The 64,655-nt window shown below is 45.1% G+C and overlaps 2 protein-coding genes across 2 annotated transcripts; both read left to right on the top strand.

The window, feature by feature from the left end:
• The first annotated feature begins 22,110 nt into the window (after positions 1-22,110).
• Positions 22,111-38,386, top strand: TMEM108 (transmembrane protein 108). Its single transcript, XM_062568478.1, has 5 exons — positions 22,111-22,243; positions 26,800-26,958; positions 27,850-28,965; positions 36,488-36,642; positions 38,178-38,386. Exons 1-5 carry the CDS (start codon positions 22,111-22,113, stop codon positions 38,298-38,300), a joined length of 1,686 nt encoding a protein of 561 aa, XP_062424462.1. The 3' UTR covers positions 38,301-38,386.
• A 3,530-nt stretch (positions 38,387-41,916) lies between these two features.
• BFSP2 (beaded filament structural protein 2) lies at positions 41,917-60,590 on the top strand. Its single transcript, XM_062567864.1, has 7 exons — positions 41,917-42,390; positions 51,768-51,850; positions 52,586-52,742; positions 54,098-54,259; positions 58,731-58,862; positions 59,351-59,571; positions 60,427-60,590. Exons 1-7 carry the CDS (start codon positions 41,932-41,934, stop codon positions 60,428-60,430), a joined length of 1,218 nt encoding a protein of 405 aa, XP_062423848.1. The 5' UTR covers positions 41,917-41,931; the 3' UTR covers positions 60,431-60,590.
• The last annotated feature ends 4,065 nt before the right edge of the window (positions 60,591-64,655 follow it).

Consider the following 64,655-nt stretch of genomic DNA (forward strand, 5'->3'; position numbering starts at 1 on the left):
TGGGACGGCGACGGAGAAAAACAGGTAATCACGGCGGGATGGACTGACTTACCGTCTGGCTTCAGAAGTTTCTCATCGCCTGGGTTTTTTCATTTTCTCCGCTTGACTTCAACTGGCTGGGATATTCCCCTGGAAATCAACTCACTAGAATACATATTAACGTGCTTAATTTTACATGTTCACATGTGAGGATTCCTGGTCAGGAGCTCACAGTTTGAGAGGGTTGGGGGGAAACTTATGGAAAAGGTCATTTTTGTTCCACATGAAATCTAATACATTTCTGTCTCTGTTTCACGGTAGACCTGTGCTCTCTGGATCTCTCTTTTTTTTTTTTTTTTTTTTCCATTATATGACAAAACATTAGTTCGTAGAAGCTGAATGGGTCCAGAAAGGGGGTGAAAAGGTGAATAAAATCAGTAAAGTTTTCCTGTAAGGCATTTCAGCTTGGGCATTGATAAATTTTTAACCTTTATACAGCCATTATTAGCAGTAAGTAGATCCCATTTACCTCCGTTTTACCCATAGTTGGTCCAGCATATTTTAATTAGCAAGGAGTCTTTCAAGTAATCGATTAAAAGTTTGGCCAGTTTCCTGAGCCTGCTGGGCCCACACAGTTGGTTCGGAAAGCCTCAAAATCCGCTCCTTAGATCTCCATAATCATAGAATCACAGAATCGGTAAGGTTGGAAGGGACCTCTGGAGATCATCTAGTCCAACCTCCTCTGCTCAAGCAGGGTCGCCTACAGCATGATGGTTCAGCTTCTCAGGAGCAAAAAATCCTTATAAAGAGCAGGGCTTATCTACTGATGGCTATGTCGTGCGCGTACCTCAGAAGAATATTTGAGGCAGTATCGTGGCAACTCCAGGTCTTCCTGGCTGCTGCTAGCTGCCGTGCCACGTACTGGGCAACCGAGGCACGATGGTGGCCCTGCACACAGCTGTGGGTTTTGCTGCGAAGCAGAAGAACGACTCACAGGGGCTCCTGACTGCCCAAATCTGCGTGTAGGATTCAACGCCAAAGCTGTTGAAGCGGGAGGGTTTCTCGGGTTTCATGCGTGTATGTGTTGCTCGCACCCACACCTCCCACAGCGTAACAGCAAGACCAAGACGCGGGCCGAGAAACTGACAAAAATGCAAACCCCAAAGCTGCCAAATTAACTAAATTTGTCAGGGAAGCAGTGAAAGCATCTGCAGGCTGAATCTCATGAATTTCATCAGGAGGAGAAATTCCACCAAATTGGGGCCAAGCGCGTTACAGATGGCACAGATGGTTTAGCAAGCGACAGATTGGAAACAGTACCCAAATTATGAGCAAGTACGTAAACACAAATCAAAATTTCTCCAATAGGTAGGAGTCAAAGTCTGAAGGGTCTTCAGAAACAACAATAACATGTTAATTTTAATCCTCGAAAGGTAGCCAAGTGCAATGCCTGAGTAAAGATGGAACATGACAAGTTGTGAGAGCAGCGCACAGTCCCAGAGTGGCTGCCAAGTTTGGAGCAGATTCGAAACAAAACAGAGCGGCAGAAAATGGCCCCCCATGCAACTCCAATCCAGCCTAGAAACTGCGGATAAACAAGTCACGATGTTGTTAGCTGGCTCATTGCAAAACCAATCTGAAAGCTGGATGGAAAAAATGACATTGTTATGTCTTTTTCTAATCAAAATGTAATTCTGACGGACTTGTATGAGAGCCAATTTATAGATGGATGAAAATGTGCAAATCAAAAAGCACCAAGTACCTATGACCATGTGAAGAAAATGTGCGAAGCCAATAGGAGCAGTGAAAGAAAAATCAGAAGTAAGAATATTTCAATATCAATAAGTTAGGCGGGGAAGGAAGTCACAGCAAAGCTAACTCTCAAAACAGCATATGGGAAAAAGTGAGAGGAATCTTAGCTCAGAGTTAAATGAAGACTGATTATTTTGTACTCCAGTAGTGCAAACTACCATATGTGCCATCTTTCAATTCAAGCTGGTTGAAAAATTGGCTTAATAGAGTAATAACACTAAATATCTCATAGGGGCAGCGTGAGAACCTGTAAGAGTGAAAATATTAATTAGAGGTTTGTATATGTATGTGTGTGTGTATGTATATGCACATACTGTATACACGTGTGTATATGTGTGTGTGTGTGTATATGTTATATATATATATACATATATAGATATATACACACACACACACACATATATAATATGCATGCCTAAAATTTGATAGCTGCAAGGGTCTCCTGCACCTTTCAGGCTATCAGCAATGGAGCTCCTAAACAGACATCCTCCTGGTCAGCGCTGTTACCCATTGCTGATCCTTGAATCCCTGGCTAGTAAACACAAGCTGTGGTCTTTATTCATGTATGTGAATTTGTTTTGTGGCCTAATGATGGATTTATATAGAGTCAGAGTGATGGGAAACATGCTATGGAGCTGACTCTTTCTTAATACCTGCTAGACTTCTCCTGGCATTAATGACAAGGAGTAGTTTACTGGGAAAAAGCGATAATCATAAAAGCAGTGGATGCCTGGTCTTCTGGGCTATGCTGCATGATTCCTTCCTTCCTTCTACAAAGGGGCTGTGGCTATACTTCTTTTTCCTGCTCTCTTTTACAGACCTGAAAAGGTTGCACCTCCTCAAACCACCAACAGCCACGTACACATAGATCACCCGGAGCGTGTCCATAGCTCTGCTGTGTCTCACTGCACACACGTTAACTCCTCTTCAGTCTTCAGAGTTACAGAATGGCATTTCATCTAAATAGGTTTTGTTTGTGCTTTTAGCCAAGTGCCCCAAATGTGCACCCATGGGAACCAAGTCCAGCCCCAGATTTGTTCTGGGGACACGTGGCCCAGAGGAACTGTCTTACCACTGGGATTACTCCCTTGTGTTTTAGTGCAAAGCTATATCATAGCTATTCTGTCACCCCATGTCAGGAAACTTTATTCAGAGAGAGCATGTGTAGCCTCTGATTAGACCATAGCATGTCTATTTGAGAAAATTAAGCAGGAAAAAATAAGCATATTTAAGTTGATTAGTTTTGCCTGCTGGTCAGACAGACGTAATAAGAGATATTCACGTCACCACTTTTTTTCTTCTTTTAACCTGGACTAGCTGCAGTACCATCTCTATACCACTCCCTTGCTATTTTTTTTCCCTGTAAGTCTCTGTCCTACTCCTTGTCCCACTGCCTTTCTGAGTTTCTTTGATATTCAGATCCACTCAAATACACTCTCAGATCAAGCAGCAGAAAAAAAGCAATAATCTGAGTCACAAAAGCCCATGCACATTATAAATCCTAGAAATGCGCTTGCAGTTTCTCTTCCTATCTGCGTACATCACCCCAATACCTAACCAGAAGTTTTTCAGGGTCCGAGACCACCAGCCTCATTTATTTTACTGAATAGGGAGGGAAAATCCCCAGAAAGGAGCGTGTGGACCCCAAAGGCACCCTGATCTGCAGCACGCGCTGATCGTACAGGAAGGATGGGATGGAGGGAGCATTTCCAGGGAGCAAACGGGCACTTGGTGCCCTCAGTGGCAGCAGCAGCCCTGGAGCTTCGTGAACGGGCAGCTTGTATCTGGAAAGGGGCTCGTGCGACCTGTTTAGTCAGACTTCTCCAAAGAACTGTAGGTGCTCGATCATCTCAGGCTTCACCTGGGCACGGCATCCCACGGCGAGCCGTATTGCCGGCTGGCTCCCCGGGCTCTCGCACCTTCTCTCGCTTGCGACGTCCGGATTTCCACCATGGGGTGCCCGGAGCGGCCCCCTCTCCCTGCTGCCGCACCGTCCGGCTCCAGAGGAGCCCACTTCAATGCTGCTTGAGGGAGCGGACAGTTACTTGCCAAATATATGTGGCTTTAGGCTGTGGTCACCAGTTCTCTGAGGAGGTGATTAAAGGGAAAACGTGTCAGCGCGGTCTCTGTCAGGGGAAAAACTTAAACAACCTCCGTCCTCCGCCATCTGGGGAGGCGGCGGTGGTCTCCCACTGGCGGCTTGCTGCCAACTGTGGTGGGCTCTTGCTAAGCAAAAAGATGCAATTCCTGGGAAATTTTCCTGAGCCCTGGGAGCTCCCCTGGAGTTCCTGGGATGACAGCATTTCGCATTTCCTGGGATGCAGCATTCCCACTGAAGTGGCTGTTGATTTAACAGCTGCAAGGGCAGAGCCCCCTTCTGCTTGCTTTCCTCATCGGAGGGTGTTTTCACCGGAGCCAACTTTCTCAGACAAGGAGAGAGGCCTTCACACCAGGAGCAGACTGTCTGACCGGGCTTGCATTTTCATGATTCCCTTTGCTATTACCATTAATTTTTAAAAGTAATTGTATTCCTTCCCTTTTGCAATTCCTCGTCAGATGCTTGATCCTGCGTAATACTTTCCCTATGACCTCCCAGTCTGTTGCCATGGAAATTCAGCTGTGTAACTTCACTGATGGATTAGAGGGAAGACAAAAGAGAGCCTGTGCAGGGAAGGAACCTGCATTTACTGGAAGGGCAAGGTGCTGGGCCAGGCTGGCCTGCTACAAAGCCCCAACAAGCCACAGTAAGCAAGAGCCTGACTTTGGATTTGCTGCGGCTGAGGTCGCGGTCTGGCCCAAGTCATCTATGGCAGCATGAAAAAAGGATATAACTTGCAGGCAGGTGTCAAAAGAGGAGTTGCAAGGGGTTGTGCTTCTACACAGATCTGGGCCAGACCTCACGCACTAACATGTGGGTACCTGAACTTTATCAGCGTTTACATCCTTGTTAGGAAATTGGGCTGCTCTGGCTCTAATGGGCTTTACGGCTGCAAACGCAATTCTTCAGTTACCTAAGCCAGTTCCCACAAGAAAAGGCTTTCTCTTGGCAAGGCAAGCCAAGCCCAGGTGCCCGTCTAGTGTTTTGGCTTATTGCACCTAATCTTTACTGTAGAAAACTGTTAATGATGTCCTTGGCTTGTTTGTCGGCAGAGATGACATGATGCTTTTGGTGGCTCCTCAAGGGGTGGAGGAGCAGCGCTGGTCCCCATGAAGTGCTTTCTGGGGGGAGCATGGCTATAGGCCAGCCCGGCGCTCTCCCAGACAGCTCTTGGTGCTCTCAGCTCGCCTTATTTTCTGTAGCAGCAGAGTGACATGGCTGGTCAGCCCCAGAGATCCCCCAGGACTCTGTCTGATATGCCCAGAGCACCGCATTGCTGTCACTCTGCTGGACATGGGCCAGGCCTCCAAGAGGAGGGAGCTGGTTCATATGATAATCCCGTTGCATCCCAGTCTCTCCGTATGACACAGCTTTCCAGCCCTGGTCATAATGCTGCCACATTTTCCTCTCAGGGCAAATGTGACTTAGGCAAAGTGGCAGAGGGAGAAGAGACTAGTCTGCATTCATGATGATTAGGGAGTTTCCCTGGAGATTCCAGGGAAAAAAAGCTGTGGAGAAAAACAGTGCTAGCAACGATAAACGTCAGGAGCAATTGCCTCCACTGCAGGGTCCAGTCTACTGGGCTTGATAAAACCTTGAGGGTGGAGAACCCCAATGAGCAGTGGGAGGGCTGGAATATGAATAACCAAGTCAGGAGCACGATGCTGTGGAGTGGCAGGGGCTACCATGTCCACGCTGGTAAAAAGAAAGGAGACTAACTGCCTTATCCCCAGGAAGGGGTACCTCTTCTACAAGGGAAGATGAGAGCAACAGCAGCTGGAGAAAGGCTGGTGGCTGCAGGCAGCATTTACCGGTGGGTTTAGGACTGTGTCCCAGCGAACCAGCAGAGCAGGCCCTGGACCACAGGAGTTACTTGAATGCTCCGTGTGATTTTGTCCTTTTGCCCAAGACCACAGTGGTCTGGGGCCTCTTGTTCTGTGGTGACAGTGGAGGGCCAGCACACTCATGGCAAATGAGTACCAAACTAAGGGTTTTATCTAAAGCCTGTTTAATTTGGTGGAAATCCTTCCAACGCTGTCAGTAGCCTTGGTCTCAGACTCTGAATCTCCACAACTTTCCTTGAAAAAATCTGAACCTTTTTGACCATAGGGTCATTTGTATCATCCTAAGAATTTACCCATATTTCCAGCCTTGAAAGTATCTCCTTCCTCCTGCTTGGGCATTCCTCCTGCCTTTCCTTCCCCAAGCTAACCTTATTCTGGAGGTGAAACCGAAGTCCATGCCCTCTGCATTTCCCACCCACACCATGAAACTGCTCTGGGAGCATCTCCAGTCACCCCTCCTCCCTGATTTGTGCAGGCTGAATTCGCTGTTGCTGGTCTGAGCCCCTGGGACGAGGGCTCTCGGTTCCTGCACATCGGTATTGTCCCTACACTAGCGGACACATCTTCCTGCCTGCTCATCCCAATTTATTTGGCACAGCTTAGCCTCAGACCTGAGAGAGGGAAAGGGGCCTTGATCAAAGGAAGGACATTAACCGGCAATTCTTTGCCAGTGAATCAGGTGGTGTATTTTAATGGAGAAGGTAGTAGCATTGCCCATGCAATCCATTTCCTGTCAGCAATTTGAAATAGAAAACTGATTGATATGATCAGTATCTGACTGGCAAAGCTGTAATGTCACCAGCTGGACTCGAAGCACTTTCAGCTCAGTGGCAGACTCCTTTCTTAATGTAGCTATACAATACTTAAAAAATATTTGCAACGGATTTATTTCCAGTTGGATTTAAATCCACCAGGAAACTCTGGATTTATTACCTCTATCATGTGTAAAATACCTTCTTTTTACCTCACATCAGCTTCCTTTCAAACCAGATGGTACTTACAGTTTATGGCATACTACATTATAGTCATTCGCCATCATACATACTATGTTCTCATATGGCTTTAAATGTTAAAGAAATCTTTCTGCCCTATTTGGAAGGAGGAGGAGAGCAGAAAACCAATGTATTAGCAAAATTGCTATCATTTATTTCATCATATCAAAGGCAAGTATGGTTGAAATACCCAATCCATTACGAGAGCGGTAATATATCAGTCATTATTTGCTGCTTGCTATATCAAGCCACTGACTCAGCACATATAGACTTATGGATTTGATATGTGGAAAAGTATAACAGATGTGCAGTTGTGATGAGCAAAAGTAGTGTTAATGTTTACTGCTCTACAGTGAGTGCTATGTATCAACTGTGTTTCCCCCTCCCTTCCTATTTGCCCCCTCTGTACATGCAGGCAAATATTCCATCTATTTAATTTCTATCATCTCAGCTATCATTGAGTAGCAAGCTAGTCAGCTGGGGCTCCTACCTTTTAGCAGAACAGAAATGGGAGAAAAATCTGAGGGAGTTTGGTTTGCCATGCTGTCGTCATGTCTTCAGCTGTTGTTGTGAAAGTTGTTGTTGTGTAGTTTTCTCTCTATCATATATTCTTGTATAAATATGTTGAAACAACTGGAAGATGTCTGGCTGTATGAAGCAAGGGTGAAATTTGGCACCAAATCTTTTGAATATTATACTGTATATATACATACCTGCTCTTAATGTATATGAATATATATACAAATATAAAACAGTACATGTAGTATGCAGATAGCTGGATATGTTATCATATCCATTAAATGTTGTCTGGTAGCAGCATCCTGCAATATGTCCAATTATTTAAGCCACTGCCCTGCTCATTGCAGGCACAGAGAGGGGCATAGGCTGCGTGACCTATGTCCTGCCCCACTTTGAAGGCAGCGGGCCAGGACACCATGGGGACACGACAGGGTTGTCCTGGGCTCCCTAAAGCTGCTGGCAGCCTTTCTGCAGCTTCACAAGATGGTTCCTTTGGCTCCTTTGGGAAGGCAGAGGCCGGCAGGACAGCACTTCTCATGTCAGGGCTTGAGGGTCTTTCATTTTAAGGCTTTTGTGACCTGATGTTGAATCCTGCATGAGAAAAGCAGAAACATCCTAGCTAGCATGATCTCCTAGCTTAGTTGTTCATAGTAACTCATCTTCTGAGGCAACAGGGCCTGCTTGAGGCTTGTTTTTCCAGTTTCTGGACTCATTAGCTACATACTGGGAAGTGGATCCGTAAAACAAGTCAACACTGAATGTTGATCTCCATGCTCCCTGCACTGTGGACATCATTTCAGTGCTTTTATTTTTGCATTACAGAAAGCAGGAGCTCTCTCCAGGACTGCTCAGTCCAGGCCAGGACCTAGAGCTACTCCATGTGCAAATCCCATGAGACTGAGTCTCTATTAAATCACATGCTCGTTGGAAAGTCAAGGAGAAATATAGGGCCACCTGCCTGCTAAATATAACCCATCTCATGTGGAGTACAACAAAATGCTGTGTAAATCTCTACTGGAGTGTAACCCACAGCCTTGTTGACTTTACCTGTCTCTTCCACTCTTCCCTAATGTCTATCTGATCTCCTTTCCCCTCTTTATAACACTCTTTTTTTGTAGTTTTTGAAATGATAACCTTCCCTTTTCCCTTAAGTTCCTGGGCAAGGTTGTATCTGCTTTTTTTCTATTGCTGCTGCTGTTGTATTACATCATTATTTTCTGCATTTGTAATGTTTTTCTGATCATTTTGTCCTGTTCCTCTGAATGCTATTTTGTGGATGCTTTATAAATACCATTACTCTACTATTTTCAAATGAGCATTGCTGTATGTTCCCCGAAGGTCTGAGCAGTAAACCTCCTACTAATTTGTCTCTCCACCTCTCAGCAATCCCATGGTAGCCACACTAGCTGAACGGGCATTGCACGCATGCAACAGAGCCCCATAAGTGCACATACTCCGTAAGCCATTTCCAAATGGAGCCGCCTCACTATTGCAGTTATTTTTCAAAATAGCCAAAAGATACTGGGGCAGGATCCACTCTGAGCTCTGCTTCTGCAGCCCCCCGGCCTCAGCGCACTGCAGGTGCCCGGTGCAGAGGCAGATCCTCCAGCGCCCTATGTCTCACAGTGCCCTCATCTCTGCCACGGCATCGATGCAAGAGCAAACCCGCGAATCCTGCTAGCACAGGCCTGCGCAAGCTTGTTGTGTGAGGAGCGTGAAACGAAAATGGCAGAGCAGATTACCATCTTCAGCCAGCAGTGCTTGTCCTCGGTCACCAAAAAAAACACATTTCAGCACGTTGACGTCCCCTCTTTCTGGCAATCTAGGTATGGGCACTTCTGTCTCAGTATTTCTATATTTGCCAGAAGAGCTCGATCAAGAGTGAAACAAGTCATTCTTGGCTGACTAGCTGCAACTAAGTGGTTGCAGCTTTTGATGGCAGGACAACAGAGTAATAGTGTGCTTTCGCCAGGTGGTCCCCCGTGAAGTCTTCTGCAGGCCGCACGAGAGGGTCCCTACCCTGGAGTGTGACACTATGGCACACATGCCTTTGGCTAGGGACGTGCATGCACTGAGGCTGGTCAGAAGGGTTTTAAGTGAAAACATTTTTCAGTGAAAAGGGGGCAATTAGAACAAGAAAATACCTTTTCTGATCAGTCTGCATATCAGCTATGCACCAAAGAGAATTACTTTTTAAGCAACTGATTTAAATTCCCACCTAACCCAGCAGCCTCCATTATGAGCATTTGGAATTGAGGCTTTTGCTTCTAGTGGTTCAAATTTTAAAATGTGTGCTTTGCTCTTACCATAGCTGCAGGAGACACGCAGGTGCTTGTGACCAGCACGCTCTGCTGGGACCGGAGGGAGGTACTGAGTCACCGTGTCCCCACAGTGCCTAACGCAGCGAGGGTCCCAGCTCTGATCGAGGTCTCTTGATGCCATAAATACAGGATAATATAATATAAAAATATATAATATATAATTATACTATATATTATTATATATAATATTATGTGATAGAGTACAAATATGTCATAGAATCAGTAAGGTTGGAAGGGACCTCTGGAGATCATCTAGTCCAACCCCCCCTGCTCAAGCAGGGTCACCTAGAGCATGTTAGACAGGGTTGCATCCAGGCGGGCTTTGAATACCTCCGGAGAAGGAGACTCCGCAACCTGTTATATATTATTATATTATATAGCATAATTCATATATAATATATAAATATAGTTCCCAGGCATGGGAACTGCTCATTAATCCCATGAAAACAAAGCCCAACATTTCAGCCTCAGCCCAGGCTTGCTCTCATTTTCCAATTGCTCCTAATTTTCTCAAGTAAGTTCCTCTGGAGGGGTCAGTGTACTTCTCAGGCTCAGCCTCAGCCTAAAGGTGAATATTTTGAGAACTCTCAGCAAAATCAGCATGGCTGTTTTTATGATATGTGGGCATGAAAAGAAACCAGCTACTCCTATTTGTTCCGGTTGCAGCTTCTCTGTCCTCATAACTCACAAACAGCTGACGCTAGGAAATTTGAACTCAGCTTGTTTTATAGACCTCAGTGATGAAGGAGAAAACAGCTCATGTCTGAAGAAAATCAATTCAATATTTCTACAGCTGGGAGCAACTAGAGTCGGAGGCCAAATTTTGCTTTGGAATACAGCAGGGCAGCACCACTGAAATGCCAGTCCGAGGGCAGAATTCATCTTGGCACATTTTGTACTTATTCATGAAGAAATATGCTTTTTCCTAGATTGTTAAGCAGAGGTCGAACGGAGGAATGTCAGATTTATTCTGCATGAAAGGCCCAGCTCCAGCTCCAGTGCCAATCCATGGGTTGAAGTATAAATAATGTGCATTCAGCACAGAGTAGGTATCTCGGCTATGTCAATGGGAGGTATCTGCAATGATCAAAAATAGCATCTGGCTATTATATACAGGAACTAAGTTTTGCATATGACATTATTTATTTTGGACACGTTTCTTCTATCTAGTATCATCAATGAGAAAATATGCATACTCTTCCATTTTACCCTTTTGTTTTATTTCATTCCTCTTCTTCCTTTCTCTGTCTTTCTCTCTCTTTCCTGTCTTAGGGTATCTCCTCTGTCCTTCCTGCTTCCTTTCTGTCCTTACAGCAATAGTCCAAGTCTGCTGTCTACAGGAGTCTCCTGAATGGACTTCCCCATTCCAACAAGCTATGGTTAAATACCGCGCTGTGGAATAGGCCACATAAAGCCACTGAATGTGTTTGGGCTTTTGGGTTGGGTCTTTGGTTACATGAATATTGTTGCTTCTGTCAAGCCGAGGCTTTGTGTAAAACTCCACATACCCTTTAGTAGTGTGACCTTTCATCTAAAAATCAGCTACTTGACTCCAGAAAAATCGCTGTGCACTGTAAATGATTAAACAAAACAGACAGGTTAAGACAGCTCAAATCTGTAGTGTATTTACTGAATGTAAATACACTATTTTTTCAAAGCTCTGCCCAGTATCAAATTGTTATATGCCATATCAGAGGAATTGTAGATGAATAGCAGTTAAGAAGTCGAGTCCTCCAACTCCTAAATCATTTCAAGAAGCCTCTCCAAATGGTCCAGCCATTCCCTGATGTGCCTTGAAGCAATTCTGTGCTTGGCCCAACAGCTAAATGCTTTTGTCAGGCCCTCCAGATTTAGCTAAGGTCACAGTAGCAACGAGGATTTTCATCCATTTAGTTCAGAATTATTTTACCTCTTGTGATTTTAAGTCAGAGCACTCAATCCTTGTGACTGAGCAGAGCTTCAGTCAGAGTGGCATACATTTAGTGTTAAGCATATATGATTCTGGCTTCACTTTGCTTGAGCAGGCCTCCTTTTAAGTGTATTTTTTCCTCCTAAGTTGTCTGCTGTGCATACATGGTATGAGGTTTTGTCATATGTAAACGTGATGCATCCATATGAGACAATTTTGCATAGGATCTGTAACAGAGACTACAAGGAGTCTTGCAAGTCTGCAGCTGCTCTCGGAATTAATAAATCCATGAGGCTGAAGCAGGGTTTGTGTCTTCTGTCCCAACACGGAGTATGCTGGGTGGCCATTTCAGACCACCTCAACATGCTCCATCTCCTCCATGGAAATGCCTTTCCCAGGCAGCCTGTGTCCATAGTGTTGCTATCGCTGGACAAACAAAAGATCTTGATGCATTTACTGGAAGAAGGGCTTACACCTAAATCATAAAACATTGCATTTTCCCCTAATCTGTTTACAGATAAGTAGATGAAGCAAAATTAAACATTAAATATATGTATGCTAATTAAAGATAACCTGGATATGCCCAACCCTTTCCCCTCACAACTGCTTGTGTAACATTGCTGTGCCGATGGGTGCATAGAGGGGATGGACTATCAATCCAGAGCTTTCTTCTTTGGACAAGAATACTCCTCAGCATAATCAGATACACATCGCTGACAGAAATGTAAATGTACACCATCAGGCATTTGTTAAGACTGGATTTGCATAACTGCCATCAGCAACTCTTATTTTGTGGAAGTTGAGTCTTGATCATATTCATTCCTGTGAATGAAAGGGTGATGCATTTTTTTTAAATGCAGATTACAATCGTTTAATTCGTCCCAGCATCTAAAAATATTATTCAGTTTCTCCCTTCCCCTTCTATCCTCCCTTCTCCACTTCTCCTCGTAATCAATGTGTTTGTTTAAGGTGACTAACTCCACAACTCTGTCTCGGGAGGGAAGCATGGGGAGAAGCACGCTTTGGCCTGATCCTGCTATTGAGCTGTGCCTCCGTTATTATGCTGGTGCTCTGTAAGGGCTGCTCTGCAGTCCTGGCTTTCCGTGCACTGTAAAAATGCTGCGCAGCAGCAAAGTGCACTTGTCCCAGCGGCTTCCCAGGTGCAGAACCAGCCCCAACACCGTTCTGAACTGGCAGCACTTTGGGGATTTCAGTAGGGCCAACCACCATACATCAGCTGAGGATCTGGTCTGCTGCTTTAAAGGGCCTCTAAGATAGTCGAGTGCATCTGTTACCTGGGTCAGGAATTGAAAGCAATTGGCCAGATGGGGTCTACTCCCCCCACAAATCCTGCTGCAGGAGAAGCCAAGTGAACCTCCTCTGCCCACCTATCCAAACAGCTGGAAAGCCATGGTCTGCTGGCTCTTTATGGCCTCTGTGGAATCACACAGGACAAGCTTTAGCAAGCTATAGAAAAAGAAGTTTGAATCTTTATTAAAATTTAAAAGATCTTAAATGTAATGATTTCTGCAGAAACTGGCTGGCTTCTCCCCTGCTGAGACTTCCACAGGACTCTTCTCACGGCACCCCAGCATGCGGCAAACGCCAGTGCCACCAGCCGTGCTGGTGAGCCCTCAGCCTTGGGCACTTCTGCGCTCCAGCACCCAAGGGACACAGCTCTCCGGCTCTGCCCTTTTCCTTGCTGCCCATCTCTGGCCCATGCTCAAGGCCTGTCATAGATCATGAGACGGAGCTGTTGGTACAACTTGGTGCTGCCTGGATAATCCTCTTCTGCCAGGGGGATGCTGAAGACTGAGGGTTGCTCTTCTGGGGGCTCTCAAAGCCTCTCTATATGTGACTGGGCAGTGAGGTGGTGAAGGAGCCACAAAAATCTGCGCAGGCTTTAGCTTAATGCCACGGTATTTTGGCTTCCAAACATTTCCTCACCAGCTTTAATTTAGAAAACACGTATTTCTGTTGTTTTCAGGGATCACTTTTAGAATAACTCATAAAAACTGTTGTCATCATATCTGCTTTTTAATCACGCTCTGCAAGGTGAGGCTGTTCTAGTACTGAGAGGGTGTTTCTGCTGAGCTGTTTCTGCAATCCTAGTGAGCAAGCAGGCAGTAAGGACTTCGGCGTTGGACTGAACCTGACGTTGCTCCTTCTCCTCCAGCCCTCTGAAGATGTCTCATCTGGACTCAGTCCAAACGTGCAAAGTTTAAGCCCAATTAAGTAATTACTGTGGCAGTTATGTGTCTCTCAAAAACACTGCCTTATTATGGAACCATGGTTTGGGTCAGTGCAGTACGTACATGCAAGCCTTTTACCATCTTTTCCGTACTTTCTAAGCTTTTCCACATTCATTTTTAACACACGCCCAAAATTTTTATATATGAAAAGAGAGAACATTTGGAAACATCACTGGATAAGTTTAGCTATTATGATCTAAATTCAAGGAATAAGTCTGGATTCTTTTTTCCCCTTCATGACGTGTGCCACGTAGCTTGGAAAATCAGTTCTGCCTTTGAAATAGGCTTGTTAGCTAAATGATTTTTCAAGAGATACGGCATAAAACTAAGAGACTTAGCTGAGCGTCATGCAAGCAGTTATACAGCCTTTGGCTTCAGCTAATTACTAAAACTAAAGAAGAACCTGGCTGTAGAAATTAAAAATATATACAGAAAGAGATATGTAAAGAGCCCAAGGTACTGCGAATAGCTATGAAACATTTGTATCTTGCTAAATACATTTTTTCACAATTACTAGTTCATGGATTTGTATTGTTCAGAACCCTAACAGTGCATCTCTTGTGATGGATGCACAATAAAACAAGGACTAACTGGAAACATTAATTTAGACAGACGCGTAACTTGAAATAGAGTTCCTAGCAAGAGATGCTTTATCTTGCCATAGCAAGTAGTTAGTGTTTCCCAGTAATCTACAAGCTCAGATCACACCACCTTCACAAACAAAGCGTTACAAACTGTTGCTGTGCCAGTTTTTTCCCCCCTTTTTTTTTTTTTTTTGTTTTATTTCCCTGCTGAAATAGCTCATCCCGACATCATGACCCAACGTCATCTTCAGGAAATAGTTATAATGCAATAGAAATGTTGCTGTAGGTGCTGCTGCTTTTCTGTTAATGTAATTGGCAGTGAATAAGCATGCAGGAACAACTCCCAGCTGGGAAGCTTTCAAATAAATATACAATAAATAAGCACAGCCGAATAGGAAAGTAATGTATCTGCATAAAGAGCAGTATGCTGTATGTTCCATCAAAAATCTTCACTGGGTTATGTCTGCAACAGCATAGGTACATGTTTATTTTGCTGCTCCCTCTGCCTGCTCCTACCCCGGTCCCAGTTCAGTAAAGTAGTAATTGTGTGTGACACATCTAGCAAGTGGGTAATTCCACTGAAGCTGGAAGGAAGTGCCTCCTGCTTGACTACCTTGCCGAAGCAGGATCCAAAGCAAGAAGTCAGAATCCAATTGCATCAAAATCTGACCTTAGTTTTAGATACACAGATTTCTTACCATCTCATGCATATCAGTCATTGACTTTCTTTCACACCAGATAACTTGTTTTCAGCTATTGTATGTGAATTATATGTGATTATCTGTGAATAATCTTGAGCCAAACAACCGTTTTCCAGATTTTCAGTATAAGAAATACTTTGGTTTTATGTAGATCCTCTGTTTGACTGACACACTGATTTCCAACAAACCAGGTAAAGGTCAATGAAACACCCAAATAATGGGCTGGACTGAGCTGCTGTGATGGCTTCACACAGCCCATCTAGGCTGCTCAGCTTTGAGGTAAACATAAGATGAGCCTCCCAGTTCCCTTGATTACTCACTCCATTTGTGAGTAATCCATTTGACACTCTAATTGCCATTATTCTTCATATTGTTTCTTATTTCTTGTTTGGCCTCATTGATCTTCAATTCCCAACCTAGTACCTTTAGTACCTGCTGGTACCTTTAGTAATTGCTATGTTCTCTTCTCAGAGGTATTCATATGCTGAATAATTTTACTAATTGTAGTGGAGTTGTCCTGGATTTACACCAGTGTAGCAGAAGGCACCATTTGTCCCAATGGACTTTTCCTGACACTGCCATCGATGGGACTGTAATTGGTCCCTCAAGCTAGCCTCCCTCTATTTATTTCCATCCAGTCCTTTCAAGTCATATTGAATAGGGCTGAAACTCAGCACTTTATCTTAAAATTACGTCCTCTGTATAATGCTTCTTGATTTTCCTTCCTCGCTATGTCCTGACCTTTACTAAGGCTGTTGCTAATATATTCTCTTAGCCACAGCAGTTAATGTTAATGCAAAGACTAATTTTCTCCTGCAGCTTTAATGCTGATGTGCCACACTTAGCGCTCTGTCTCCAAACAGAATTGCCTTCCTATATTGCACTTTACTGTGGGAATAATTTTACTGCTATGGTACAATGACAGCTGAGAATGCTTAAAAAGAGAGAGAAAAAAAGAGAAAATGTAATAGGTGAATAGCGTGACAACAAGACACTTATGTCAGTATTATCATTCCATTTCATGGGAATGTAACATTTGACTGCCGTACAGCTCTTACAGCATATGTCTGTTGAGAACCCAGACTGATGTTTAATTGTATTTCATTCAAAGTGCTTGAACAGAAAGTTCATAATTTGTCATTAGCTCTGCTGTGCCCTAGTTTCAAGGTCATGTTTTGTATATGAATAAATTAAGCCCAAACCAAGGAAAGCCTGGATCAGAGCAGCGTAAGCAGTAAAAACATGTTGTTAGCTATCTCAGGGATGAATTTGTCTTTCCAAATGCACCACTTGGTACATTTGCACTTGCATCGTTTTTGAGAAAGTAACCCACAGCAGTTTATGAAATTTGTTGCTGATGCATCAGGAAATCTCAAGTCCTCCCTGAGAGCCAGGCAGTCATACTTACTAAGGGCACTACAGCAAAGCCAGGTGCTGCTGAGGAAGGCATGAAAACTCCCTGAAGCCCAATGTTCCCCCTGTATGGCTGGGATTTCCACATTTTTAATGGAAAAATTCAATGGCGTTTAATCTACAGGAAGTGCACGTAGTGGTTGCAGAAGCTGCTGCTGGTCTCATACAGGGCTGCTAGGCAGTATTACCCTGTTGCTGTGCACCTGGTGAGTGGATGGTGCTGGGGAGAAGCAGGAGAAGAGCCCTGATTCAGCCCAGGTCAGCAGCACTGCTCCTTGGTAGCTACTTAATAATGTTACGGAAATAAAGCAAGGCTCCCTGTGTCGTTGCTGGAGGAGGGAGGAGGGAGATAAGATATCCACGTCAGATCACCACCACCCCAGCTGGTGTGAAGGCAACAGAAGTCAGGGATGAATGAACACGGAGCTTGAGCTACCTTGCTGAGCAAGAGAAGATCCCCAAAGGGCCGCATGCTGACAGGGAAACATGTAAAAGCTGGTACCTTTAATCTCTTCACAAGGCCTGCTCTGTGAATAATCAGGAGTTGTTAGGGTTGTCAGTCCAATTTCCTTCCAAAATAAAATCTAGTGTAGAGGTAATGACATTTCAGGGATGGGTGATGCGGGTTCTGTCTTGTATATAAATAGGGGCAAGTTTAGCAGGAGAGAAAGCAAGCCAAACAAAATATCTTACTTGTGAAATACTGTAGGAATAAGGCTGCTATAGAGGTATTGCCTATTATTATCGCTATTATTATAAACGGTGGTTCAGTGTTTATGGTGCAGAGACGCTCGTATGGCAGTAGCAAATTGTCATGTTTAAGGCAGGATGAAACTTCAGTGACCACTATGAACAGTCAAACAAGAAGTCAAGGGATTTTTTTGCATGATTGAAGTTTTGTCCGTATTTGTCATCTCTAAGTACACTCTTCATGTGAGTGCCATCATAAGCACAGAAAGTAACATCAAAGCTTGTGTTTTCACTTGGCCGTGCTTTGTAAAATCTTTGTCTGTATCCATCATTGAACGTGAATGGCATTTTGGAAATGCAGTGTGTTCCTATGAAAAGACAAGACCAATACGTGTTCAAAATAACATCATAAACAGCACAGATAGTGGCAGTGGAATTTAAAAAATGCAAATGTGCATGTAAAAAGACACCATCCACACTGAAAAGTAAAATATTGTACTTTGCTGCGTAATACCATCCATGCTGAATAGGAGGTATGAATTGCAGAAATGAATTAATAGATTTAAAAGGGTTGAGAGAGTTTACTTCTAAGAAGTCAGATCTTCCTACTAGCTTTATATGTATTCCATTGGAATTACTGATTCCCTGATTAATCAGGTACGCTCTATCACCATGTCATTGAGCCCTTATGCTCTTCATATATGGTATTCCATATCCCCATCTATTGAAGCTAATTCATGAGCAGTAATACTGAGTGAAATATAAGCAGCAAGGTTCTGCTCTTATTAGCAAAAATTATACCCAGCTACTACTGTGACCTTACTTATAAGAACATACGATTTACTACCCCAAGCTGGACCATCATTCCTTCCAGTCCAATTCACAGCTTCAAAGGATGACAAAAAATCTATATCTCAATACCTGCACAATCTTGCAATTCACCTAATGGAGTAAAAAAAACCTTTCTCGATCCCTGCAGTGAGCAGCTGATACTCTCAGGAATGAAATTTGCTCTTTTTGGTTTAATATTCTATGTCCTAGTGCCACAGGCTCCCTCGGCAGTGCTGAGGTTCGGGCGCGCAGCTCCACACGTGGCCGGCCGTGCCGGGGCTTTGCTGGCTGCCTCCGGCCACCAGATTTCCTCGCAGAGCCGTTCGCAGGGCACCTGCGCAGCTCCCTGCAAGAGAGCCACGATGAACAGCCAGGTTTTTGGACTAGCCAGCTACTCTGAAATCAGTCTCAGCTAAAGCCAGGTTCAACAGCTAAAAGGAAAGACAAACTTTATTTCCGTGAGCCAAAAGAAAGCTATCAGAAGTCTGTAAGGAGGATGAACAGAAACTGAAAGTAACAGCTTCACTTGTTTCCCTAGCTACGTTAGAGTCACTCCAGAAGCTTTGCTACCGTGTACGATCCAGCAGATAGGAAGAGAGGCATGTTAAAGCCTTTCTGGCTAGTTTATGGGGAGCTTCACATCCTCAGGCTGCGCTCACAGGAGAAAATCTGGGCTGGGAACCTGCACTACGTTTCACAGCCCAAGTCCACCCTGGCAATGGTTCATGTTCAAATCCAACCCTTTGTCCCACCAGACTGGCAGCCAGGTTCCCAAACCAGAAAATCTCTGGATCCCAACCTGACCACATGATAAACAGAGACAGTTAATAGCTTAGCAAACTGCTAACTCACGGTGAGGCGCAATGTCCCTTTTCTTTACACTGGGCAGTGGTCAAAAATCAGAGTAAAGCTTTCCCGAATGGAACAGCTCATATGCAGGTAACTCTCTCCCTGGGTATTACATGCTCCCGTAACTAGAATCAGGCCATGGATCAAAAGTTATCGGGAAAGACAAACAGAAAGAGGAATAGACAAGCTGTTCATATAAACCTCACTTCCCAGGGTGGGGGGAAGAAAAGCTAAAAATGACTGTTGTAAAGACAGACTGCCTTGAGTCCAGAATAGGAGTCCTTGACCGATAGGTTTGTCAGTGTAAATGAACTGAGAGCTGCAGGCTTAATCCTGGAGAAATTAGGTTTGGAAAAGATGCATCACCTAGCACTGGAATCAAAAGCCTGTGGCGTGGCTACCTGAAGCTGCAAAGTGGGAAGACTGGAGAGGAACGTAGCAGCTCTAGGAGCTGCAATTTTTTGAGAAAGGCGTAGGTGTGAAGAAGAGGCTCCCGTTCCTCACTTGGGCTCGGCAGGTGCTGGATGTCTCGCCTGGCAGAGGTCGGGCGCCGCTGATGGGCCGCGTGCCACTTCGTAGAGAGGCAGCAGCCCCTCGCTCCGGCTGAATTAGTGCTTGCCCGCTTACCCCCTAACATGGGAAGGGAAAATGCTTCCTAGCTTTACCATGGAAGGGCTGCCAGGCCCTACTCTGGTCCACTCCATGTTGCTCTCGAGGGCTTGTGTTCTGGTGTTCAGAAGAAACTAGTTGTGAGTGTCCCAAGCGGGGGATCTCCTCTCCTGGAAAGCACCACGGTTCCTGCTGCGCAGGCTGCTCTTTACCTTTCCAGCCATCACTTTTGTTTATCCCCTTGCTGCACTAAACAAATCCTCTTCTCGCTAGATAGTGACGTCCTCTGAGTACACGGAGAGACAGGGATGCACTTCACCGTATTTTCGTCATCCTAACGCTGGACATCTAGTAAAGCTCGTCGTCTGTGGTGAGAGCCAGCGGGCGCTAGCTCCCTTCGGCCGGGGTGAATTGCCTCGGCTACCTGAGAATAGACATGTAACTTCAACACTTCTTATGCTAGGCAAGAGGGATCCTACTCACAGTTTAGGGGGTTGTTGGAAAGCTCTTTAAGATGGCTTTGAACCCTCTTTTTCCCTGTTTTCCTGCTGTTAGTGAAAGGCATACCCTGGCCTGAGTCAGCATCTGTAACATCAACTACCTCCTCTCTCGGCAAGATCCCGTTTTAAACTTTTCATGGGCGGCCACAGCTACTCGTTTCGCTGTCAAAACTCTTCGAAAGGTCCGGGGACATCGATGGTCGGTCTCCCAGAAGCCAGGGGCTCTGCGGTAACATCAGCGGGCTCAGCGGCGCGACGCGCAGGTGAAAGAAGAGCCAGCTGCAGAGCCTTTCTGTCTCCCTTGGCAACAGCCTCCTGCCAACAAAAACCGCTGCCAAGCCGGGGCCGGAGAGGAAGGGATATGCGCGTGTGCGCAGCCGGGGCTGGGCGAGCTTTGTGGCAAGGGGGGGCGGTCAGACCGAGGAGCGCTGGCGTGCGGTGAGAAGCGTTTTTGGCTGCTTCCGCCCGGCGCTGGAGCGGGGGATGCGGAGGACCCCTGTCCTTACGGAGAGGTTTCGTCTGCGATTCCAAGCAGCAATCCCTGCGGTTTCGAACCGTATGTTCCCATCCGTGACAGCACGCGGGGAAGAAATCTGTTGTGAGTTACTGCTTACAGATGTGGCGAATCCTCCAGCAAAGGTTAAAATCTGTGGCACGGTTCTCTTGTTACACCAGCTGCAGCGCGATGCTAAATCACTGCCTCAGCAGCCAGCTCTTAATAAGCCCCGAGTTCCACAAACTGCTAAACAGGCTGGTGTTTGTGAGGATCAATTTTTTGTGATGCACTGAGTTAGAAAATCTCGATTTATCTTGATCTATCTTGATTTAGAAAAATCTTCAGGTTGGAAAAAGTAAGGATGAAAAGTGAAGTGTGAATGACAGGGAGAGAAGGCACATCAGCACAAGAGCACAAAAACCCAGAGAAAATAAGATTATTGCATGCATTCGGGCCTTCCACATCCTCCATGATTTGATCACGGCTATGGAAACATAGTGTAAATATGGACAGGACACATTTGCGATATTGTATATGCACCTGCTGAGCCTTCTTGCTAGGGAGCAAACATCCTGTCACAGCTTCACACCTTTCTGGTTTGGCCACAGGGTTAAAAAAGAACTCTGGCAGCATCGCGGTTGCATCCGAGGCCTGAAAGAGGAGGGTCCCAGGTAAAACGGAGGAGAAGAGACTGGCTTTTCTCTGCAGCAGAACATTAGGAATTCATTTCCTGATAACAGACTGCTCGGGCCGTTGCAGCACCCATGGGTACGGCAGCAACCATGGGTCCAGACTGAGGAGCCAGGACTGTCCCGTGGCACGGGGGGGGCACTGTGCTGCTCTCGGGGACCCCCCATATGCACACTTGCTGCACACTCGTAATTTCCCCAGACCTTATTTTGTGCATATTTTTGTGCTCTTCGGGCAGTGTGCTCTTCTAGACACCCGTCTGCACTAGAGAGAAAGAAAGAAGCAGGCAAAAAAAAAAAAAAAAGGAAGGGAGGGAGGATTATGGCTTTAAGAATCACAAGATCCATGGACTTTTTTTTTTTTTTTTTAACACTGACAAAATAGAAATCATCCATTCACCAGGGAGGAGCGAGGGCATGAAATACAGGAGAGGCGTTTTGATGCCCAGCAAAGAGAGGGGGAGAAGAGGAGCAGCGCTCCCGCCTGCGTGTTTCTCTGCCGGGAATGTTAATGCCGTCAGAGGTAACCGAATGAAGCGGGAAGTCTGGCGGAGGTAGGGAAGCGGGAGGCAGATCCGCAGAGGCCAGCCGCCCCCGGAGAGCTAAGCGCCGCGCTGGCGGGAGGGACGCGCTCTGCCCGGAAGCAGGCAGCGAGCCTCCTCCGGCGGGCGCGCACCTGGGGTGCTCCTCGCCCTGCTGTTCCCGGAGCGGGAAGACCACGCGGCCCCGGGGAGGGCACCGGGCTGTGCCTTCTGCTCCTGAGGGATGAGGCGCCCGAGCCTGCGGGAGGCGAGCAGATGAGGATGTCTGCTGACAAGTCCAAATGATATTCTCAGGTGAGTGCTTTCCTTGAACAAGCTGCTGGAGCCGGAGTCTTTCTCCCCCCCCACCCGGTGACTGCTCCCATCCTGGCTTGTCCCTGAGCCTTTGCAGAAGGCTCAGGTGTCCGTAGGTATTCGGGGATCTGCAGCATTTCCGTAGTACCTGTGAGTCCCTAGTGCCGTGGGAAACTAGATCGGGAGATGCCTGCTCTGTACCTGCGTGCCGCTGTCCTGCTTGTACCCCCGTTGCTGAAAGCACCGGAGCATCAGGAATTAGTTCTGGCTTATGGGCTCTCTGTCTTAAAGTCTTCAGTGGAAGCACGTTGTAGCAACGGTAATGGTCGTGCTGTGATGTTTTGCATTAAGGACTGGGACATACTTGCCACATCAGAACGGCAGTGGCCATTAGGCTTGTTTCTCGGGGAGCGTCAGTGCGTGCTGCTTGTGTTTGTGCATGTGATTTCCAAAGCTTCTGCTGATGTGACTTCATGTTCCTGCAAATAGAGCTGTTACTCCATGTGTCTCATTTCCTACATTTTATCAAATAGCTTGTACGCTGAAGTTGGGCATGAGCTCCCTCTCTAACATATAAAAGGGAAAACAGACAATAACTTGTAAGTTAATAGCTGGGAGCTCTGGCATGACAGTCACTGACACACGAGAAGAGAAATACTCTATGCAGAGTAACCTACTTTTTCTTCCCTCGATTCTGCCACTGCTCATAGAGGTGGAGTTTGCTTAACTCTTTGTACAAAGGCTGCTTTGTTGTGTGTGAAAATCACGTTGTTTCGACAGCCTGCAAAGAAAATGACCGTAACAAAAATAACAGTATTTCCTTTCTACCCAGTTGTCCATCTATTAAAGATTCATTGTGCTCCCTGTAATGTTTTTGGTTTGCTGAGAGACGCAGAGTAAGTCAATAGTGTTACGCAGAAGGCTTCGCTTTGAAACTGTCTTGCAAGACCTGCTCTCACTATTGCTTAATAAGCCAAGAGTGTTTGGGTCCAGGGAGGCATCAGCATCCTGTAGGCTGCCCACGTGCACCCAAGCCCGGGCTCTGTTGGTACCGGGCCCTTTGCAGGCAGCGCCTTTGCTTCCCTTGCCCACGGCAGTCTGCAGTAATGAGTCCAGCAGTGGGTCTCTGCACAGAAAGCATCATCCTGACTTCCTAGAGCAAAAGCGTTTGCCGAGGGCTGCTCAGGCTGGCTCGGGTTGTTTTGCTGCGAGCTCCAAGGTAGCAGAGGCAAGAAGGGGTCAAACACCGGACTGAGCTCTTTGTGCTTGTTCACATACTGCAGAGAATGTGAACGTGGAGCTCCAGAGCCCCCACCACATCTTTGCCAATGAGGACTTGGTCCACAGCCCACTTAAGTCAGCGGGAGCCTTTCCATGAGCTTTAGATCAGACATTAACTAAGACTGTGTTGTTTGAAGATTGTGCCCCCAGAGAGCCTGACAGCGTGAACCGACTGCGCGGCGGCATGCCTGCTCTGCCAGGCCGTGCAGAAAGGCTGTTCCCAAATGGCCCGTGAGGTGCCCAGCGCGGCACCAGGCTGTATCAGCTGCTAAGTGAAGCCTTCTAAATGGGGCGCTACGCTGGTGTGGCAGCCTTTGGCAGGGGCTCCTCAGGTCCTGAGATGAAATACTCCAGGAAGACTGCTGGGGACCATATCTTTTCACATTTCTGTTTAGGAGGGAGCAAAGTATTCCTGACTCCAACTTTTTTGAGACTTGCTAGGGACTGTGGCTCCAGTCTTTAAAAACATCGCTCATTCATTTTCTTTACTGTACACACCACATCTGGACCCCTCCTGTGAGCGTACCATGGGAAAGAGCACTGCGTTGAGATCCTGTTGAGATTTGAACCCTTGCACCATGTCATCAGCAAGAGTTCTTATGGCTAAATGCACATCAGCTCCCTCTGTGTACACTCTGCTTGTCAGTCGTCTGCTGTGTTTCATCCTTGAGTTAATTCATTTTGTACTTAACATTCAAGTCTTGGTGTGGTATGCAAGAACCTGGAATGACACAGGTCGCACCACTGAGACATCAGGTCAATCAGCATTTTCATTAGGGTTGAATGGTTTTAATGTAGTCATAAAATCAGGCTCCAAAAGCAGGGATTTGACATACAGCATTTAAAAGTCAGACCAATCTGACCCTTTCTGAGCGTGAACTCCTATAACTTAAAAATGGTGCCTTATGAAAAGGCTTAATGGTGTTAATGTTAACTGACCCTCAAAAAATATAATTAATTATTATTAATTGCTATAACATACTTACATCAGTCTGTATTGCCATTATGGCACCATACAGCACCAGACAGTCCTTACCCCAAAAGGCTCCTGCTCTAAATAAGGTCGCTTCTTGGAGTCTCGTGCAGCCCAAACAGAAAGATTTTAGCAAAGAGATGCAGGACTGGGCTTTGAACTTACCAAGAGCATCTGCTGTGTCCCATACATCTGGGCTATTGTCACTTCGCCTATGACAATTCTAGGCCCGAAAGATTTCTTTCCAGTGGCCATGCGATTCTAAGCAAGCTGGGGTCCTGGGGGCCGTCAGCGTCGTACCCTTTGCACAGCGCAGGTGCATTCGGGAAGCAGAGAGAGGTGGAGAAGGGAAGACTTTTGCAGGAGTTGGTTAAATCCATTTCTGTAATGAGTGCTTCCTCCATCTTAGTAGAGGAATTCAGAAAATCACTTTCCCAGGTTTGGGCCAAAATTCCCCCACAGAGGAGTCTGATATCAGGTGCCTTAGTAAAAGCCCCTCTTAGCATGACACTGCATACCCTCACGTGACCCAGCAGTCAGTGGGAGCTCTGGGCAATCAGGCCGCTGCAGCTCCAGCCAGAACATGCTCAGATGTCCCTGGATAGATGATGCAGAGCATCTGCAAATACTGATTCCAACTTTTGCTTTCCAGTTGGCTGTTGATCAGTTATAAAGCCAATTAATTCTACTTAAAAAGTCCAGCACAGCCCACTGTGAAGTCTGTATTACCAGCTGGTTTTCCCAAAATATACAGCACAGGCTGTTTTGACAACAGTCTACTAAGCTGAATATTTCATAAGTATTTAGGGACATGGATTAGCTCTGGTTGTCTCTGAAAGAGTTATTGTGGTCAGTTAAACCAGTTTATAAAAAAATGTCCTGAGAAGCTGTGTCTCTGGGGCCACAGTAGCTTTGCAGAGGCTGTTAAAGGGGGAGCGAGCAGATGAGCAAGATCTGACTAGCACACCCTGAGAGAGCGAAGGGTTGTGGGGGTTATTGTTTATTGTCAAAGAAATGACTTATGACATTGGATTTCCTTAGAATAGTTATTAATACTTTACAACCCATCTAAAGGTACTAGCTAAATCTATATGGCTTCTAGTGTCTGATGTGTGGTGACCTGCTACCACAACAGGCTGCCCCGGAGAGATTGTAAATCTTTATAGTTGCTAGCTTCTGATTTATTAGTATTTCAAGCAGTAAAGCTACATATTTTGGAGGTTTTTAGCCAAAGATCATGGTTTCTAAGCCCAGGGCATAATTTGCAGAAGAGCTGGCAACTTCTGTATTCCTTAAGGAATATCCTGGAAAAAAATGTTAATCCAACAGAGATGTTTTTCTGTGCATGAGGTATGAGAAAAAAGTAGTTACACAAAGAACATCCAAAAATTTGAACAGGCTTTGCAAGCGTTGTAATCTGGTATCTCATAAGATCTGCCAGTGCACTTTATCTTGTGTGCTCACAACAGCAAGCCTAAAGTTTCCTGAAACATCTCCACATACCAAATCCAAAATAAATCTTCATCTTTTCCTCTTTGAATTTGTTCTCTAGCAGCAACTTGTCTTGGCATGGAATATTAGCCATATGGACACTAGAATATCTGCTTTGACCTTGACCTCAGAATAAGTGCTGCCAAAATGTGAAGATAACTCTGGCATTTCATTTCCAAGAGTGATGCTCCAAGAATATAGCATGATATGGAGGATGCATTTTTCTCTTTGACTAGGTGTTCTGCTAAGAGCATATTGTCTGCAGCTGGCTAGGTCCCAGACAATGGTTTATTTGGAAGACATATTTACTTTATTTCAGAAATAAAAAATAGCTAATTTTAACATTAGTCACTGGCAAGTACATTACTTATAACTGGCTCTCATTACATTATCAAGTCAGTGTTTTGATCTGGATACTCTGCAGAGGAGCAGGAGGCTGCTGGGGGCAAGACGAGATGAATTTTGCTGGTGGCAGACTTCTGCGCTGTTCTGGTTCAGCAGTAATGGTTAGTGGTCAAAGTGTAGCACTTAGCTGCATAAAAGGAATAAGGACTACTCCTTTGCTCAGTTTGTGCTTTATATAGTATATCGCTTGCAAATGGATGTGGACGATGCGCAGGACTCTGAATAAACACATTTCATGGCGTTTGCGTCAGACCAACATGCAGCAGAGCCTTAGGACACCTAATCAGAGATGGATGTTGATTTTCACAAGTCCCTTTCTTCCATTTTCTGCTGGTGCCCATACCAAATATTTCCAAGTAAGTTAGAGCTAAACGGCCTAACAGCATTTGCAGAGAAAGCTGGCAAGGCTGGGAGGGGGAGGAGGGTGGAGAAGGGGGCAGGAAGGTGCCCACAATCTCGACCGGCAGGCCACCATTACACAACTGGGGGTACTGCCATTCTGATGAGCTTGGCTCCCAAATTTGTTTGGGCTGCAGCATCTTTCACCTTGAGATTGCTGGTTACAATTCGCACCAGCACAGCGCTGATGGTGCCAGCTGATGCTGTTCGATGAACTGTGCAGAATGCACTCAGTCCATGTGCTTCCTAGTGGGCAGAGGGCCACATTGCAGCTGACAGCTTCAACATATGGAAATGGTGACGTGTGATTGATGTGGTCCCTGCAGGTCGCAGTAACTCAGGGCATATTAGCCCTGCATCCTGGGGAGGCTTACGCTATTGCAGCTGCCCAGGTCCATTATCTGCACTACGAATAAATGGAAGAATTGATGTCCCCAGTAGTGTGAATCTGGCACATCATGAAATGATGTGTACTGCAGTTGGAGGTGAGAGGCAAACTTCACAGAATCAAATCCCACAGCACATGTAAGCGCAGCACAGGATACAGACAAACATTTGTACGTGTGTGTGAAAGGGCGGTTGTGTTAAACTGGGTTGTAATCCTAATAATAACATGATTTTTTTTAATGGCTGTGATAGCTACATTTTCTTATTCATTTTTAACATTCACAGATTTTCTACCTCTCATACTGTAAATAAGAGACAAAATTTCCCAAAGTTGCTAAATAGCATTGGAACCTAGGCAGCCACCTCATCAAACATCCCTCACTGGCCCCATTTCTTGATCAATGACAAATTCGGACCTAATTTTCAGCAAGGACTAAACAACTGCTCTCTCGAAAAACAGATTGCTTAATGGCATCCAGAACTAGAGGCAGCCAAAAGTCAGATTTTGCAGCCAAAAGAGTGAGCAGGCTAAGGTTCCCCACAACGATATGGCTACTTATCTGGAGGCCTGCTGGCCAAAACCGAAATGAAAACGTATTTTTTGCATCTACCACTGCAGAATAGGATGCTTTGTAGCTTCTATGGGGAAATCACCTGCAGCTGTGTATGGTACTTTAAAGCACTCTCCTGAATCCGTTTTGCAAGGTCCCATCTCCTTTCACTGTGGTGACTCCCTGCAGCGTTTCCCTTCCCACCTCGCAGCTCCTGCGGCCCTGACAGCTTCTCTTTCCTCGTGCTGCTCTCCTGGAGAAGCCGACAAGCCGAGGCGCGAGCTCTTCCTCCACGAAAGGTATTCCCCGCTGCCGGCTGTGCCGCCTCGGCTCGAGGAAGTCGAGCACCAACAGGGAGCGGAGTGCTGCGATTCCCAGCCCGCCCGTGCCCACCTCGACCTCGCATCTCACTCTCGCTCTCTGTTTTTTTCCATCCAGGTGTTCTGCTGATCTTGGCGCTCACAGAAGAGCTGGTGTTTTCTGTTCAGGTACTGTCTCCCGCTGCGTCCTCCTCTCAGGGCTTCCTGATGGACACTACCACTATCACAGCCATGGGGACAACACCTCGTCACAAAGACCGTCGCACCACGCAGCCTGCTCCCACGTCTGCTCGCACGGTTCCCCCTCCGCCTAGCCCGACGGAGAAAACGGCCCTGTCCGCCGGCCGAAAGCAAGCAAGCGGCCATCGCGCTGGCGAAAAGGAAAGGTATCATTTGTACAACCAGAGTGCTTTGTACTCAGGACAGACTCGCCCCAAGGGGAAAATATTCCGGGATTTCAAAGGGAACTTCACAGAGCCTTCAGAGCCTTACCTAAAGACAGCCCTGCACTCCCCCTTCCCCACCTTGAGCAGCCCTTTCACAGACCACCCGTTTCCCTCTCCGACTGCAGCTTCCAGAGATCCCACCGGCACGGGGCTGGCAAGAACTACGCACCCGGCCCCTTCTCCCCCCAGCAGCACCTCGGGAGGCCTTAGGAAAGCAGAGCACGGGGATGGGACGGAGCCAGCTCTGCAGAAAGCGGATTTTGCCACCACAACTGCTGGACCATCGACTGATCCTGAAGCAGTGTCGATGCCTTTTAACCGCCCCCACTATGATATATGGGATATGCTGAGCAAAAACAGCTCTTGGGTAACCTTGAACCTCAGTACAAATGTCCCGTTGTTTGGTGGTCCTGGAACTGCAACAGCAGCAGCGGGTCACTCGGTTCAGACCAGTTTCGAAGTCAATGTCTCCTCTCCAGCAGCAGGCAATCCCAGGGGAGCTGCCCCAACGCAGCACGGCGTGGTGACTAACGCCACCGTGTTCAGCAGCGTGCTCTCCACAGCGCCTGCCACGAGGTTATCCAGCTCCATGTCCACAGCTGGCTCCACTGCAACCGGCAACTTCCTAAACAGACTGGTTCCTGCCGGGACCTGGAAACCTGGCGTGCTGGGAAACATCTCCCACGTCACTGAGGGGGACAAGCCTCAGCACAGGGCAACCATCTGTCTCAGCAAGATGGACATTGCCTGGATTATCCTGGCTATCAGCGTACCTATATCCTCATGTTGTAAGTTAATTGCCACTTTCTTTTCTTTTCCTTTCTTTCTTTCTTTCTCTCCTTAAAATACAGAGTTTGGCCCTATGATTCAAGGACTAGATGGAGGGCTAACAGTGGCAGGGCAGCTTGAGATAGATGAGAAACAGTCACTAGACAGATTACACATTCACTGACCAAAATACTTAAGATTAACAATCTCCAGGACTATAACATTTTCATACAAAGCACACTTGCTCTGTTGCTATTAGAAATCCCTTCGCCATTCTGGGCTATCCATTTGATGATATAAGACAAAGGCTGAACAACTCCAGAAAGCAAAGCAGCTTTACTTCAAATTTTTTAGGCAAGTAACCAAAAATTACACAGCTCTGCAATCTAGGAACTGCTGTATTCTACCCTGGAACTGGATTTAAAAAAAAATACACTGCTAACCCCAAAAGAGTAATGATAATTTTAATAGCTAATGCCTTAGAGAACACCAGTTTTCATGTACTATAAAATATTTCATTGCAGGCAGTTTGTGAACTATCTGATTTTGAAATCTCATCATTCTGATAACCAGATTGCTATTTTCCTTTATTTTAATTCTGAGTCTGACTTTGTAGCTACCTAGAGAACGAGAAGAATTTGAATTTTTTTTGATTTTTAGACAACAGAAACCAGCCAACTGCAGGACCAGTACAACTTAGGTTTACAGACCTGGCTTAGGATCTCGTCATTTGACTACATTGCAAAAAAAAAAAAAAAAAAAAAAAAACGTGATTGAATTATGAGAAAGCTTGTGAGTAGACACTGGCGTATCCCCTGCCCAACTGGGTAATATCAGCAACGTGAGACAGTATATTATTCTCTGACGTTTCACTCTGCGGAACCAAGAAGAAGCTACTAAATAGGTTATGGGGTGTGATTATACTGATCTGTCTGAAGTGCAAATAGCGATGGAGAGAAACAGGAACATAAACATTTGCCAGCCGTTGCTAAAGGGTAAAAGGGTAGCGGCCAACACTATTGAGTATTAATCCTGTTATGTACAGCCATGAGCTATACTGAGGACAAAGTTAGTGAGTTGACTGAGACAGTCTAACAGCTTACTCACACCAAAGGGAGCTGCTCTGTTCTTCTGCCCTCTCCAAGGCTCGGCTTTGCAGCCCTGCCCCTTCCCTTCTGCCTGGTCCTAAACTGACACCTCTGCAAGTCAGTTCAGGCCGATAAACTGGTCAAAAAATATTCACTTTGTTCATTTTTATTTTTCTGTCCACACAGTGAGCTGAATCAGCTCCGCACAGGGTCAGATAGACACGAGATCCGGAGCGGGTGAAGGTGCAGGAATACACACCTGGGAGGGGAGCAGGACTAACCCTTTTGTCGGCTGCAGACCGTTAGACTGGCTCAGCAGCTCTGTTAGACCTGCGCTATCTAGGACCACTACTACCAACTTGGGTAAAACCACTAGTGAAATCAAAACTTAAATATTTATGATTGACAACCAAAATAAAGTGAAAGCAAAGCACAAGTGTATGCATATACAATTTCACATACTTCTGTGAAAGATGGAGAGGAGAAACTGGGATATACGAAGCACAACATGATGATAAGCAATATTTGAGGATACAATGAACAAAAATCTTGCTGGTAGAAATACAAGATCAAGCAAATTCTTTCAAGCATTTTGTTTAGGATTAGTGTTCAGAGAGAAAACTGATCTGGATAATATGGGCCCAAATAAAACGCAAACATAGGAAGCATACCCAATGTATAAATTTGTGTATGTCTCTTCCCACAATGTCCCATATATGACCAATAGCTACCAATAATAATAATAATAATATAAAGAGTTTTGACAGGACTTCTAGCCCATTATAGATTAGGATTTAAACTTACCTTCTTATCATATGTCCCATAACAGAATGGGTTCGTAAGACTGTGTCCATTTTGTTTCTTGATGTTTGTAAGCTACATTTTTGAAAAGGCAAGTGTTATTTTAAAAATCACCTATACCAGCTCTGATACAACTTAATGTTTTTATGATTCAGATATCTAGGTCCTGTTTTCAGGACCAGATTTCAGAGGATGGTCTTCAGTGGGACTCTCCTTTTAAAATCTGGGGATCCTCAAGTGTATTTCAGAGTTGCAGTGAATGGCAGATAGACATTTAAATGTTCCGTGGTCTGGCTGAAGTTGTATTGGCATAGTTTATCCCTATAAAAAGGGAACAATCAGTTTTACAAACCTAAAGCATTTTTATGCCTGTGTCAACATAAGAGGGTAAAAGCAGAGAAACTCTACAGTTAGTTAGCTGACAAAATTAAATGAGTGGAAAAGAGAGTCCAGACCAAAACAGATTTACTGTTGAAAACCATGCACAATCTCCTAAGGCGCTTCTGCAAATTTTACCCTGCGAGCGTCTCCAAACTATGAAACAGCTGTGTGAAACAGCTTGTCCCGGCTGCACCAGCTGCAGGGGTGCTCTGAGGCCGTCGGTGTCCAGGGTTTGCCCGTCCAGCGGCAGATCCCCCCTTTTCCCCCCGAAAAGCCAGGTTTCAGGCGCGTGCGAGGGCTGCGGCGCTGGGCCCGGGCGCGAAGGGGATTGCCGCCACCTTCCGGACGCGGGCGGAGGAGGACACGGGGCCCTGCGCCCGCCGGCACCTTCCCTTCTGGTTTTGATGGAAGGGGGGCTGCAGAGGCTGCTGGTAAGAGACAGCTGAGGAATACAGCCACTGGGGTTTTCTAAAGGCATCTTCAAGGGATGAACGTGTGTTTCGTTGGGAGCTTTGGGCACAAGCTGATGGAGACGCTGTCCTGCTCCTGCCTTGGGACAGGCAGGACAGTATCTGGAAAAGTATCTTGTTAAATACTTCCAGTGCCTTTGGAGGGAGCAAGCCATGGAGAAAGTCTCTGAGGACTTCCATATTGAGAGGTGACTGCTACCCCGAGGGGCAGGACCCTCTGGTATGCTGCCCCAAGCTGCGGGCTAGTGCATTGAGGGAAGCTGGCCAGACCCACAGAGATGTCTGCTGAGACATCATCCTGTGAGAAGGGCCAAGCCAACCGCACCAGGGGGAGAGAGATGGCTGGGCAGCCCTGAGGCAGGGAGGTTACAAATGAGAGACAGGGAAAGTTGGCACAGAGAGGAAACTGAAGCCTTTCCATGGTAGGGGAGCATCATCCCCACAGCCCTTGGCGTGGTATCCCCACTGGAAGAGCTGCCCAGGATGCAGAGCTCCTCCTTGCAGAGGAGAGTCCCTGCAGGGGCTCCTCAGCAGCCTGGCTGCAGCCCAGAGTTTGCTCCCCGCTACAAGTAGGAAACCGAAGAGAGTTTGTTCAGCTTTGCTTTACCCTGGCATTTGAGCCGCCCTGCGCCTGCGCTCAGACTCTCACCAATAGGTAGTCCCAATCCACATCCAGATTAGTGTGGTGCCTGCCAGCTGGGCTGGTGGCACAGCTCCACACCTATGGCACTGGCCTGAAGAGCCAGGCCTTAGGAGATCACCTCCTTAAATAAGAGATGGGATTTGTCTTCCCAGTCCCTACATCTTTCTGAGGATACATAGGTTTCTGAGTCCCACTGACATCCCTTAAAGTTCTAGCCAGAACAGTAGTTCTTTAATGTTTGAGTAGGAATGCACCTGCCACACCTGCTACATGCATTTGGGGAAATCAGTTCACCTTTTGGTGAAATTCCATTTTGTGATATAAATACGGCAGGTAAAGCTGCTTGCTCCATATGAGAGCTACAAAAATGAAGGATTCTCTATCATTATGTTCCCAGAAAAGCAAAGTAGTATATAACACTGATATCAGTATTTTCTGCATGTCATGGTTCCAGTTATTTTTATCATGTCCTTCAGGCAGCCTTGAACATTTTGTGTGCGTGTGTATGTGTGCGCGCCAGTCTCATGCACCCTGCTGCAAGGCAGAACAAGACAAGCTATGAACTCATTTTAAAACTCACAAGCCCAGTCTTTGGGTTCCCGGTACATACAGTTCTGTAATTATAGAATTATATGATAAAATGGTGAAGAATAGAACGTTGCAAATCAGATGCCCAGAAGTCAATTCATTTAGTCAGTTCTGCTGACATTAGACGATGTGAGAGGGACACCAAGTCTCCAAATGGAAACATCAGCAGAACTCAAAGAGTAAATGAAGAATTGCCTTGGACCTAACCCCACCTAGCTTGTATTTCACGGGCTGGGACACTTTCCAGAATTATCTCACTCACTTCCCCAATTGAAAAACCTGGGTATGTTTGTTTCCTGGTCTGAGAGCAATCCCAAGCCCTGAGCCCAGTCTCCAAGTGGGAGCTCAGACCAAGCATGAGAGGAAGCTGCTATCTCCAGAATGTAAGCAGCTATGGTCACTAGCAAAATGCGCTGTGGTACCATTAAAAGAGCAAAGGTTGAACAAATACAGATAGCCCAGGTAACAGACACAGTGAGGCTTGTTTGCCACTGCCTAGTCCATAATTCGTTTCAGGGCCAGAAAGAAGCCAGTGCCCGAAGTGGAGTTCATCGGCAATTCTTAGCCCCTGAATTTGCACATTGAAATTTCTTCCTCCAGAGTAGTAGCAGGTCAATGAATAAGTATTAGAAAAGCTTCTGAACTCTGTGAACCTCAAATGTCTGCAAAATTTCCAAGATTCATGCTATTTCCTAATATGTATGGTAATCTTTGTGTGGGGAGCTTCCAGCTGACCCAGGGACATCACTGAAATGTCCTTCTCCTGGTGCTCAGTATTAGCTTTAAAATGGAATAGTAGAAGGGAAAAGTCAGTTTAGCTTTCCCAACTCCTACGAAGGATTCAGGTGAACGTTTGAAGGACAGGAGTTAGTCCTTCCCCTGCCCAGGGGCTCCCATCGCTGAAACAGATGCGATCCTGCAGCATTAACAGCGGCACTTTCTGTGCCCTACGAGGCCATTGCAAAACACAGTGGGAACGAGGAGAGGGGAATCGCAGGCAGCGTTCGGCTCTGCTGTAGTTACTGCTGTTTCAAAACTCTTCCAAACCGTCTCTGCCACGTGGGTATTTCATCCACCGACTGTGCCCCAGGCGACCAGTGCGACGGCCTGTAGTTCTAGTGATGGGAGCGAATGGTCGTCGAAGGGTAGACGCAGACCTGTACCGTGCTCTGCGAGTGCGCGGGCCTGTGCTTAGCTACATTGATTTCGCTAAGATGTGCCGATAAAGTCTTCTCGGCCATCTAATATGAGGAAGAGAGGGAATGCCCTCATTGCAGCCCTGCCGTCTCCCCTCTCCCTCTTAAATGAGGTCTCCTCTGCTCTGAATCGAGGCATCTTCAGCCTCCTGCTGGAACGTGCCGTACTGGATTTCTGAGGGTGCTCGGGAATTCGTCCGCCACGCTCTTCCGTCCCTTTGCTCATCTGGGCTCTGAGGCCGCAGGCCAAGAGCGGAGTCAGCGGGGAAGAGCGGCGGTGCTGCTGCGCAGCGAAGAGCCTGTCCCTGGGGCACCAAGCAGCGACCGCTGACAGGGTACGAGCCCCCCACCCCTCCCCCGGGCCGGGGCGAAGGAGGGGGCACCCTGGGGAGGATCGGCGCTTCGCCGCGCTGGGCGGCTCTGCCGGCGTCGGTGGGGCTGCCTGCGCCGGCGCTCGCCGGCACCGCCAGCCCCTCAGGACGTCAGTGCTGACGGAGCGGCTGAAGCAAGATGAGTCCGAGACCGGGTGGCAGTAAGTTTGTTAACTTGTTAGCCGGCTTTTTTTGCAAGGTGCAGGAATGGTGCAGGAGGGTTTTTTTTTCCCATTAGTTTCATAAGAAGACCTCTTCCTTTGAATGAGACATAAAATCCCTGAACTCAAAGCCATTAACAATTTTTCTTAGTAGCTTTTTATTTTTTTTTTTAATTTTAAACAGACCTTTAGCCTGCACTTTTGTATTGCCATCTTATGTGAAGAGATGGGATGTGAAATTAGATCTGCGGCATATGGGTAGTTGCAGTGTTTGTCAAAACATACAAAGCAGCTTTGACCTCTCTGCTATCTTTTCTTCCCTCTAGGCTATAACTCTAATAAATTAATTTTGGCTGTAGCTGAGAAAATAATTTATTTTTCTGCTTCTTGAATATTTCCTCTCTTCTTTCCTATCATGAGGGATTTAGAAATTACGTAGTGAATTTATAGCTGGGCACTCCCTATTTCATGCATGCAAATCAAAGTAAGTACATATCCAGCTACCTGTCTGCCAGTATAAATTGAGTAGATTATGAGCACAAATACTCAGTTAATTCCACAGGTATAAAATAAGCGCAAGAAGCTTAAGCCTTACTCCACAGACTAAACCCTTGTACGTGCCTCAAATTCTGCTGGAGCAAGGACCAGTGGGAGCAGTATGTTCGTTCCAGCGGGTTTGGCTAGCTTTCCTAAAATTGCCAAGATTTCAAATCCGAACTGAAACAGAGATGACTAAACTGAAAGCGATTCCAGAAAATACGTTCACCCATCTCTGTGTCCAGCCAGCCTGCTGTGGAAGCATTATTCTAGCATCACTGCGAGCAGCGGGTATCTGTGGCCTTAAGACCAACCAGTCAGTTAAATCAACACTTTTCACTTTCTGCTCACCTAGTTTTGCCTAACTGCTCTGCTACAAGCTCAAGTGTTTCAGCCCTCAGAAGCTAAAATGTGTTCAACAGCTATGAGAAAAAGGCAACGCAGACACCACAAGGCAAACACAGGAACAGGTGATGCTCTAGCCGTCTTATCAGTAGACCTCGTATCCTGATACAGGTGATGCTGGCAGACAAAAGAAATCCCAGTTCTGGGCTGACCTGAGGGAGGATTTTTTTCTGAAGGCCAGTAACGCTACCCTGGAAAATGTGAGCTATGCAAGCGAGACGTTGGAGAGGCTCCTTGGTGCCACCTCAGGTCCCCCTCGCTGAGGAGCCCGTCTGTCCCTATGTGCAGGCTCTGATGTTTCAGAGCACGACCACAAAATACCTAAAAGCCAAGCTACGTATGACAGGGACAAGAATCAGCAGCAATTTAAAGCAGAAAGTTTTGGTATTGAAGGTATACAAATCAGATTTGGTATTTGAGACTTCATGAATTATGATTGTGAATTTGATATTTGAGACTAGGACAGGTATCTCTCACTGCCCATTTGCTAACGTGCTCATCACTGCAGTGTCTGAACACACCAGAAGAAGATCTGTGTAGTGGCCTTCTTCGCATCTTTGTGAAGTGTCCCCCGTCCTAGAGGGCCTGTGAATCCCTGCTTAGAGATTAAAATACCATCCAGCTATGACACCAGAGTCTTTTCATGAGCCAGGCAGCTGCATCTTGAAGATTAAACTTACATCAAATGCATATCCTGCCAAGCCCAAAGCTTTATCTGCTTGGCCTGGATTCTGATTTAACTGTGGTTTTGTTGATTGAAAGTTAACTGCTAACTCAAAGTTAATTGTATGAATGAAGGTCGCCAGCACTCTCCTTAGGTAACTTTAAAAACAAATCCATGTTATGGATGAGTCGTTATTGAACGGGAATAACCAATTTCTTGATGTGTTTCTATTGACAGCAGTTCTGCTGACAGTCTGCTGCATGAGGAGGAAGAAGAAGACATCTAACCCAGAAAACAATTTGAGCTATTGGAATAATGCTATTACCATGGACTACTTCAACAGGCATGCTGTAGAGTTACCGAGAGAGATCCAGTCCCTGGAGACTTCAGAGGTACCTCACTTGCATAAGAAGTGTCTACAAAATTTAACTGAAGTCAGGTTGGAAGAAAGGGAGAGGAAAAAATGTTAGTAAAGCCTTGAAATCCCTATGCATATTCAGGGAAACAACTTTTCAAGAAGGACCCACTCACACAAGTGTACTAGGAGATGCAATAAATATGTCACCAAAAACCAGCTGTCATTCTATTCCCAGGCTTTGCAGTTAAGCTCTATGTCACTGTGTGCTCCTGGGCTGAGGCTTTAACAGTAACTACCATTAGGTGCTTTTTTTTTTCCCCAGTTCATTTGAGTCTGTAGCCAATGTCTAGCACTACTACGAACAAGTAGCAGCACACTTTGGGCCAACCCATTACAGTCCTTCTAGCCTCTCCAGTGTGCATGTCCCACATTGCATTGTATATTGAGGGTAGTGGCAGTTAATGATATAAAGAAAACTTGTCACTGACATCTCAGGAACTGCCTGGAGCTTCTCAAAGAATAGTTTAGAGAATAAGTGTTCCTAGTACATCAAAAAATCAAAACTTGAGCCTCTGTGTAGTGCTGGTGTACACTGGTCACCCTTTACTCAAAGATTCTGACTGGTTCGGTAGGATAATTCATATTTGAGCAGGTGATCCTACTGATAGAAATGTTGTATTGTCTGGCCTCAAAGACAGACAAGAGTAATTTGGCTTAGTTCAAAGGTTTTTAGAAACTAGAAACAGTGGACAGGTTGGACTTAAACGAAAGAAATTTTCAAGAGATTAGCTAGCTGACAAACTCATCTCTGGTTAAATTACAAAAATTTGGGTTCAGAAAGGAGCCTTTGAGAAGGGACTAGACCACTCACAGTCACCTCATTAATTCCACTTTCCTGGCAACCATTTTGCTCAGGCTAAAGTAAGATTCTGGTTTATACTTACCAAGAAATAGCTTTCAAAGTATTGCACTATTCATGTATGGGATAGCCTCCAAAAGCTGTTGCTTGAGTCATTTAAAACTGATCAGCACATTACTGAATTAAGACGTTTCTCAGTTAGGTTGGAACCATATATTTGGCTCTGCCCTTAAAAAGAAGCTGGAAATGCACCTTGGAGGAATCAAACCTGGCTGACAGACAGCAAATTGTTGCAATGTATCATAAAAGTGAAAAAGAAAAAAAAAAAAAAAAAAAGGAAATGTGGAGGCTCAAATTCTGCTAAGATATCTAAAGCTTGGTACAATGGACTTTGGAATTCCTAGTTTGAGAAAAAGATCAGCCTGATTATCAGAGGAACTGTTCACTCGCAGCTCCAACTGCTATTGCCTAACTTACTGCAGTTCCTGAAAAGATCCTGAACTGGAGCACCCAAAAAATCAGGCAGTTTCTGAGGGCTGGGACCATGTCCAAGCAGTAAAAGTAATAGCCCATTTTTCACAAGCATTTGCACAGCAGTGGACTGCCCTGTGTACTCACAGAAGGGGGTGGGATGGGCTGGGCTGGGATGGGATGGGGTAGGGTGGGATGGGATGGGTAGCACTCATGCTGGTTTCCTGTCTTTCTCCTAGGACCACCTCTCTGAGCCACGCTCCCCAGCCAACGGTGATTACCGAGACAGTGGTATGGTCCTCGTAAACCCCTTCTGTCAAGAAACTCTATTTGTAGGACACGAGCAAGTGTCGGAAATATGACCCCATAGCTGCCCTTGTATTGCAGTTTCCTCTCGACTGTCTCCAAATTATAAATAAATATATATATTATAAATATAAGCTTTGTGTAACCCTGAACTACAAGAAATGTTTTCAGCTTTTTTCCCCTCTAAGAATTGTCACCTCTTTTTTATAAGTGTGGTAAAACTTTACAGAACAAACTGTGGCTTTATAAAATAAAGGTATTTCTAAGCAAAATGCCTGTCAGATAGGTTATTTTCTTCACTGTCATTTACAATCTACTGCTAAATATACTTGATAGTAAACATACTCACTGAGGCAGGTTTCGATGCAGGCAGTGTGTGTTTGGTACAGCATCCTGCAGTGGCTTAGGAACAATCTGGAGTTACATGACCTCTCTCCGCCTGGCTGAGAGTGTTCCTACTCAGTGACCATCCTTTACCCGCAGTTTTATAGTGAGATTACTTAGGTCACTCTTTTACTTTGAACTGCCAAGCTATAACACAAACCAGACCAGACAGGCTCTGTTGCCTCTAGCAGTCCCTACAGCTCGCGTGCCAGGTGTGTATCCTCTGCGTGACTCCAGTGCTGCCTGAGCGCTGGCTGGGATGAGCTTCCCCATGTCTCCCTCCCAGTTAAGCCCAGCTAAGATCTTCAAACTCCATGGCAGAAGAGCAGGGGAACAGGCTACAGAGGCAGTGGGGTGGTCACTGTGCTCCAGACAAACCTAATGCACCCATGGGATCCAGGACCACACAAGACATAGGCAAACAAGTCCAGGTAGTAATGTTGCTCATGACTCTTACAGATAATAGCTTAAGACTTAAACAGGAGTCTGAGGTTCCAGTTCCTGCTCTAACAGTGTCTTAGAGGAACAAGGACCAGAATGACCTCCCTTTTTCCTCCGTGAAGGCCCTAACCATTATGCTTTGGACTCCCAGCTGCTCCAGCCCAATGAGTCTTGAATTATTTCCAGCAGAGCAAACAGCCTGAACAGAAGGGACGTAGAGTGTCCCCTTCAAAGGAACAGAAATCTCTCTTCGGTTTATCAGAAGAGCTTGAAATCTGATGATTAGGAGCTTCCACCTTATATGCTTAGACTGCTAGTGCCTTTGAATCCAGGCTCTTTTCACTCCCTCTTTTTCTAAGACTTTCCTTCCTCTCTTAGGAATGAAAATGCAGTGTTTCAGATCAAGATGGTGTTTCAGTGCTACACAGTTAACTGCTAGATTGCATGCTGTAGTGGTATTATGGGAACAGGAGGGGTGAATGCAGCTTAAATGATGAATTAAAAATAGGCTCTTACAAGTAGAGAATAACATGGAACATGGAGTAGCTTTGCCTAAACTGATGTTCGAGTAACTGAGAACGGTTATTGTGGGACCAGTTTTCAATTTTTCTTCTGAGATGGCGTATTTTGTGTTGTTCACCAACTGAAACAGCCTTTGTCCGTTGAGGTCTCAGCCTTGGTGAGGAGCAGGTGATGAGACAGCAGGGGATTTACCCCCACGCTCCAGCTGGCTGCTTCGTGCCACTCACTGGCTGCTCAGGTTCATCGGCTGTTCGCATAGAAGGGGAGCTGCAGCAAGGCAGGGTTAGCGTCGGAGCACCATTAAACACGGGCCTTGCTCGAGGCGAGCTGTGTCTGTAACGGAAAAGGGAATTACGATCGTGGCACATCTGGTCCAGCTGTTCCCACCTGCAGAAACGTCCCAGTGGCTGTGGGTAGTCAGAGCAAGCTGAAAACTTTACTAACTGGCAGCTGCAATCTGATGGAGAGGTGGCCACCCTGGGGCCAAGGGCCCCCCTGTCTCTCTCCCTGTCCTGCACATGCTCTTCTGCACTTAGGCACCAATCTGAATCCAGGCCACAGGCTTTCTAAAACTAAAAAAAAATGTAACATCATGGTGGATCTTTCACATTTTTGGTTTTGTGTTCTGAATCAAAGAGTAACACACTACTTCCCTAGGAGGTGACTAGGGTAGCCATCAGCATGTGGCTGTATGTGGGCATGGATGGGCACTTTGGGAATGCATCTCTCTTCAGTGAGATAAAAGCTAGGCAGTATTCTGCCTACGGTCCTCATGGTCCAATACTAAACAGCCTCCTGGAAAATGTTGTCTTACTTATCAAAACCTCCTGAAAGTCTTGCCAGGAGAAGACAATCATATGAAAGCCTTCATCTTCTGACTCTGTGTACTTTAACAGGGAGGTAAAACGGGAGAATGAAACAACAGCAAGCTAAATTCAGTTCCTTTGGAAAGAAGTTGGTATTTTTACTTGTTGTTTTCTGTGTACAGTACTGCTTTTTTCAAGGCAAAACTCCTTTTTACTTGACACAGAGCAAATATACCAAAAATGTTATGTAAGAAATACTGGAGGACTTCTGTGATTTAGCCAGTATGTTTTGCTTGGTAATCTAAATTCAGGGTGCCTAGAAATCAACTGAAAATGTTTGCAAAGCTATGAGATGCTGTCGCATTCCCAGGCTTCCCATGCATGGGAAATGGCCCTCAGACTTAAAAACAAGCAAGCCCAACTCCATCCACAAGCCCAGCCGCCAGGATTAGGCTCAACCATAAGAAAGGATTTTCTGATTCTAGTCTATGTTAGCAAGGACTCATCGGATTGCCCCTATGCAAACCAACCCCCCATTAGGTCAGCGCCCAAGATCAGCGCATCACCGATGTGCCTGCAACGATGCTCCTGAACTGGGATTGTTTATCCTGAACTGGGACGATTCTGACATCGGAGCTGTGAAGCACCTGTTGGCCATGTGTTTTTCTACGTGTGTAGCCATGTAGGAAAAAAAAACATGTCAGGCATCTACCATGGCTCATCTAACACTGCATAGATGGTGTCCCACCACATCTCTCCCCACCTTGCCACAAGTCTCAGGAGCTGTTGCACCCTGCTCTTGCAGCCAACTATTGCTGCTCCATCTCCCTGTTAGGCAGCCAAAGCAAAATGGGTCCTTGTTAAGCACAGATCAGGTGCAATTAATATGTGATGTTAAACAGGATAAAGAGGAGTAGGTGTGAGAGTTGGCAGGCTGCTGGGGTTGAAGTGGTGTCTCTTGGGTGGGTGCTGAAGCCAAAGCACAGAGGAATAGTGCAGCTGCAGAGGGGATGAGGGAGGGTTGTGGGCTCTGCTGTGCTGACAAGCCAGCATGGGCCAGCTGCTTCCTCAGAAATTCAATTTTTGTTAACATTACACAATGCTTCGCCGCAAGGGATTGCATCTGGAGTCAGCACAGGTGTGAGCAGCTAATGCATTTGTAATATTTGTATAGATACATGTGGGCATAGGATAGGAAATCATCTGGCTGTCAGGGTAGAAAACACTGGTGGGTATTTCAACGCCTACGTCGTAATGAATTCCTGTCCTACTGTCCCTGTAAACACCATTGTGCTTTTCATCGGCCGTATTTGCAGCAGCAGCAGCAGAGAGATTTCTCTTGAAATGGATTGCTGACGCCGTGGAAAGCCCCGGACAATGTGATAAGCGCGCCGGGGCCGCGCGGGGCTAATGTTCCAGAAGGCCGCCGGACAAAGCCGAAACAACACCGAGCCCAAACCTGCTTGGCTCGGCAGATCCCACCAGCGCGGGGACTGCAGCGGGGCGAAGCGGCTCGGCAGGCTCCAGCTGCAGCATGCCCTTGCCGAGACGTCGGTCTTCGTTCCTGGGGCAGCAGCCCCCCTCCTCCTCCTCGGCGGCAGCGCCGGAAAGCTCGGGGGCGCCCGGCCGCCGGGTCAGCGTCGGCGCCGGAGGAAGACCCCCGGGCGTCTACGTGGGCACGGCGCCCCCGGGAGGAGTGAGCAGCCTGGGGACTCGGGTGTCCCGCAGAGCCCTGGGCATCACCAGCGTCTTCCTGCAGGGCTTGCGCAGCTCCTGCTCCGCCGTGCCCCTGGCCCCGGGGCTGGAGAAGGGCCGAGGCTTCTCCTACGAGAGCCTGAACGGCTGCTTGGTGGAGTACATAGAGAAGGTGCGAGCTCTCGAGCAGGTCAACCAAGAGCTGGAGGAGCACATCAGAGTCTACCTGGACAAGAAGTCCTCTGCCATCAGCACCTGGGGAGCGCTGAGGGAGAACTGGGAGGCCATCTACCACCAGGTAAGGGCGAGAGCCCTTTTCGCGAGGGGGCGGCTCACAGCTCATTAGCAGTCCTGAGTGCCGAGGTCTGACGCCGATGATAAATGCACCCGGATGCCAATGCACGGCACCCTCAATGCAGGGTTTTACATCTATCTTCGTGATAATTAGCATTATCATCTCATGGGTGTTGTGGAAAATGCCTATTAAGCAGGAGAATTGCCTCAGGCTTCTGTGTGTGGGGGCCATTGAAATGCACCCCAAGGCGCGATAGTCTGGTCTGATTAAAATGGGTGGTGCTTTTCTTTTTTTTTTTTTTTCCTTCCTTCCTTGCTGGTGGTTATTACACTGAGCAGCAATATTATTAAAAGAACTGCTAGGACTGAATTAGTTTATCCATCAACATGATATCATTACAAGTATGCTGGAGGTTTTTTTAATTAGCAATTCAGATTTTTACATTATTCTCTTGTTTGCTTAATCACATTTTCAAAAAGTTCTATTTATTTAAAAATAATAATTACATGGCTACAAATGAGTGCTGCCTTCCCTTCCCTTGCCTCCCCCTTACTCCCCCATCGTGTGCACAGGGCAGGCTGCGCGTTTCCCAGGGAGCCTGGGAAGGAAAGCGTTGACCATGGGAGTGTGAATTAGTGTTCGCATTGACCTAGTGGTTTAAAAACAAGCCCTGGAAGATGATAGAAACGGTCCCTTCAGTTGGCAGAACGAAAGAGTAAAGTTAAAACCGGGAAGAATTTGCCTGCTAATGTTCTGCTTGCAGAGAAAACGGAGATTTGCTGCCCCGAGGTCTCGGTGCGCGTGGCAGGCCTCTGCCCCGGAGGGGTCGGGGACGCGGCGCCCAGCCTGGCGGGGAAGTTGGCTTGGGGTCAGCAGCTGAGTCGCGGATCAAGCCCGCGTGGTCAGAGTCTCGCTCCTGGTTTCCATCCCATAATCTTCTCCTTTGGAGAACCAGGCCTTTCACAAAGGCTTGGGAAAGCGAAACCCGCCGAGGGTTTAATCCTTGCTCCCCGGCCGCTAACGCTCCAAGCCGCCTGCTGCGAGAGCTGGGGTTGGTCCCCAGCTCTGCTGGGAGCTGCTGCAGGTGAACCGGGTGATGGCATCCACGCATCGGCATGTTGTGGCTTGAGCGTGAACGTTGTCCTCTGTTGACCGTAGAGGGAACAGAGCCAGCGCCTTTGTGCAGGTGGCAGGGACTGAAAGGGTGATTTTGTCACTGAAAAGCAGCCCGTATGGTTGTCTCCCCTTGGGAATGGGACACCACCGGAGGGGGTTGGAAAGATGAGGACCCCTAAGGCTCCCACAAAGGTGTATAAGCACATTCATCCTGCCTTCCAAAAATGGACTAGATGGCTAGTCTTACTGCCTGGCTCACGTGGTACAATTTGAATCATTTGATGTCTCTAGGGCCCAGCTTGCCCACCAGGCCTACATGTGAAACGAGCCACTTAGCTCAGTTCTCCAGGGCTCGTGAAGCACCAAAGTCCATGTGACTCTAAGAGACCTGATACCCTGTACGGCCTTGACTGTGCCATCTACAGCCTGAGTCTTCAGGACAACCAGATCCTGAACAGATTTAAAAATCTTGTCCTTTGGCCAGTGTACATGTAGCTCCTAGGCAAAGTTGTGCAGGCAGCTTGTATCTATCATCTCAGCTGGTCTCATTAGGACACCTCATCCAGGTCTGCAGCACCTTCTCCCCAGTGTAGCTGGTTTCCTCAGCCCTGGGCGGAAGCCAGGGGACAGGATGGGGAGCAGAGCAGTGGCTATTGCTGAAAGCAAGAGCCCTGGGGAGTGGGAGAAGGGGACGATTGCAAAGGGGGGGTGAGGGAACCTGAGCGTGGGGCGCTCCAGCCCTGTTTGCATATGTTGGGTGAAAGAGCCCTCCCTGACCCACTCCCTGCAAGGAGCTGCCCCATAAACCTGCAGGGCTCCCGGAGGAGGAACAGGAGCAGGTGCTGCTTTGCTTCCCTTACGTTGCTGCTGCTGGCAAAATGGGGAGAGGAAGGGAGCCCAAAGAGCTGAGGAACAGCAGCATGCATACATTTCTCTTGATGCCCTGCACTTCAGCCTCATGTCTGGTAGCTCTGCATAGTCATAGAAAACGTTTATTGTTGGAAAACAACTTCCCTGAGCCAATCTTGCATTTCACCTCAGGCTGCCCGGACGGTGTTTCTCCTCTGGCATGGGCAGGGGTGTATTTCAACTGGGCTGCATATATAAAATATTTGTAGCCTTCTGGCTGTATATCTGTCATCTGAATCTCGTATTTTACTAGACAGTGGCATAAAATGTTAGACAAAGATCATGTGAGCAGTAGTGCCCAGTTAAGCACTGACTTTTAAAGATGTTAAATGTCATTGGCACCACTAATCCTATAAAGCTTGCTGAAGAGACTGACTCCAGCAGGCAATGGAGGTGCAGAGTCTAGGGTGCTTATAAAAAGCAGTATATGCATGAAGCAGTCTAGCTGCTGTAAAGGGCTTCGATGGGAGACAGCGTGGGGAGGAGGTAATGCTTTTCAGCCAGGAATCCTACTTTCTTCTGATGAGTGTCCTGTTCTGAAGTCGTAGACCCACCACCACTACCCTGTAAAACCTACAAGGGCTTACAGCTCAAGCCAAGAAAACTAGGACTGCAGGTTCTTTAAGACAGCCTGTTTGATTTTACGTATATGAAAGACAATGTTGTAATGCAGAGGAACATACTTACTTAATTTTTCACCCAAATGCTTTTGGGGATGGGGAGGGCTTTTCTTTCCGTTGTCTTGCCACCTTTTCCTTACCTCCGCTTTTTGTAAGTAAACAAATGCAGCTCATATTTAAGTCTAGAAAACTGGGATCTTCCTACATAGAAACAAGAAAAACAAAGCAAGGAAATAATAACAGCTGCAAGTATCATAGAAAAATAGACAATAAGATTAGCAGCATCTATATCTATTTAACTATTAAAACAGATTAGAGAATACAGAGAATTAGAGGGTTTTTAAGTTATGTCAATTAAATCAATAATGGATCGATTAGATCAAAGATGCATTTTTTTTTTTACTTTCTCAGATATAATCAGAGATAAGATGTACAATTTTGACTAACTGGTTTCTGCAATTTGTTTACATTGAACATCAAGATAAAAATGAAAGTAGGACCTTATCCAGCCCAAACACTGATGAACTGGCCAACAGGTGCCAGCATTAACTCCCAAACTGTCCTGCTTATCAAAACGAAATCAAAGCAGTTGCCACGGGAACAGCCGTGGTACCATGAAATAAGTGTCCTGACTCTGCACTGAGTTCAAGCAGGAAAAGTAAAAAGCGCTCGGAAGTCAGGTTTCATGGATGGATGATGGATACCTGACAACTACACTTGCAAAAATAACTTCTGGCTCTCGGTTTGGATTTCCGGCAGGCGTCCGACGCGTCGCGGCCGAAGCCCGCTGGCGTAGCACCGCGGGAGCCTGCGGTGCGTTCGGTCCCCTCGTCCGTGGGAGCTGAACGCGCTGCAGGAGAGTTTTTTTTTTTTTTTCCCCCCCGGGGAGAGACCCCCGGTAGCCCTAAAACCCTGGAAGGTCGCTTGGGCAGCTGCCCCTAAGCCGGCAGCCCCCGGCACCGGCAGGTTTGGAGGAGGTCAAAGCCGAGGGAAGTCCACGGATCGATAAGGAGGGGCGGGGGGTCTGGAAATCGAAGGGCTTCGTCCCCGCTGCTCCGCGGGGGCAGCCGGAGCTGCCGCGGCGGCGGGTTAGGGACGCGGAGCCGGCGGCCTCGGCGCGACGGCGCCGCGCTCGGTGCTGGCTCTCAGTCTGGGCAGCCGGTCCTCGGCAGAGCAGGCGACGCGCGTGCGCACGCTCCGATCGGCACAGGCGCGAGGCAGGAGGGTTTTCGCAGGAACCGAGCGAAACGAGAAAACCTTGCCGAGAGCGATTTATGTGACAGAAATAAAAATTCACCTTATTTCATCCTGCTCGTACTCCTTTCCCTCAGTCTTGATCCCACCGTTCTTACGGAAAATGCCAGAGAGATTTAAATGTCTAATTAAATAGGTCTCTTCTGCAATACCGAAGGTTATTTGTAATGATAATTCCTTCCTGCGGAGCAGTGCAGCACCCGGGAAAAGGGAATGCTCGAAATAACCTTGGCGCACTTGGAGACGAGGGCCGAGCTCAGCCTCCGGGACCGCGCGGTTACGGTACGTGGGAGACGGGGCGAGAGAGAGAGAGACTTGGAGACGATCGCATCCCCACGGCACGGCCGTGAGAGCCGGAAAGCTCACGGGAGTTTCCCGGAGCGATGCCTCTGCTTGCGCCTGGCCCCGGTGGCTGCCCGTCCCGGGAGATCGCCAGGGCTGGAGTCGAAAGCGCCGAGGCGTCTCCCGCGGGGCAAGGAGCGGAGCGGCCGGGGCCCCTCTCCCGCCCTCGCAACGTCGTCACGCGCTCTGCCGACGGCGCCTCGGGACCCGTCCGCTCCCGGCCTCGAGGGCGCGACGAACCCTCGCAAACCGCAACGCAGCTTGCTCAGCCGCCGCGCAGGGGCCGGCAACGAATTAGTGCGAGTTACGTCCTCTCGGATGCAGCCGTTGAGTGGGATTATTAGTTTTCAATCCCTGTGGATAGCCAATGTCAAAGTTTTCACGGGTTGTTTCTCCAGGAGGAGATGCCGCTTTGAGAATCGGGCACTTTTTGGTGTAGTCCTGTTTATTTGTGAAATACTAGATCTACGAATGAAGTCCTGGTGTCCCGGACGCAGCAGGACTCAGCAAAGGACGCCTCAGTCTTCCCAGCCCCTATCCAGGTATTTCTTTGCCTAAGCAACAGTCCTCCCTTTGCGCCTGCTCCCCTGAGGCTCGGGGAACGGGCCCGGCACGGAAAGCACGACCGAAAGCAGCTCGCCGGGTTTCCGCGCGGCCGCAGCTGCCGTGCAGGCTCCTAGCCGGGCTCGGCCGTGAATTAAAACGCCCTGGAGACCGCGGCCTGATAGCAACGATTTCTTTAAGTCTGTGGTAGGAAAGACTAGACAGGGTCTTCCATTCTTTTTCCATAAAGGGATCATTCGCTGAAACTGAAGCCAAATTACAAGCCAAATAATTTTCCACTACGTGAATGATTAAGCCATGAGACAGGCCACACCTGAGGCCGTGAACTTAGCAGCTTTCAAAATGAGATTAGACATTTGTAAGGACAAAAAGAACGTACAAAGCTCTCAGTTACATATAGCTGAAAGCTATCGGTTACATGTATCGGCTACGGAATCTGAAAGGTGCCGTAAACCCTGCAATTCCAAATTTAGGGAGATCTCCGTCAAAGAGCGAAAGCTGCTGTAGCCGCCGGGGGCAGATTCCCCCTCCGAGCGGCGGTATCACGTCACACCTAGTGACAGACGGAGTTTGCAAACCCCCCCCGAAGCAGCTGCTTTTGTTTGCTGTCAGACATAAGCTAGTAGCTGGGCCACTTGCGGCAGTCTGATGAATCAGAAGCTCCTATTCAAGCAAGAATATTTTGCCAAAAATTAAAAAATGCGTTTTCATGTCCTTAAAATCCCAGTGAAATCAAAGGAAATTTTTGATGCTCTCTACTTGTGCTATATCATGAATATTCAGCGTTAACTGAAGAACTGGAAAAGCTGCACGTGCAGCACAGATCCTGGCGCAGAAAGACAGCGCGCAGCGCAGCGGAGCTGTCGCTAGCAGCAGCGCCCGCGCTCGGAGAACGCCGCGCGAGCCTCCGCGAGTCCCCGCAGAGCGCCGCGCTCCGCTCCGCTCCTCCAAGGCGGGAAGCGGACGCCCGGCCAGGCTGTCCCCTTGCGTCCCGACGCGGGCGGCAGCGAAGCGCGCAGCCGGTCGGTCTCGCCGACGCCGAACGCTCGCGGCCGGCTGTCGGTTACTAGGAGAACTGAATCAAACCGAAGAGCCGCTGGACGGAGGTCTCGCGTCTTCTCTTTTCGAGCCTACCAAAAGGCTTTCGTAGCCAATGTACACCAGAGATGCTTCATCTAGAAACTTGCTTTCTACGTAGGAGCTGCCGTGTAATTATTTATCCTTCGGATTCACTCTTGTATTCAAACAGTCTACGGCTCATTTTCAGGAGTGCTGAAAGACCGAGTCCTGCTGACTTGCGACCTCCTAAGCGTTCGAGGTTTCTATACAGTCCGTACTTGCACGGCACAACTCAAGTTTGGGCCTAGAACTGGAAATCTCTAGATTTTGTCACTCTGTTCGGTATTAGCTGCGAATTTATGAAGTGGGGAGTAAGCTGCTCCTGAACGGAGGCTTGCGGATTGACAAAGTCCTCGAGAGCGTGGCACTAGGGCTTTGATAAAGACCTCTGCTGTGGGACAGGTAAGAAGTTGCCCCAAATGCTTCAAGAAAACTACCAGTTATTCCCCTGCTTTTAGCTTCATCGCAGACTAAAAGCCATTTTAAACTGAATTCAACTTCCTAAACCGGGTGATTAATATAACTCCCAATTTGCAGTGTATAGTTTGAAGAACGTGAACATTTCATGAACACATGTAATACTAAGATTTCCTCAAGGCGTTTATTTTTCTCAGATATGCAGCCAGATACTGTAACCACGTAGGCTGGCTGAGACATATAGGCTTGTTTTGACTGGTCACGGTAAATCACAGGGCAACATTTCTTTTCCCTGACTTGAGAACAGCAAAAACTTCTGTGAAGCATCCACACGTCTATGAGTTGCAGGAAGATAAAATGAGGTCATTTCTGTAGAAACATGAAGGAATTAAAAAAAAAAAAAAAAAAAAGTGAGGTCAAGAGTAAATTTTCCAAAAATTAGAAGTAAAAAAAAAGTTCAGTGTTTGGATCAAAGAACTGGATATGCCCAATTCTGCTTCTTGCTCACTCCTAGAGAGTGACAGTTAAAGGGCTGTAAGGCATCTGCAGACAGTAGCCTCTACCTTGCCGTTGCTGCTGCATGTACAAAGAAAGACTAAATGTCTTCGCTGCGCCTTTCAGAAGGGGTCCTGGTGGGCCAGGCTTACAGCAGCGTGGGCCCAAAGTCAGCTAGGCCAGTGCTAGTGAAGTGGGACTGTAAAAAAGTGAGGAGAGGGAAATAAGGAGTTGAACAATGAACATGAGCTGAAATTTCTCAAATAAGTAAGCAGTTTGGTGTGCAACAGAGCACATAAAGGTCTTCTATACTTTTGTGCCACACGGTTGCATTAGCTGGCATGCAATAAGATACCATCTTTTCCCCCACAGCCATGGCTTTCATAGCATCTCTGACTTGTGTGGCTTCTCTAAGTTCTGAAGCTGTCATGCTTAGACTGCCAGTTTTTTTCTCTAGTGGCAGCATTCACGGGATTTCTCTTCTCTATCTTGGTGCTGTTTTCATGAAACATGTCGGAGCTGAGTATCTTTGAGATGGCCTGTCCCTCACAGTATTGGTTGGAATTGGCCAAGAGGTCCCACAGTTATTCAAGAAAAATTGGCAGCTCATGTAATACATCTGTTTCCTGCGGAAATCAAGCTAAGCTGGAGTTGGTAGAAACTACCTCTAACTACAGGCTTCCAGCCTCAGCCACTCTTTTTCTTTTCTTTTTTTTTTTTTTTTTTCCTAACAGTAGCTAAGAAGCAAGTAGATTGTTATTTTTTCTCCAGTGCCTAGATTTTTAACATCTAGAGTGCTCTGACCATCGTGTTCCGTTATGGACTTTCAGTGTGGGGAATAGGTTATTCCTATAGATTTCTCCTTATCAAATATCTTCACACATATCATACTTCGTATTTGCTAGTTCCTACTCTATGCGATTATGATAAGCCACTTTGAGTGAGGATGAATGTTAATTGCCATGCAACAGTGCTTCAGCCTCATGTTTCCATCTCCACTTCTTCACTGAGCAGCAGGCCGAAGAGTAGGTAGGAGCATCATGCTAAGGCAGCTGTGCTATCCAGATAACTTGTCTGGATGCAGCCTTGATGCTGTCATACTGCACTGCCTTTTCACCTACAGAGCAGAATGCTTAAGGGATATTTGCATCTCATTTAGTTGCAAATTTAATTAGCCAAGGAAGAACTCTCCTGGCCTGTTTAAAAGCTACTCTTATTCATGATCTGGTTTGGTTTCAACCACAAATCTCCATGGATAAATCCTGAAAAAGAAGACAGGGATTTGTGTTTACAGAGCCTGTTGCAGCTCAAAAGGCTAGCTGCTCCCGTTAACACTACCCAGCGTCCTTCAAGGTAACCCACTCAGATCTCCAGCCTCCCACCATCAGCTTTTTCAGCTGTGCTCCCTTAGAGCAAAGACCTGAGCTGTGGCTATATCTGTCCTGGCCTACTAAGGCCATATTGGGGGTGTTCCCACCTGTGTGCTCATGGACTGGTACAGCGCCCCAAGTTGCGTGTGCCTGGCCCTGGGGCACTCAGAGGGCCACCTTCTGGCACTCCCAGGGTGAGCCGTGAGGATCACCTTAGCAAGTCCATCTTCATTTCAGCAGCTGGAGGTTGACAGTGACAGTGACAGCACAGACCGTAGGATGGCCAGGCCTCCGGGAGCTCCGTACTAATTAGTTGTGGAGAAGACTTTTCCATTTCACAGTGAACCTTGTAGCAGATTTGGCAATTCATCATTCCTCTCCTCTGCACCTGTGACTCTGGAGCAGGCAGTGGTCTTTTTTACTTTTTACTGCTTTATAAAGCCTTTTTGAATCAGAACATGCTGCTATGTAGCAAATCTTTCAGGTTTGAATATCCTTCATGTGCCTTCTGGGTGTTAAAGATGCACCAAGCAACAATACCACAATGTTTTTTGTAGTCTTCACATAGCATTTCACATTCACCAGTATAATTGTTGAAGGCTGCCTGTTGCTTAGGTCTCGTGCCTGTCACAAGAACTTACCAACCCCATCAGAGAACAAAATCTCGGAGTCTGAAAACTGCTCACGAGGCATTAGAGAAACAAATATTCCTTGGCTCATTGGAGCCCAATGAGGATTTTTACCACCCCAAGGAGGATTGCTGATATGAGAAGTGTAACAGAAACTGCGTGAGTGCTACTTAAACCATATCTGGAAAATATAAGTGGGACTTAAATGATAAACATACCTTGTGCCCAGTAATGACTTTTATTCCTTGTGTAATCAAGCCGACAATGAGAATAAATGTGTTTCTACACAGAAGCTGAATGGTCGGGAGCAATGAAAAGATTGCTGAAAAATTACAGCCTATTTGCAGACAATTTGTGAATTGGTAGGTATGAAACCCATTGATTAAATTATCTGGAATGAATCACTTGAACAGCCCTAGGCTAAAAGAGCTAAAAGATTGTTTTCATAATCAAAACTATGCATCTGCTTAAAACGTATGTACAACGCACACAGCTAACATGCTAATATTCTTAATTGTTTGAACTCTATTGTTTCTCCCTTGTAGGTGGGTGAAGCAGTCCTTGAAAATGCTCGTCTTATGTTGCACACAGAGAACATTCAAGCTTGTGCTGAAGATTTTAAAGCCAGGTAGTCTTGTGAAGCACCTAACCGGCCAATTTCTTTGAGATTTTACCTTAACAAGGGCTTACCCTGTAGGGGAGTAATGGTTAATGCGTAGAATGGACTCATTTCTTTTATGTTGGCTACTCAACCACCTAACTTGAGAAGTGAACATGGCAAAATAATTATGACACTGACATTAATTTGGAAGAACATTTTCAAGATTTATAGTAATGAAAAATGTCCACTGGCAAAGTTATTTAAACTAACCTCTGATGTACTGCCCCCAGTCTCTTTTGAAAGGACAATATTCATTCAGATTTGGGGTTGATATTTTACAAACACAGACATTCATATAATTTTTAGTTTAAATTTTGAAATGAAAGGTTTTAGAACCAATAATCTAAATTAAAAGGAAAACCTAAGCATATGATACACATATTCCTGTAGCATATCTAAACAGAGGGTACCCACCTCTCCATTCTTATTCAGAAATACTGACAGTTTGATAGTATTGTAGCCCAGAGTGCTAACTAACCCTGTTTTATTAAACCCTGAGTTAATGATGAGGCACTCGAGACTGCTTTAGCAGTGGAATTGAAGTGCATCAAGACAAGGAGAGGGCAAGGCATGTCTTCTGTGTTTCTGTGCCTCTGTCTGGAGCACACCACCTAATTAGCATGATGGTGTCATTTAAAAAAAGAAAAAAAAAAGAAAATTTTTCTTGCTGAGCTGTGCTTATTACATTTTTTTTCTCTGCAGGTATGAAAATGAGCAGCCATTCAGAAAGGCAGTGGAAGATGAAATTAATTCCCTATATAAAGTGATTGATGATGCTAATTTAACTAAAATGGAGCTGGAGAGTCAGATAGAAAGCATGAAAGAAGAACTAGCTTTGCTGTCAAAGAATCATGAAGAAGTAAGTCCAAATTTGGGACACTGCAAAGCTAATGTGTGGCTGTTTTGGCTAGTTGGGATGATTCATCTGGCTAAGTAAGCGTTAAAAAGCTACACCTGTTATATATGGATGGTAGGATTCTTCTGAAAACTGTTCCTATTTTTCTTCTCTCTGCTAGTTTAAAGCACTAACCTTTGAGGCATGATTAAAATTACCTACTTACAATTTTTATTTTTTTCTCATCTGATGAATATGGTGTGGAAGAAACACTGTCACTTCATTTCTTACTATACATCACAGGATATTCATGGACTGGGAAAGTCACTTACGTCAAAATCCCAGCTGCTGATCCTTAATCACAGAGATGTAAACAAAGTGCTGTACAGAGAACAAACCCCGTACCTGGGATAGTACTGCTGTAATAACATTGTACATTAACTGGAAACTCTTGCTCTACTTAGCAAGCCTACTCAGTGCCTGAAACTGAGTCTCTACTTCTGAGCAACACACCACTGAAGCAAGTCAAAGAGCCCAGCAGCTGGAAGAGTACACCATTACTACTTGATTTTGTTGCACTGTTTCACTTGCTCATTACATTCACCAGTGAATGAAACTAGTGCATGGAGGTGGATTAGACACTTCAGCACAGGTTACAGAATCACAGAATGGGTGAGGCTGGAAGGGACCTCCGGAGATCATGTAGTCCAATCTCCCTGCTCAAGCAGGGTCACCTAGAGCATGTTAGAGAGGGTTGCATCCAGGAAGGCCTTGAATATCTCCAGAGAAGGGGACTCCACAACGCAGGTTTCACAATCTGACCCAAATAAGCACCTTTACTGACAGAGGGTTGGACTATGGAGTTACCATTAATCCCACATAAGGGGCAGCAAGCAGTTGTGCTGAAGCCTCAAGAGTAAAAGAGAGATTGCACTGAGATTTCTCACTCACATGAAGCACTATCCTGCCTTACATTTCTTACGTTATTTCTCCAACCACAACATCTCAGCAACGTTGGCATTGGGTTGGGTTGCCAAGATAAAGCTTCATGCCCTCCCTGGTTTCATGAGATTCCCAATGCTGTCATTTTGCTAAAAATACCCGGTGGCTTCGGAACCCCTGTAAATCTTGAGAAAGTTGGAAGTTGTTTCAGATGAGAGGGAAAACACACAAAATTGAAAGAAATTCACAAGACCCCTTTAAATTTCCATATATTGTAATTTTTGCTGTTAAAGTAGGAGAGTCAGCATTGATGCTCTTATCTGCCCACATACATATGGCACAATGAGAATAACAGCCTTCCAAGAGCCCTTCTGAAGTTACTGTTCAACTGACCGTTTCTTTATATTTTTTTAAATGGGTCTATTTTTTTCCCCAAGGATGTGAAGGTATTATACAAACAGCTTGCAGGATCTCAGCTGGAAGAACTTGATGTTCCTCTTGGGAGTGGCTTGGATGACATACTGGAAAAAATCAGAATCCACTGGGAAAGAGATATTGAAAAGAATCGTGCTGAGGCAGGTGCCCTGCTCCGTACTAAGGTAAGTGGTGACATAGGTCTCTATAATTAAATCCAACGTGAAGGCATCTAAAAAAAAATAAAAAAATATGACTCATACCCTGCAGTAACTTTGGGGGTTATTTTTCTTCCTACTTTCTTGAAACAAAGAATTATGGTAAAAATATAAGGGAGTTTGGTCCAAACACACCAAAAAACACTCTCATTAAATATCGGTGACTTCCTTGGGATGTATGGTTTTAAGTAGCAGTGGAAATGACCCTACTGATATCACAGGCATCTGTTGGAAACTTTCAAGGACTCTGAGATGGTGGTTAAGAAAAACAAACCTATTCAGGTGAAACCTGTGTAGGATGGGCCGCAGTGGTTCTGGCTCTTATTAGGGCCATTTCTCAACTAGAGAATTTAAAGGAGTCCACAAATCAAAAAGGTTCAGATGCATTGCTCTACAATATTTACACAGCTTCACACTTTTTGTGGGCTTCTCCTTGAAATTGTTTCCTTTAGCAGAGGTGGGATGACTGAATATTAACATGGAAATGAAAAGTGATCGTAATTGAAATATTCCCTTTAAAAGTTCTCTCACCTCCTGATGCTGAGTCTGGAAGAGTTTCTTAAGGCAGCTTTTCCTCTGTCAAGAAGAGTTACTCATTTTCTGAAGCCTCTGGTTGAATAAGCATTTTTGCAGAGCTGAAGCATCAAGTTCAACGCATAACACCGTATTTTAACAGCCATTTCTTTCTTAGTTGGCTGTTAACAATGAAGCATGACACAGTGAATCATAACTACAGCTGTGCTACAGAAGTACTTAAGAAAGACATAGCCCCATAAGTCTTACGGTGCAGATTTGCTATGAGGGGCAGCAGCAGGTGGTAAAGCCAATGAGAATTACTCTGATGGCACCAAATTCTTTGGCGCTCCCACTTTCCTGTCAAGCACACGCATTGCTTTTTCCCCCTCCTCCTGTGCAAACTGACACTCTCACAGCTTCTTTCTTCTCATTTACTTCGTGCCTCCAAGATCTGCTCAGAGATATCATTTGTAGAGAAAACTGCCAACTTATACTAGCCTGACCATTAGATCCGACTATCCTGTTTTTGATTCTGGCCAATACCACATGCTGCCAATAGCAGACATAACATAATCCATCCCTACTGTCACACCTTAGACTAAGCTCTTATTCTTTAGGAATTAGTTTAATTTGTTCTTACTTTAGTTTATTTTGTAATGGGAAGAAGAATTGGAATATTGCAGACTTCTGGAAAGATCAGTTCTGGTTCTGAGCAGGGTCTCATATGACATTCAAGAGCTTTTGTCTCAAATTAAACCTAGATGATGCAGTTTCATACCTCATACAGATATCATTACTATTTATACAGATAAAAAAAAGAGTTATACTAATTATTTCCAGCCCTTTCTTTAACTAAGGTTGTGGCCTTATGACATTCCATGTCAGTAAGTTGCACTGTTTAATAATTCTCACCCAAAATGTTATTTTTGCCAGTTTGGAATTTGCCACCTTGCAGTATCATTTACTGTTTCCTTGCTCTTTTACATCACAGGAGCAAGAGCAGTTCCTTTGCTCTTCATCGCTATTTTTTCAGTCCTTCTTCTTGAGTTTTCTTTGCTCCCTAATGTTTTAGTTTCTGTTCTCTGCACCCTCTCTCTGGCATTGCTATGACCAATTGAGACCAGGGCATTTCAAATGATATGCTAGCTTCGGCTTAAGTGTCAGGGCAGTATTTTCATTATTTTTCTGACCAATTCTCTGGTCTGATTTGCCTTTTCTTCTGACTAAAGTTGCAACCTCAACTATATTTTTCATGGATATTCAGGGCACCAAAACATATGAATTTCTACAGGTGCCTCAATTTTTTTTTCTTTTGTTTTAAACCTTTAAAATTCTGGTCTGAGCTCTCCACTGGTTTGTCCATAATGGTTGAGTCCTTTCCCTAAACTGATGCAGGTAATTTATACTCTTCTAAGGCATATAAGCTATTTAATATTACTCCCTGAAACATGCTTTGCTGTAATGACCATTGCTCTCCACTTAACTGATGTGATGTTGTTCGTGTAGTCTGACTCCATACATATACCTCTGGTTGTTGCTAATCTGTATAGTCCTCTGACATCCACAAATCTTTCTAGTCCATGATTCATCCACATTTCAGTTAATTAATATGGGCTCTTGCAGTAAACCTTAAGGAATCTTGCTGTTAAACTTTTGTCATGATGAAACTGGACCTTAATCCTCCCCTTCATATGCTGTCTCTCGACCAGCTGTTCGACGACAATGCTCTGCCTCTGAGCACACGATTACACAGCTTCTTCTTGTAGTCTCCCATGACAGACCTCTTAAAAGGTTTTGGAAAGCTCATGAATTATGTTCTGCTAACACATTCCCAGAACTCTAAGAGATTAATAAACCCAATTTCCCTCTGCAGATTTCATGCTGCTAAGGCCCCATCAGGCAGTAAACTCCTGGATGTTTGTATTCTATCCCTTAACTATCTTGATTCCGTGAAAAACAGATTAATGAAAGAGTCTACACTCCTAGCCCAGAAGAACTGTATGGACACTTTTCAAATCAGCCATTCATAGGAAACTCAAGCAACAAAACGATAAAGATTTCAGAGGCTGCTTTCATCCTTGCCCTCAATTAACCTGGTTGTTTGCAGGCGCCATAATTCAGTGGATCCTCTTTCTTGTGCACTGTCTGAGGAAGAGCAGAACCTCCAGGACACACAAGTTGCCTAGTGAAGAGAGCGCAAGCATTACGTCTGCACTTCTCCACAGCAGCCCCCTCCAGGTTGTCTCTTGGGGTGATTCAGCTGGTAATCCTGGAAGGAGGATGCAGAAACCCTGTGTGCACCAAAAGTGTAATGACTTACTCAGTGCGCACTTACTGGCTGTGTCATCCTCGATAGTTAGTGCCTGACCTGGACACCTCCATCCACCCGTCCGCCTTAGTATCATTCATGTAACTAATGTCAGGTAGCCTTAAGAGCTCAGGGTCCTTTCTGGAGGAGTCTCAACATCACCTGTGGTGAGGGCAAGTGGGATTTACAGGCAGCCTGAATTTGCACAGCATTCAGACTGCCATTAAGGGGAATGTGACTGAGAGACGCCAGGCTTCAGGCAGCATGTGTAGGCTGAAAATTATAGACACAGACAAAGGCGCTCTTCCTCCCCTATGTATCTTATTAAAGAAGAGGCACTTAACAGTCCTAGTACGAGAGTAACATGCAGACTACGCTCTCAAAGCAGCTCAGCAGACACAAATCACTCCAGAGTGGCAGGTCCATGATCATTAATCCATGTCCATGGGTATTTGGGGAGGGATTATGCCTCTCTGAAGCACAACCCACTATCAAATATTTCTGGGAAATATAGGCTTTGTGTAATTTCTCAAAAATGCCTGTTTTGTTCTTTGGATTGAAACTGAACCCTGCACAGCACAGGTTCATAAATTCTGAATTATATTTGAGACTTAATTGGTATTTAAATGACACATTAGTCTTCACTGACTGTTTGCACCTGAGATTATTTCATTCACAGTGATGAAGGTGTATGGTTCACATCATGTTACAAAAAAAAAGGTGAGTACAACAGATGACTCAATCTATTGTAAAATAATGGGTTTTTGTGTATAGTCTCAGAAGTATTTTTTTTTTTAATTTGATCTTACATTTAAAGTAAAAGAATGCATGATCAGGAAAGGAAGACAGGGCTAAGACAAATATTCAGGGTGGAATGGAAGTATTTTGCATTGTTTAACATTAGTGGCAACCAAAAAAAATGAAATGCAGCTTTTGACCAAAGAATCATATTTGCTAGAAAGCCCAGTGTCATGGATTGAAAACCTTGATCTCAGCTCTCTTAAAAGAAGTACAGAAATTTTGTATTTATTAAAGTATCTTTTTCTTCCCCCATTTTCAAGGTGCCTGAATTAAAACATATATTAAAAATCACATGCACTAAAAGCATGAAATTGATATCTTAGTTAACCAGAAATTATTTTTCTGACCTCTGTGATGTGATATAATTTTTTCACTGATTCACAGAATCTTATGTGAAAAAAGCAAGGTGTGAATACTTCTGAAATAAAGTGAAAACTAAGTGAAATCTAGAAATAAGTTTAAAAATAAGTTTTAAAAGTAAGTTTATAATACACTGTAAAGATAAGACTAGTTACAGCAATGTTTTCCTTTTATAGGTCACTTTAAACATTCCTGTATAAATGCTGAACAGCTTTTGTTGACATAGATAAAACATTTACATGCATAAAACTATTTTTAAAGTAAATGCATAGAAGACGTGATGATTTTGACGCTAAAAATTACCTAGCACTGTTCAATCAAGGAATTTAATAGACCAGAATCAAACTTTAAATCATAACTGCCACACGCTATGGCAATATTAACTGTCATCTGGGGAACATAAGGAAAATAAAATATGAGTACCCTGTGATGTCAATCATAATCTCTTACCAGCAACAAGCTGAACCAATAGCTGCTGAACGAACCCAAGAAGAAGAACTGGTGGAGGGGCTAAGAACAGAGTTTCATGAAACTGCCTGCAAAATACAGAGTTTGCAAGCAGAAACTGAATCCTTAAGAACTTTGGTAAGTACCGTTGCTTTTCAAAGGGTATATTCTATCTGAATTCAACATGCATTTTTGAGGCAAACACTTCCTTCTTAGAATGCAGAGTTAAGCAGAAATCCCCTTTTAAACGGATTTTGTTTACAGAGATGCCAGAACATTTTTGAGTTCTTCTGATCTGGTGCACTGACTGTTCAACATTTGAAAACTGGGTCTCAATCTTTAGTATCTTCATACTGACCTTAATAATAAGGTCACTTATTTGGTGAGACTGCTGGGTGGGTAGTATTCTAGACTACAAGTAGCAGCAGGACCTTGCAAGTGAAGTTGTCCAACATCTGCATTACAGTAATGTACACTTTTTCAAAGTACCTAAAGAAAGGCATTCTCAAAATATTTAATCTCCACTTCAGCATATATAATGGAGCCAATAGCCAAAACTAAATCAAAATTACTATAAAGCCTATGAAAAAACAGCTGTTTTGACAACTGCTCTCCTGCTTTCACAGAAAAGAGGTCTGGAGAACTCTTTATACGATGCTAAGCATTGGCATGACATCGAACTGCAGAACCTAGGTTCTGTCATTTCCAAGCTGGAGGCAGAGATGGGAGAAATCAAAATAGAAACTGAGCAGCAGCAGCGAGATCGTGACAACCTGCTGACCAGTAAACAACAGCTGGAGAAAGATATCGCTGCGTATCACTGTCTTCTGGATGGAGAACAAAGCAGGTATTTCTCATTAAAAAACAAGCGTGCCATGAACACAGCAAACACGAGCTCTGTGGAAAGGCGTTGTAAGGCACTTTAGAAGCTGAAGGACTAGAGTAGTTTTTGTGTTTAATAAGGCTGGGTAGTAGATGGTTAGATTTGGAGAAACTGCCTAAGTGGAAGAACATCCTAAATCCCACCATGCTGGGATGCATGGTGTGTTGGAGATGGGGAGTTTCTGACAGTGCCACAGGACTGCGTTTAGGAATATGGCAGAAGATCTGTCAGCCTCACTTCCCTGAAGATTTGAGATCTGAGAAATTACAAAGCTACTACAGCATCTGGGCTACATTAATGGCTGTAAGACAACTGTGCTATTGTTTCTTGCCTTGGGAACATGATGCCTCCCCTCTTCCTCCCACTATACAGTCCAAATATTAAAGCTGTGATCCTGAGAAAGCTCTCGTTTTAAGCACATGAGTTCCCCCTGGAGTCTGAGGATAATTGGTTCACTGACTGTGTGTTTTGTGGAGAAACATAATTCAGATTTTTAATGTGTGTCCTCTGAGAATAACCTGTAAGCACATTTATAATGTTTGGATTCTTTTTAAAATTATTTTTAAGACACTTAATCACCATTAATCATGGAACCTCTGAGAATATGATCCACAGATTCACTCTTCTGTTCAGGAGTAAATTTTATATAAATTTCATTTTCAAATAAAATAAACACAGTACACCAAATGTGTTTTCTGCTACACCACCAAATCCTGCTGAAGCTGATCAGAGTCCACCTGTTGAAGATAGCAGTTGATTCAGCACCTTTCCTATTTGCAGTAGCGAACAATTTTACTTTTGTTTTCTTTTTATTTTCAGCTGATTATGAAATTGCTAGCACAAAGAAGACAATATTGTCATTCAAAGTAGAAGATGTCGGTGCCAAGTATGTTCCTGGAAGCTAAAAACCCATCAAAACAGCCTGCTTTATTCAGTTTGATTCAACAGTCAAAGTAGGTTGTAGCTTGAACAACTTTATTAGACTCTCCTCATGTAATTGCTTTGCTTACAGATTTCAGTTTACCTGTATTGTTAAAATTATAATAAAATAAAGAATATCATGGGTTTTGTTTGACTTTTTTTCTTCAAAAATTTTTCATGACAGCTGAAGGATGCTACATTAAAAGCACAGGCCCTCCACTTCCCAGGAAACAAACTATTTCTTAGGGTAAACCTATCTTCCACTGTGTAAATAGCATGCAAGTGGAAATGTTAAGTACTCTGTTGTATCATAAGACTATCAGCTGGTTAGTGTGACATGTAATTCAAATAAACCTGAAGCAGATAAAGTGTGAAATTAACTTGACGCAGTAAGTAAAAGAGCATAAGCACTAATGCAAGCATTGCAGCAGTACTGAGTAAATATACTTTATTCTAGAAAAAACTACATCCTATACCTGCTGTATACTGAGAGTACTAGCTATGGTGTCAGTTTGTGCAACTTTGCTGGGTTTTTTTGATATATTTGATATGCTGGCTGTATCTTGATAGTGGTTGGATGATTAACTTTTGATTTTTGAACCCACGTAGCATCAAATTGTTGGTTCCCCCTTCGTGGTCCCTGTTATTTTGATGGTATTGTGATGAAAGACTTGTCCCCTTTACACTCCCTGTACTTCAGCTCTTCTTTTATAGTTTAAATATTAACATCTTCATTGTATTACATGTACAGTATGGTCATATAAAGTGAGAAGATAGATTCCCATATAGCCAGAACTATAACAAACCTTGGCCCAAATCTCAGGTAGCTGTTTAGCTTTCTTTCATGAGCCCCTTGAGTTAAGCTATCTATTTGTTTGTTGCATCAGAACTTTACAATATGAACTCCAGACTGGGCAGGGAGGGGCATGAAACAGTTTATTAGTGGACTCAGACTACTGAGAAATGGCATATATCATACATTAGACACAGTTTAAATACATTTCAATCTTTAATTGAATAATTATCTAACAAAGCTGATTAATTTTTTGTAACTGATAAAACCAGATGTACTCCAAACTCATTACGCTTAATCCTCCATTGAATAACTGGAATCAGCAGACAACTATTGTCTTGCTTTTCCTCTCACATTACCCCCACACATGTAAAGGCCTTCCTAACAGAGTTGCTTGAGATGCTTCTCATTTAGTCTCTGGAAAAAGCCCATTTACCACGTACTCCCTGCAGGATTCTGATCAAAAAGTTTCTAGATTAAGAAATCTTGGTTGTTGACCAACAATAATCAAAAAGAAAGACTTATGATGGCATACTTCCTTTTTCTTACAGGATGTTGGTTCTTCAAGTAGGGATAATAGTTTCCTACAAATCTGTATTGAACTAAGTTGCAGATCCATCAAGGATAATGATAACAAAAAATTATACACAAACTGTAGTACAAGAGATGCAATGGCACAGATCTGCTGGTTATTAACTGGATGCTGCCTAGGAATGATAAATTTTTGACAGCAGTTAAACATCATTCCACCCAACCTTGACACATAAGAGATTACAGTTTCTCTATGATTTGAGGAAGAAAATAGAATTTATAAATTATTCCTGTATTTCTTCACAGAAGTCCCCTGCTAGGTTTTCAGGTTTTCTTTTTGTCTCATGTATGCCATAACTAGAGACAGTAGCTGCTGTAAACTATCAAATTAATCTTACAGCATTAAAAAAAATTCAATCCTCATGTCATCAGTTCTCTTTACTATTTTCTAATGATGCTTCATACACAGGTATGAAAAGGCACTGTTGGCTATCCCATTGTAAAACTGTTCTTCATAAATTTCACTAACAGAGCTAACCCTGGTGAAATTATAAGTCTACAATCCTGTTATGTCAGGAAAAGAAGGATCTTTTTTATCTTTTCTGTCTAGTAAGTCTTTCCAAGGTCTTGTTTCATCAAAGGCTTAGTTTTTAGGTTCAAATGATCCAGTACATTTCATAAAAATTAAATTAGAGGTCTATTTAGGTGATTGTTCTTTTTAATTGAAATAACTTCTTGCAAACCACTAATGTATTCCATTAAAGTGAAGGAGGTTAAAAAAGGAGGAAATATTTAAGCATAAATAATGAATTTCCAGCAGCTTTTCCATGTATTCCCAGCCAGGACCAAGAGCCAATGAACAGATATGTTTTTTTTTTTTTTTGTTTTGTTTTTTTTTTTGGTTTTTTTTTGTTTGTTTTTTGTAAATAGTCTATCAAATCTCACATGCAGTGCTCTGGCCTTTCTAAACCAGTTACTTAATATTATGTGAAAACTTTTAGACAAACCTTAAGATTTTCTGAAGAAACTTACCTCTACTTTTATACACATCTGTATCTAACTACTTAGCTATCTACACAATATTTCTGGTATGCCTAAGTGCCATCTAAGCATTAACAAGCAGCCTTAACCACCCCAGTGAAATGGGAAATTGAGAATATGAGAGATAGTAAGGATTAATTTTCACAACCAGTTGTCAGCGCTCAGGTATATAACTGATTAATGTTTATGCTTATCTTCCAGTCTAGCAGTTGCTATATTAAATACATGTGAACACATTTCCAACTACTTTTTTCCTAAGGAAACCAAAATCAGAAAACAGAGTTTATTATCTCCTACTGCAGTATCTATCTCACCTACCTTTCAGTGTAGGAATTTGTAACATTTGCTGTTATAAACACTTTGGATGCAGTCTGAGGGTACAAATAACACAACCTAACAACCAGCTGCTGCATAAAAAGACTTTTCACACTTGCTGTACATTCCCATCACCCTTTCTTGTTAGCGCTGGCACCTGCCTGATGTCTCAGGAGACAGTTCAGAATGCTAAACCAGCAGAAAATTAACCCTACAAAAACCAGGGTAAGGTTCCTGCCATTCAGCTTCCTGAACCAGGTCAGACAGGTCCCAGTACCCACACCGGGATGGGTGAGGAAGAGAGAACACAGTCAGGGCTGTAAAGCAGGACTGTCCCTTTTGAAGATACCTAGTCACTAAGTCAGATTAGCTACAACATCAGACTAGATGTTTATTGACAGTGCTTTATCCTTTTCCTCAGCCAGCTGCGGCCTCTTTAACCCTACACTTTGGATACACACTGTAGGCTCCTCAGGAGAGGCAGAAGGTGTTAGCCCTAAGCTGCAAACCTGCAGCTGAGTACACTTGTCCATGCTTAATTTCAGATTTCACTCTAAGCAGCAATATAACTGTGCTAGCATAGAATACTGTATACTCTAGCATACAATCTTACTATTTACATTTTAACACAAGCATTATTATTATACTGATTCTATGTTTAAAATATTATTTTTAAGGTGGCTTCAAGCTGGCATTGGGTAAAATGTAGTACCATAAACACACATTGTTAACACCACTGCCTGCTTTCAGGTGGCAATTAGTGATGGAAAAGTGGGCATGACAAAACCCCCTTCAAGCTATAAAGGCCTGAAATGTCAGCAAATTCTTAGTGGTTCAAAGCCAATATGAAGGTTAAGCTCTTAAACAGAACCAGAGGCCCATGTGGTGGCAAGGATTCCATATAATTCTTCCTCCAAGCTGCTCTGCACAGCAGCTGTGCTTCTCCTGAGGGCACCTTCTCCAATTTCTTAACGCAGGCATCTGCCTAAGAGTTATCAAATGAAGAGTTCTGCTTGTGATTTGCAAATATCAAAGTACTACGCAATGCTATCACTTTCATTTCACAGAATGGAGATAATTAGGTATGAAGAAATAAGGATAATGCAAGTGATTGGAAACAGAAGTTTGTTCTAGCTCTTGCCTTGGCACCCTCAATTCACTTAGTCACTGTATGGAAAAACTGAAGAACGGAAAGCCTACTACAGAATTTCCCAAAAATGCAGTGGGCTTCACTCCTCAATCTTTATAAAACACACCAGGATGCACATGGAACAGTGTTGTGGCAAGGTTCCCTCACAGTTACAGCATGGTGATAAAAGGTGTACAGGTGTCACTGTAGGTCACGATAGGCACACGGCAATGTGCGCTGTTGACGTGGGGGAGGGAAAAGAGTCAAAGTCCTCACAGTGCTCTTGGTAAATCTGTACCTGAGCAGAGGCATTCAAAA

Source organism: Rhea pennata, chromosome 2, assembly GCF_028389875.1.
Source record: "Rhea pennata isolate bPtePen1 chromosome 2, bPtePen1.pri, whole genome shotgun sequence".
In the NCBI taxonomy this organism is placed as follows: domain Eukaryota; kingdom Metazoa; phylum Chordata; class Aves; order Rheiformes; family Rheidae; genus Rhea; species Rhea pennata.

Coding starts and splice junctions, on each gene's coding strand:
- TMEM108 (XM_062568478.1), top strand. CDS start 22,111: ATGCCTGCTCTGTACCTGCGTGCCGCTGTCCTGCTTGTACCCCCGTTG. Junction 22,244..26,799: donor GGAAGCACGTTGTAGCAACG/GTAATGGTCGTG, acceptor TGGTCCCTGCAG/GTCGCAGTAACTCAGGGCAT. Junction 26,959..27,849: donor GATGTGTACTGCAGTTGGAG/GTGAGAGGCAAA, acceptor TTTTCCATCCAG/GTGTTCTGCTGATCTTGGCG.
- BFSP2 (XM_062567864.1), top strand. CDS start 41,932: ATGCCCTTGCCGAGACGTCGGTCTTCGTTCCTGGGGCAGCAGCCCCCC. Junction 51,851..52,585: donor GCTGAAGATTTTAAAGCCAG/GTAGTCTTGTGA, acceptor TTTTCTCTGCAG/GTATGAAAATGAGCAGCCAT. Junction 58,863..59,350: donor CTGAATCCTTAAGAACTTTG/GTAAGTACCGTT, acceptor CTGCTTTCACAG/AAAAGAGGTCTGGAGAACTC.